General features: G+C 39.4%; 3 protein-coding genes and 1 long non-coding RNA gene across 12 annotated transcripts; 2 read left to right on the top strand and 2 right to left on the bottom strand.

Annotated features, from left to right (window-relative positions):
* Nucleotides 1-13,903: 13,903 nt before the first annotated feature.
* On the bottom strand, nt 13,904-15,146 carry LOC128743721 (uncharacterized). The gene is made up of 3 exons (XR_008412318.1): nt 14,675-15,146; nt 14,180-14,493; nt 13,904-14,110 (listed from the first exon to the last, which is right to left on the bottom strand). It is a non-coding gene; the product is annotated as an uncharacterized LOC128743721 (long non-coding RNA).
* A 6,542-nt stretch (nt 15,147-21,688) lies between these two features.
* Nucleotides 21,689-22,012, top strand: LOC128741098 (cytochrome c-2). Its single transcript, XM_053836673.1, has one exon. The coding sequence runs from the start codon at nt 21,689-21,691 to the stop codon at nt 22,010-22,012; it is 324 nt and encodes a 107-aa protein (XP_053692648.1).
* A 4,469-nt stretch (nt 22,013-26,481) lies between these two features.
* LOC128744375 (AP-2 complex subunit alpha) lies at nt 26,482-31,867 on the top strand. Of its 9 annotated transcripts, none has more exons than XM_053841342.1 (9): nt 26,482-26,753; nt 26,815-26,887; nt 27,089-27,356; nt 27,489-27,700; nt 27,773-29,454; nt 29,524-29,670; nt 29,750-30,166; nt 30,226-30,436; nt 30,499-31,867. In XM_053841342.1, the coding sequence occupies exons 3-9, from the start codon at nt 27,293-27,295 to the stop codon at nt 30,574-30,576; spliced, it is 2,811 nt and encodes a 936-aa protein (XP_053697317.1). In that variant the 5' UTR covers nt 26,482-26,753; nt 26,815-26,887; nt 27,089-27,292; the 3' UTR covers nt 30,577-31,867. The 9 variants fall into 9 exon arrangements, with proteins under 9 accessions (XP_053697317.1, XP_053697318.1, XP_053697320.1 ...); XM_053841343.1 differs by having other exon boundaries at nt 26,482-26,741; XM_053841345.1 differs by having other exon boundaries at nt 26,482-26,741; nt 27,092-27,356.
* A 5,451-nt stretch (nt 31,868-37,318) lies between these two features.
* LOC128741986 (DNA-directed RNA polymerase I subunit RPA2) lies at nt 37,319-41,040 on the bottom strand. The gene is made up of 5 exons (XM_053838141.1): nt 40,886-41,040; nt 40,256-40,828; nt 40,025-40,197; nt 38,552-39,969; nt 37,319-38,479 (listed from the first exon to the last, which is right to left on the bottom strand). Exons 1-5 carry the CDS (start codon nt 40,952-40,954, stop codon nt 37,323-37,325), a joined length of 3,390 nt encoding a protein of 1,129 aa, XP_053694116.1. The 5' UTR covers nt 40,955-41,040; the 3' UTR covers nt 37,319-37,322.
* Nucleotides 41,041-72,089: the final 31,049 nt, after the last annotated feature.

Below are 72,089 nucleotides of genomic sequence, written 5' to 3' on the forward strand. Positions count from 1 at the left end.
ATGACGACTGATTCCTCTCATCGAGATGATGCAAAATTGGCCCTTTGCGGCTGTTGAGCGCATGTAACAACATACTTACCGTCTCATTGCATCAACAATAAACTTGCTGACGATTGAATGTAAATATGTTTGAAATGAATTGCATTTGAAATAGAAAAAAAGCTTTTAATGCACCATGCCATGGTGGGATCTCAACACCTTTCACATCTCTACGTAAGCCAACGCAAAGGTGGTGAATGAACAGCAGCTATTCTGCGTTTGTGGTCAGGTGAAGGAGTGCGTTTTGTTGCAGTGATATCAACATACCTATTGTGTTTCGTACATGTTTTGAGCACAAATAATTTGCGATACTTTTTTTCGCCCGTAAAAAGATGTTAGACAACATGCTTCGCGAAGTTTTGCATCGATGTTTGTTTGTGTTTCGTTGAACTGAACTGATAGCTGACTGTCGGAGTTAAACTCTAGGAGAAACCAAAATTGTATTGTTTTTACTTTCGATATAACAAATGTGCGTGAATATTTAAACGCACTACTGAACACAAGGACCGACAATTTAACTGCAATTTTCGGGGCCCGACCGGAGCGAAAGCACGAACGATAGACGCATGTTCGGGCGACCGACGATGTAATTTATGTTATGAGTATGTCGAGATAATAAGGCAATATTAAAGCGACTAGGTAAAGAGTAATAATAGAGTAATATTAGAGAGATAATTAGTCTGCCTATACAGATCAAGGAATCCTAACTTGCGGATGCCTCGATTTTTGAGCAGCGATAACATCAACGAAAGGCGTTTGTAATCGGACATTTACCTTTCTATAGACACTATAAATCGACAGTATGAATTACAAATTATCTAACTACTAAACAGAATGAAAAGGAGTATGCAGTACCGTTTCTTTCGACAAACAGAAACTAATCACTAGATAGGTTCGATTCGCCAAACAAATAATCACGTTGGTTAGTTCCACCAAATTATGTTCGGTTCATCGCCCTCACAGATCGAAAGCGAAGATGAAGATCCAATCGTTTTCTCCGTACAACTCATGGGTAAAAAATTTTAGATCTAAAAACATTTGCTTTTATATTCCACTCCATCTCCTGTAACTAAACAGAAAAACATCTCTCCAAATGAATCATTTTATCTGTCTGTCATAATCACAGCAAGCCACATCGGCCAATATTGTTGCTTTTAATAATCGTTTCGTTTCGACATCGGACCATCATCAGTTCGCTGTACCTACTTTGTCAGCGATGCGCTACTTCCTAATATACCAGCTTTTTTTTCTTTGCTATTGGTTTTGTTACTGTTTGAAAAAATTTTGTAAACTTAGTTTCACCTTGCGCGTTTCGAACGGCTGTAAAGTTATCATCCAAGTATTGGTAATAATTTAAACATCAACTATATAACATGACGTGCCAAACGACCCGCTCTACCGTGGGCCAGCGTGCCAACAGTGGATCCAGCTAGCAATAACAACTCATTTTTCTTGTTACTTTTTACCTTCGTTTCGAAGTAATTTCGATTTCGAAAATAAAAACAGTACAATATTGGTTACATGGAGTGCGGTAAGGCGAATCGTCTCCTCGCCCTGTTTGGGCTGCGCCTCTCACTCACTTGGTGTTAAAGTTTTGACCTGCTAGCGTTGGTCTCACAGCAAATTACCTCTATATGGGCGATGCTAGACATACACTGGCAATTTCCAACATCATAGCTATTACCTTCTTAGCTCTCAACGCTACAACAGTGCAGCAATCTAACAAGGCTTAGCGGTTCGTTACGATGGACCATTGCATTGCTTCCTTGTTTGGCGAACAAACTATGCCATTATGCAGTGAAGCATGGGCTGACAGTATATTTCACATAGATCATAAGAAATGGCTGGTTCTAGACAACAAATCCACCTGCATTGAACTGGATTCGGTCAAAAGCATCGAATTAAACAAATTATTATAAATAAATACCAGATAAACTTTTTTGTGACCATTGCCAATGTACAGATCAAGTCTGGACACAAAGACAGTCGGAATAAAAGTATATTTTATTCTGCCAAGTTGTCATTAGATTAGTCATTAGTGCTACGAATGCCTTTTATGATTACTACGATCCTACAGTCAAAATACTATGTATGCTGTTTCCAAATGTGATATTCCTCAGTTTCCACGTTCAACTGTAGATGTTTACTCACACTATCTTTGGCAATTCTCCGTATGGCTTCTCCGGAATGGCATAAACGCTATCGTAGAATTCTCTCCTTAATTCTTATAATTGACGAACACAAAAATATTAAAATTTTCAAGAATTAGGAGCTAGCTTTTTTTCGAAATTTTGCACCACCATGGAATACTTCGTAGAAAACTTTTTTTATAAAGAAAGAAAGAAGAAATTGCCACAAACATGTACATTACAAAAATTTATTAATTTGTAGCATTCTAATGCTATCTTTCATTCCTAAGAACTTTTCAATTCACTCACCCGATTGCGAGCAAATAAATTTACAAATTTAATATAATATTCAAGAAAACAAACTCCAAGAAACGGCTTCTGCTTTATAACAACAATCGAGATAGAGCACCAGTACTATCTGCAAATAGTGCACAAATATATTTACCATGGTGCTGAAAGTTGCATTTTCAGAATTACATTACGTTGTCTAGCATGACTGACAACGTTGCTGGTGAACAGAGATCCACAGACACCACAGACATCGGTGAGCTTAAAATGTACCGATGCAAATTATTTCTGATTTATTTTTCAATTGTTTTAAAAGTTTTGACTCGCCACTGTCACGGATCAGCATATATACATGAAAGAGAAATCGCGCTGTATGCTGTCAGCAGCAGAGCCGTCATGTTTCGTTTATGAATATTGGATAGAAGCAGGATTGTACGCAAATCTACAGAGGACAACCGCATAAAATGCTCTGTGACTGCTGCTATACTAGCGTGGAGCGGTGTGGTTTATGCCGGCTGAGATTGCTTTCAAAATTAGCTTCACCCGCTCCAAGCGATCTATCGGGGTCAGCCCGCTGCTATCATTGAGGGTTGGCCCCGGTGAGCGACTGTATGTTCACCAGTGCTACCAGTTTCCACAACACAGCCGTCGACAATCATGGTCACAGTCCGCGGAGAAGTCATTCTGTTCGCATTTGAATCGGCACTCGGCAGACGGACGTACGTCATTAGACATTGCAATTATAATGGCTATGGCAGCGTGACTTATTGTTACGTTCCGTTTGGTTGTCACAGGCGACGATTTCTTCGCTGGTCATAAATATAGCGCTGCAAATATAAATAAATAATTTGCACCAAAAACAAAGGAGGCGACGTGCGAATAGCTGCACGTTTGAAGCGAATACCTTGCGCTACAGTGGTTGCATTGTTTTACTCGAAAAATTATTGAATCCACTGGCCATCATTCAAGTAACACACCAATACCAGTGTGTACGGAAATGGTTTTGCTCCAAGGCTTCAGACAAAATTGTAGGAAAACGTTTTGTGATATGAAACTTAATTGCAAGCTGAATCTAGCTCGAAGCGTTGTTACTAATGCTTTGCAGTACATCGAAACAATGGGCTCTAAATATCAAATTCCAATGGTTAATCGTCAAACAGGAATTACACAACGAGTAATCAGTAATCATTTTGGAACGACTTGCCATTTTTTACCTTTAACACAAGTATGTGCGACTAAACACAATGTTATTGCTCGTGTGTTATCTTCACACTGTCTAGCTCGAATCAAAATGTTATGATTCCACTTCTAATTGAGGGAGACGTTTAATGTCCGGAACATAAACTGTCAACGTTTTATCAAAAGCCGTACAGATTATGCAGACGGAGTGGGAAAAAAAACTTATAAGTGCATGTTTACGAACAATTTAACACGCATGCTGTTACTCCAACAGCAACGTCGTTCGGATATGGAAACGAAGATGGAGATTGAACTGCATATCTAAACAGCCGAAGCGCATGAATATTCAAATTGAAAAAAAAGGTTTTTATCGCTAGCTTGACGGCTATGCTATACTCATGGCGATCCTATTCTCCACTCCTACGCCGCTCGGATAGACGACAGATTGATGCGATAGCAGACAGTTGTGGATGTGGAAATTCATAACTCAGTTGCAGCAGGGATAGAACATCGTTGAGTTTTTCGGGAAGAAACCTGTCTCTCGCTTTGAATAAAATCGTTTAAAATATTTTTATGCTATGAATTGCATGCTTCCTGTGTGACCATTTATAACAGATAAAGTGAAAACCCATGTTACTAAGAAAAAATAAAGTTTTTAACATTCTTTACGATATAGCACTTCACACAAAGTGTTGAAGCGGACCAAATATTAGTGAGTGGGTTTGGTCCAATGTTAACCACCTCACGTATGCTATCGGCATATCACTCCATTGCGGAAGAGAAAACAGCACAGACAGGTAGAAAAACCAACACACAACTTCACTTGCCGAAAGTGTAGCCGCCGGGGAATGCCTGTACAGTTTTACGAGTGACCTGAAATATTAAAGAAATGCTTCGATTGTCGCGCGAAGATTGTTTTTTATGCTCATACTGTTGGTCCCCACAGTCAAACGACATTTAATTTTAGAAAACGGAAGGATGGGAGACTGACGCTGTTTAAATCTCTATCTTCACATTAACACAACTTCGAGCTGTCTTTGCATTCCACACCTGCATTTGGGTTCGGGTGAACACAAGTGGAATCTAGTACAAGCCTTTCCGGTTTAAACGTAAGAAACAAAGACTTTGAATCAAGATTAAATAACAATTAACCCCTATGAAGTCTACATCTTTTTTGGCACCAAAAAATTCGCTAAAATGATCGTAACTTTTTTATCTTTCAATATTTTTGTACCAAATTTGGATTTTTTCCCGATTTTTATGTCTCTCAGAGCTCAGAGGCCATATGGCCTGTTATAGATCCTGGACAAGTCCCTTTGAAATCCTTTCTATGCGCGGATCAGAAAAGAAAAGATGATGACGTCGATATCATCGGAATCAACCGTAGAGCAATGGAAGTCCTTTAAAAGGGATGCAACGAAACTGGGACCTACTATTAACACCACCAAAATGAAGTTCGTGGTTGCTAGCAGGAAACGTGGCATTCCAAATGGTGTTGGTGCCGAGGTAGTGCTGGACGGGTAACGATATGAAATAGTGAAGGAATTCAAATACCTCGTACCAAGTGACAACGATGTACGCCGCGAAGTGAAACGACGAATTGCAGCCGCGAATCGGGTTTTCGTAGTCAGCTTAAGTCCCGTAATTTGCGAATTCACACAAATTGGTGCTCTGCAGAACGCTAACCCTCCCGGAGCGGAGGCCCTGCACGGACGTGAATCATGGAAGCTGAAGGCAGTCAATGACTGCTTGGGATTTTTGAGCGTAAAATTCTGCGATCAATAGTTGTTGGCAAAATGGAAAATCGAATGTGGCGCAGACGCATGAACCACGAGCTGTATCAAGCATACAAGCATGCAAGCATGCTAATATAGTGAAGAGAGTACAATGTGGCAGGTTGCGGTGGGCTGGGCACATAGCCAGAATGCCCAACGAAAGACTTGCCAAAACTATTTGCAGCAATGAACCAGGAAGAGGCCGTAGACTTCGGGGCAGACCTCGCACCCGATGGATGCGCGCTGTCGAGGACGACGCACGTTCAGTTGGTGTTCGAGGGGATTGGAGAACGGCAGCTCAGGACCGACGGTACTGGGGGACCATGATTCGTTCGGCGCAGGATCGAGAACGGACCGTCGCCATTAAACTAAAGTAAGTAACTATGTAAGCCGGCTTAGGACAAGCTTAAGCAATCGGCGTTGACGGCAAGTGGAACACGGAAAATCCCACTACCTTTACAGTTAGCGGGACAACAGGTTAAGCAGGTGGTAGCCTTTCAATATCTTGATAGCCAGACAACGCCCGATGGTGGTACCAAGACTGATATAGCCACACGAATCAACGCTACTCTCCGGTGACAGCAAACTGCATCACAGAATTCCAGTACTCCTTTTTTGATGGCGAAAAGTTAAATCATGAAAGCACCTCAGGCACATTCTTAATTGGCGTTTTCGATAGTAAACCAAATTGAGGGTAATCCTGGAGCCCTATGACAATGGAGCAATGATATGACCCCGACTTGGCCAAATGACATTTTGTTCCTCTCCCAACTGCGCTCGGATATGCAGAGCAAGCTTAAGGCAACAGGTCTCATTATCAACGCCGCTAAATCAGCACTAATAATCCCTACTTCATATTAGCTAATGTATCCCCAATTCGGAACTCCATCGCCGATGTCACCAGCGTCAGATATAAACAGGGATTCTGGAGTATAAACTCTGAATTCGGGACATACTCTGAAGAGAGGAGCGAACGATATTGATTGAGTTCCCTTGTGACAGCTCACTCGATGAAGAATTTAAGAAGAAGCAGCTGCTTACATTTCAAGTAAACGTCGAAAAACTGTACGTTCTTTTGTGCACAAAAACAGCATCCCATTTCCACCCGCACTAGCATAGAGCTAATGGAGACAGCATAGCATAGCATAGTTTTATCGCCCGTGAGTTGCCCGCGATTGATCTAGATCGGCTGAAATTGCACAAAGAACCATCAGAATGATACTTCGGAGTAGCATAGAACTAGTGGAGACATTAAAAAACACTGAAAATAACTGCTTATTGGGGTTTTACGAAGTTTGGCATAAAAATTGGTCATCCATATGTTTAGAGACAGACGTCAGACCAAACGTGCTTAGCTATCACAACTTTATATTAAAGCCTATAAAGTTGTGATAGCTAAGCACGAAGCAACATACGATACAGTCGATCGAGACCAGCTATGGTAGATAATGCGCGAATACGGTTTTCCGGACTGATCAGGGACTGAGCGCAACTACATTGGATTGAGTAATGTGTTTCGACACTCGAGTTCCTACGAGACGTGATAATGGTTGAGACAAGCTGACGGCTTATCCAACTTTGTACCGGCGGAGGTAATCTACGCTAGACTGTAAGCGGAGTCTAAGAGGATTGAGCAAAAAATAAATGCATCGAGGAGGCTCGTAGCAGACAAACGTTCGCCTGCCACGGACGGTAACCGTTGATGACGACGAACTAGAAGTGGGCAAAACGGTATAATTAAAATGCATAGGCCGCCGTACGTAGTTAACAATGTACAAAACTCGTACTAGACCGGTAGTTCTTTACCAACGTGCAAGAGGGCTCGACCAGTTCGAAAGTAATTTTTGACTTCCCTAGACAATGCCTAGCAAATTGCCGACGAGTGGCCAAAAATCGAGTTGGGAAGATCAGTTCCGAGTTTTCCGACTCGTTCAGTAACATCTCTGGCGTACTACAGGGTAGCATCTTTGGACCCTAGCTATTTTCTCTTTTTATAAATGAACTATCAGCTCTCCAGTCACCAGGCTGTCGGTCGTTTTATGCCGACGATGCAATGAATCTTTAAGGTAATTAAAATGGACTCCGACTGCATTGAACTGCAACACCTTGTGGACAAATTTGAAGATTGGTTCTCGAATAACATGCTTACCGTCAGCATCTCAAAGTGCTTCGGCATCTCTTTTCACCGAGAAAACAAGCCTATAGTTTTTAGCTACAACATAGCGGGACATTTGTTACAACGCATCTATCACATTGACGTGATCTTGGTGTCGTCCTAGATAGCGCATTGATTTTCCGTATACATTAAAACGACATTATCTCCGGAGCCAATAAGCATCTGGGATTTGTTAAAAATCGCTATGGAGTTCCGTGACCCGTACTGTTTTCGATCTTTGCACTATAAACTTGTAAGGTTTATTTTGGAATTCGGATCAGTGAACTAATGGATCACTAGATGCAATTATCGGGATAAATATTGAAAATGTATTAAGTGTGTTGTGCTCCATACGGAGGCCATAGAACAATCCCGTTCAGTAAGGTGGTTGGGAGGGGTAAGGCGAAATGCAAATACTTGGAGTGTTTTTTCATTCTAGTGGATTTTCAACGATAGACCAACCTGTACAACATGGCTCGACTTTCACAATATTTGTTATCTTCACGTAAATGCCTATTACTTTAATATTTTTTAAGCAATCCGTTCGAGATTTTAAATGAATATACCTTATTCTTAGTCTTTTGCAACAATGTATTTGGATTGCTCCGAAATTCCTTTTAAAACGGAAGTTATGGGTGAACGCCAAAAGGTGGCTCAACGGCCTCACCACGACGACATTCCCCTAATCTATTTTGGTCAATGTTTTTCAACAAAGTGGACACATAAAGTTAGATGATTTGAATTATTTTGGGGGGTCAAAATGTTTAATGATTAATGAAATATCATCAGGCATGAAAAATAATTTGCGATCGTACTTACTTCAAGGTTGTTGATGTATTTATCCACTAATTCCAGCTGACCCAATGATCAATATTTGTAGAGGGTGTGAAACAATGTACCATAGCAACGCTATCCACTCAGCAGCCAAGCCAACAGTTTAAAGATAATCAATTTTTCACTCACTGTTATTTTATGTTTTCTTTCCTCTTTGATTTGTTTCGCACACTGTCCGCCACTGTATTTATTGACGCCGTATGAATAAATAATTAGCACACAAAGGCATTCGTATGCCAACCAATCACGGTTGATTTTCGATCTTCGACGATTACTGACATTCCTTTTTTTTCCGCTCCAGCTGTTATCACTCTGCGTCACCGGTTACCAGCCAGCGGATAACTTTTGCTCATTCGATTTCACCCACAAAAATAAAACGAACACTGGTTTAATTATTTATTTTCAGAGTGCAATTACGCGCTGAACCCTGTTACTGTGTTAACAGAGATCTCCTTTTGATTTTCAAACATATCACTAGTAACTTTTGCTCTTAGATTAACGGTTTGAATTGCCTTTTTCTCGATGCAATTTGCTTCATTTATAATATTTAGAACAATTAAATTTTTTCTTTAAGATTTTGTAGGTATTTCAAAAGGAAGCAACGACATTTTGGCACTCAACAGAACGCGGCGACCTGTTAGAGCGGTCTGAAGCTGAACGCCCGCTTGTTGCTCGACTTCCTAATTGTACGCAGAAACACTATCGATCTAACTTTGCAGCATCCAACAACAATGATAGGATTGAGCCTCCGTTAGGAGAAAACAAAACTCTCTCTGTCCTGAAGCAGAGTCAGGAATGCACTAGCAGTCCACAAGCACGCGACATATCCAACCTCCCACGCTGTTGTTTGGATACTAAACGAAGAAACCGAAATCGAACGGTCGTGTTCCAACAAGCGACGCAACGAACGAACCGACGGTTTGCTGTTGTTTGTATTTTCCACTTGTTTTGCCATGTGCACGAGCCAAAGCCAAAAGCGCTGATTTTTCTTTTCCTAGACTGAGAGCCAAAGCAAAGCAGTCTGCTGGTCTGAATATGCGCTGTGCTGTGCCGTGGTGCTGGTGTACGACGATCAATCCATATCCGAGCGACTGATGGCCGGCCGTCCGCGGCACTCATTCTCTTTTTACGGTTCGTCTGTTTACTATCTCGGCTAGTATAGTTCAGCGTTGCCACATATATAAAAGTGTTTAGAAAAATACGTACTCTTCCAAGCAATTTCTTTAAGTTTTACATATTGATTGGTACCCTAATTTACTGCCATGATGATTTAATTAACGAGCAATATTTAAAACATATTAAACAATGACCCGATATAACCTTGAAGTTACTTAAGTTTTACATAACCATAACTAATACCTATAATATGTACTTGATATTATACCAGGCACCATTTGGAAACGGTTCGGTACCATTTCACAAATGTTTTAGAGTGCAAGATAGCTAATGATATTTATGGTTAGAATATATGGTTCCAATTAATGCAAGAGGGAAGCTCCCTATCCATGATAATCAATCCTATGATCCACGTGTTGCTCAAGCCGTAAATACCTGGTGCGTCATAAATTTGTGGCAACACTGCGCAAATATGAGTGCCTTGCTTTTCAAGAGACAAGAGATTTCAGGCTCTGTGTTCGTACGTCGACAGGTGTATGGAAGGTGTTAAAACATCAGCTGTTTACATTCTTATCACAGTATGTTTCTCATACTTTCCCTTATTGAGCACCTCTATTCAGAATTTTTTCTTGCTTACCAGATAGACTTTTCTCAAAATCGAAATTACAGCAGAATAAAACTTTTCGTTCAAGACAAGCATATTAGCAGCCACACTACTTCAATTGCACAATTCCTCGCTCAATAAACAATAAATATCTACATCTCCGTGCCGCATACTGTGTACCTTGTTGCTGGACCTGCGTAACATCTATATTTTAGTAAAATTGTTACAAGAATAGTTGAAAATATCGTTGCCAATATGGACTTCTGGATGACAATGGACTGCAGATGTTTTTAGCTATCATGCGTAATACGTCAGTCGTTCAGGAAGCAATGATCACTCATAAAACTCATAAATAAAAGTGTTAAGCATTTTTTAAAACAGATAACAAATCAATCGTTTACTTCTCGATTAAATTGAACGCATTCGTAACACCTACAAATAAAAAATCCTTCGATACCGAGAAATCGGTCGTTTTCTTTCGCCAGTCATAAACTATGTGAAACATGAATAAATCTTCAGTATTTTAACAAAACTCAGTAGTTAAACAAACACGAACATGAAATATCCATCGTAAAAGTCGCGTACTCATCCATCAACTCATTTAGATGTACTGCACTTGCTCGTTGTAGCTGTTTGTTTGCAAACATCTTTGTAGGCGTCTTGCTCCGACTCCCAGGTTGCATCCCTGTTCGGGACAAAAATACCATGCAACTGAGCGTGCATAGTGAATAAATCCTTCTCAAAACAGTGCGGACATTTGAAATAAAATCCTGCCTCATGTGCAAATTTCTGGATACATTTTCGGTGATACCAAGTATACTCCAGGCTTTGGTCATCATTGGACGCTTCTGGAAGGCACTCTGCATAGAAACTAGAAACAGGTTTATACGGTGGCATAAGGTCCCAACAAATTCTGCATTGAGTATTATCTCCGTGACGTTTCGCGGTACTAATTGGTTGGTGCTCATGACAAAACGATGGATATTGTTCGGTAAACTGGGACAAACAATTATTTTCGTATCCGCATTTATAGTGAAACCACACGTTGCAATCGCTTTTATCACATTTTATAGAAGCTGATGGTTGCTTACAGTATTTGCAGACGTAATCACGGTACACTTGAAATGGATTTTCAACATCTTTGCCTGTGAGTTGTGGGACAGACTTGTCTTGCATTGTTCCCGCTCTTGTCAAAAAGCAAAAGAAATGATATCGGCTTGGTGTTTCAGTTTCTTGCACCTCAACGAAATCCCCATATTTCAAAGTATCTTTCTCCGAAAACATACAAATATCGCAAGCAGAATCAATATCTGAACTCAACATCATTTGGGCAACATTTAACTCTTTGTTGGAATCTGAAACTTAAGCAGAAAGCAGAATACCTATCATAAATTATAAATTATATGATGTTAACCCTCTCTGACCACACTTGCATGAGGATTCCACTTTTGGTTATTTATAGTTGTAGATAAGTACAATCTTCGAAATATAATTTTTATTAGACAAACATGAATAGCTGAAATTCTTTGTTAATTTTTGAATTGTAGTCGTGTATCATGTGGTGAGACAGGGTTGGATAAGTAAAGTATAGAGTTTACAGAGACAATAGATTTTGAGGCGGACAAGAGGCTGTTTTGGTATCAAACTAAAATTACAAAATATCGTAACTGGGTATGAGCTATTATTACGTGAGCGGCCTTTAACATACTGCTAACGTCTAGGACAAAACTGTCTATTATCATTGCTATTGTTGTTATATTTAGGTAGATCTGATAGTAATTTACTGATCTTGATATGCTTTCTTGTATTGGTACTTAACATAACGCGAAGAACCATCACAGGAAAGCAATATCAATATCATCAAGTGTCGATTCGTGAAATGGTCTATTAAACCCTGAAGCATTGCTAGAGGACTTATGTTATTCTAGTTACGGTTACCTTTAGTGGAAACTGTTGTATCATCTTCGATTAGGTCGTTTACAGAACAATTTCCATGCTGCACTAATGCCCTTGTTTCGTTTGCCTCGATTTGTTGAGTATAATATTGTCTGATTTCAAGAACCTTGGCCGAAACAATTTCGTTAATTTCCTGCAATCCCGTATATTTCTTGTTGGGAACATGATGAACGACAGGAAAGATATCCAGTATTTGTTTCAAACATTCTACAGCAGGTAACTCTTCTAATTCTGCCATAAAAGTAACTACAGCGGTATCGGTAGTAATCAATATACGATCGAACGAGGCGAACTCACGGTAATACGGATTCTTATACTTAAACTTTTTCAATAACTCTATCGGATGGTCCTTGAAACCATCGCCATTCATAAGAGCTGATGGATAGGTTTTCGGATCCTCCGATTTAGGCAAGCATTCTGCGCAAAATATTTGATGGATCTACAAATAAATAATCCCTCATTCGTGTAGTTTAGATGCAAATCTATTAATTACGAGTTTTGGTTTCCTCTTACCTGATGGTTGGACGGTAACGGATGATGAAACAAAAAAGGAGTAAAACAGAGGCAGCTTTGACAAGATATGAAAAACAATTCATCTAGTCCGCTATTCGAGTAATCTCGACTTTCTAGTATTTTACTGATATCCATGATACGATGATACTAACCGCACTTGAATTAAAATGCATTAGAATTTAACGATGCGTGCGATGGATTATCCAAAACCGAATGCGAAGGAACCAAAAAAACGAAAAAGACTATCATTAACGAACTTGACCGCAAGGGGTTTCCAGTAAGGTGTGTAAGTGCTTAGTAATCAGAGATTACTTTTGTAATCATTTACGAATTAATTAGGTAATCAATGGTAATCAGTATTTAGAATAATCAATGATAAAGATTATAAACTTTAGTAATCATTGGTAATCAATTATTATTACCGTGAGCCCCCGCTGGAATGACCGCTGGAAACTAAATACGTTTCCTTTTGCACAGCAGCTTTGGCAATATACCTCAAATGCAACTTACCTCTCTCCAGCACCTACAATAGACCATTTGAGTTGAAACTGTCGAACCAATTTCCACTTCTACAATCCGGACGTTCAGAATTCGCGCATATTCGAAAGGTTTTCAAAACGTTTGTATTCGTCATATCAAAACAACTAGTTCATAAGGTGCGCGCCTTGCGCGTATGTGAAAATGAATATAGAGTTATCAAATCTTCAGATTAAGAATAAATTCGCCTGATCTGAACGAGGTATTTTTCATATTAGCGAAGGTTGAGTGTATTAGTAATCACTAGAGCGTGATTACCAGAAATTAAGGCTTAAGCATTGATTTCTGGGATTTCAAAAGCAGTTTTTATGCTTAAAACAAAAGATATGTTCACGAAAATTTATCATTGTGTTCTGACTGACGCAAAGAACACAATGATAAACTTTCGTAGACATATCTTTTGTTTTAGCATACAATTTTGAATTTGGAAATTCTATAAATCGCGTTAACACGCGTTTTTGGTGAACAGGGCAGGACCTATAGGACAGGAAGTGACACGTAGCTTCTTATTCTTCTTCATTTTGTTTTGGTGATTCCTTTTCAAAATTTACTACGGCAATGAAAAGTGTGTCCAAGCAAGGTAGTGGTAGTAAAAACGAAGTCAGGTATAAGCATTTTATTAACACTTACGGTATGTTTTAAAGATTTGTCCAAAGGTAAGCAGCAGCGTATAGTTGAAGCGGATACAGGTCCAAGACGATCCACCCATGTAAGAAAACCATCAAACCATTGAAAACAATGTGTGCTTTTCTATATCTAAGTTGAAGAGTTTTCAGCATTTATTATTAATACGTATTACGTGAAGTAGACGGTACTGTGCTGTACCTCACGTTTGTTATATAACATGTGTTTCTTATGTATATTACATATTTATTGATAGAATCTTCATTTCAAATAACAAACATATTCACAATCTATCTGGTGTTAATCTGTTTAAATGTTCTAGATTTCACATACTATTAAAACATGAAAATTGGCTTTAACCCTAAAATGAACGTTACATTATTTTTCCATTAGAAACATGTTTTTTAATCATTATAACACAGCGACATACATTTAGCATCCTTGCTTAATCATCAAATTGGCAAAACGGAAAACCTTCATCCAGCTGAAGATTCCATACGGTCCTGCCTCTCGTATCCCATCGAGGACTGGAACAACACCAGGTACGGTATCGGTTGTACTTGCTTCGGCCGCTCCTCCATTATTGTGTTCAGCTATATTCTGCTTGGAGACTACCACATTTGATGTACCTTTGTCAGCCGAAATTTTCGGTGAAGTCATGATGATGCGTTACAGTTGCAAACCTGGACTCTTTGTATACTTTGAGTTTTCTCTTTCTCTCGTTCCCGATATGCAGCAGAATGGCTTCGATTATATAATAAATAAAATGTAGTTTTCACTTGAATGACACAGTATTAATCAATAAATTTGATATTATGCAGTTGCTTCAAATGAACAACCATCAACATTATCCCTAAGTTTAACCAAAAGTATTTTGAAATAATGTCACTTGTTCTATCTTTTATGCAATAAACAAAACACATACCTGCCTCTCTTTAATTACCCTTTTACGATAGTTCAGATAAGGAGCATGTGTTATTTATACGCTGCACAAACTATTACACTATTTGTTGCCAGCTACAACTATCCAGCTCTGTACGACAATGTTCGAGGGACTAGTCACAGCACAGCCCGCTGAGGTCATTTTATGCTCAACTGCATTGGAATATTTTTCCCGAGCTATCCACGAAACTGACGATGATAATTTTCACGACCACGATGATAACCAATATTTGAGGAGAGGTCAAGGTTCGCTCTCCAAGTTTTCGATTGAATGAACAACTAAGGAGATTTTTGAGAAATCAAAGTTCTACAGACATTATTATCACAAACTACACTCTCCGTTGTATGACAAATTGAAATTAAAACGTTCGATCACAATGGTACTGTGAAATATATATAACTTGAGTGTATTTCAATAGCGTTTGATTATTATTTGTAAACTTTGTTCTCTTCCACACCTTGGCACATGTCTCAGAGGAATAGACAAATTCGCGCGCATGCGAGCCATTAGCTATGTTTGCCGACCTTGCTCTACACTGCACTGGACGTGGTTTGTATTTAGAGAATGCTGTCTATGTGTTATTATAGAATAAGGGATAATATTCTATGAGAAAAGAGAATTTGTGCATATACCAGCTGATCGGAGCAACCTTAACCACTACATAGAATAAAGATTTCATTCATCTATTTATAACAAAAACAGATACACTAGAATTCTTTTTTTTTGTAGCTTTTGAAACTTATTTAACTTATTTCGATATGAAAATTTTCTTTTCGTCGATATAGAACATACCGTTGAATATGATTTTAAAATATGACCTTTATAAGTGGTTTTAGTGTAACTTATTGAATATTTTAGTGCAAATTATTATTATTTCCATCAAATTTCAACCAACATTTGAAAAGGGCCAGTAACCAAGCGTTAATAGACTTCTGGACCAGCATAGGAAAACGTGATGAAAACCAACTCTTAGTCGGCACCTTTATCTTATCGTTGACAAGAGCTGATATCGTTGCTGGCTCAATGTCGTGGCTCCCACTGCCAGCTGTAGAGCTGTCGTGTAAAGCATAGCACTGTTATGCTATCTCATTTACACAAAATAACAGAAGCAGGTAACTAATACTTAGAGTGTACAAAGAATTTTCAATATGAATGGTGGTCGTAATGAAAACAGCAGTAAGAAACCAGCCCAACAAACATTTTGACTGCATAATAGCTTATCAAGCGCTTGCTTACTGAAAATTAGCTGTATAACGGTTGAATAAACTGCCATTGGCGTAGCTTGGAAATTTCTCTAGGAAGGGCCTAGGGGGTGCCTTCCGAAAAATTTTTCAATGTTGAAAATATTGATCTACACGCAAAATAATCCACACGTTATTTCCACGTGAAAAATTACGTAAATTTCTCTACAGGGAGTTACGTAACTTTTAGTTGAACATTATTGGAAAATACATATATTAAATTTAGTGCACATTAATGCCTGTAATCTTATTACAGTCATGCAAATAAACTTTACTCTGAAGTTTTTCGTACCTATAGTTATCTAACTATTGGTATTTCAAAAATTAAAAAACTTAGTCAACTTTTCCAGGAGGGGCTAAATCTTTTCAAGGGAGGACTTAGCCCCCCCAATGGTTGAGAATGACATTTGAACTAATTTTAATTTGCACGTCGTGCAAACCAACCGAGTGCAAATTAAAAAGTGTTCAGATTAAAAACGGTCAAACGAACGGGGGTCCACGGTATAATGTTCTCAGCATGTATATTTTTATTATATAATCGCCGAGTCGTCGCGTCGAAATAAAGAAAAATGGTAATGTTTCAGCGGAAAACTCTCAAACGCAAGTGCCATCGTCGTCGTTGTCGTCAGCACAGAGCCGGAGTGGCTCGTGCCACAGAGAACAGATTAACGAAGGAAGTAATCGATTTTTTGTGTGTAAAGCGTCGATGACACTGGGCGAGTTTTTAGGTTGCTAGTAAGCGAGTTGGCGAGTAGGTCGTGAACTCGCCCTGTGTCATCATACACACTAGCTGACTAGCAGATTGTTTGCTAGTAGCGAGTAAAGTTGAATGCTGCTCAACTTTACTCGCTACTCGATGGCGTGTGCGCTTGTTGGCTAGTACACTAGCTGTGTGGCATCATAGTTGCGAGTAACTAGCGATGCAGGCAAGGGGGTTTTTAATTTAATTAATTTTATTGCACCAGAAATGCCAAATATTTTTACTAATTTTGAAATTGTAAATGCAATGTGAATTAATTGAAGTAATTCCTCGTAATACTTCATATTTACCAATAAAACATCTATGAAGAAGTTAGAATTAAATAACATGAGATAACTCTTATGTAAATTGTACATTGTGTACGTTAGACGTGATCTAGCAACGATTTCTTTGTATGTACGGCATCGCTGCCGAATACGTTTTAGCACAGAGAACAGATTAACAGGCTCGAAGGAAGTAATTAATTTTTTATGTGTAAAATCTGTCGGTAGCGCCCTCCAGAAATAGTTTGCCAAACGCTTAAAAATATATCCATGTACCTTTATTAATATTTCTTTGTGCTGGAGGTATATAGCAGCGATCGCAGCGACATCAAGATTTAGTTTGCCACTTACTGCTCGAGGGGTGCTCTATTGAAGGATTACTCGTAGATTACATAAAAACCTTTTACACACTTTTTGTCAATTACCTGGTAGTCTGTTCTCTGTGGTTTTAGATTTATCAAAACCCCTCGCATACTAGCTTATTTGCCGATTTGTGTGTCATCATGACTCGCGCATTCGCTAGCTCGCCCACTCGTGAAATCGCTGACTAGCAACCTTAAAACACAGAGAACTTAAAACTCGCCCAGTGTCATCGACGCTTAAAATCTGTCGGTAGCGCCCTCCAGAAATAGTTTGCCAAATGCATAAAAAATATTCATGTACCTTTATCAATATTTCTTTGTGCTGGAGTTACATTGCAGCGATGGCAGCGACATCAAGATTTAGTTTGCCACTTACTACTCGAGGGGTGCTCTATTGAAGGATTACTCGTAGATTACATGAAAACCTTTTACACACTTTTTGTCAATTACCTGGTAGTCTCCCAAGTAACAACGGTAGCTGAATTGCAAGAGCAATGGCTGTTTACGGGTTGGTTTAAGGCGATCAAAGCTGCATAAAGTAAGCACTCAAATGGTGTTACAATAAGCGATGTTTAAGCTACTTTAAGTTTTTCAAACCAGTTCTCTCCAAAAAGCTGATAAACAAGCTTAATAGCGGATTTTTCTGCTAAAAAATCTGCTTCTAAACAGCCATAAACATCAAACCGTTTTACGGCTGCTTAAAGGTGTTAAAATGTAGAGTGGAAGCTTTCATTAGGCTCACAGCTTTCAAACTACGTTAAGGTTGCTTAAGGGGGTTAAAGTGGCTTTACAAACTTCTACCAAGTTTTCTTCCGGCTCACAGCACTCATACTGTCAGATCACAGAATTTCGCAATTCGGCTGACAGCAAAAACAGTGTCAGTTATCGACATTATCAACTGCTTCACGCTAGGCGGGCTAGGCTTTAGGTGTAAAGATATTCTCACTGCCTCTTCTGCAGATGCAAATGGGGCGGATCATACGATGAGTGCTTATGGATCAAAAGATGGCGGGTTCAATTCCCGGAAAAAAGACATGCATTTTTAATTAGCTAGCCTAATTATTCGAATTAAAGTTATTCGAAATTAAAAATATCGCGATCGAAACATGTTCACGGCAAAATAAAAAAGGCCGCATTCCATTTTTTTAAATTTAAAAATAGATTTTTTTGGCTGCATAAAGGTTGACGAAGCGTTGATTAAGCGACTGGAAAAGCAGATTGCAAAACTATTTCTCGTTCTAAAAATAGAATTGACAGCATTGCGCAAATTGGCTATTTAAAAGTGCTAAAAAGTTTCTATTAAGCTTCATTGCAGCTTCGAAAGCAGCTATTAATTAGCCTGGAGCTTGATAAAATCACCAGATTTAGATGTTTAAGAGCTGAAAAAAGGTTTTTATTTCTAAACCTAAACCATAGATCAGCCACAGGTTGAATAAAATCAGCTATAAAAGCGTTTGATCAGCCTGAAATTGTTACTTGGGCTGTTCTCTGTGTAAAAGGTTTTTATGTGATCTACGAGTAATCCTTCAATAGAGCACCCCTCGAGCAGTAAGTGGCAAACTATAATTGAGCTTGCTGACGTTTGCCGCACACACACATCGACGCGCGAATTGTTGTTGCTGTTGTTAGATTTTACATTGATTTTACACGTTTGTTTTTGTTTTCCCCCAGTTATACCCCGGTAAAAAAACATACGTTTGAGTGAAAAACGATAAGTTTTTGTAGCCCTTAGCAAGCTCTATAGCGTTTTTGTTTTTGCTTAGATCCAACCTAGGTTCGCCCTGATTCCAATCGAACGGCTGTCAAAACGTTTGTTTTTCGACTCAGGTTGAACTTAGTTTCGCTCTGGGTTGAACTTTTCAGACGTCGGGTTCGCTCTGGGTTTTTTCACGGTTCAACCCCGCTGTAAGTAATACACGGACAAACCGAAAATGTTTGTTTATTCAGTGGTCAAGTTCGAACTAACCCAGGCAAAAAAACAAAAACGGTATAAATCTTGATGTCGCTGCCTTCGCTGCTATATATGTAACTCCAGCACAAAGAAATAATGATAAAGGTACATGGATATTTTTTTTATGCGTTTGGCAAACTATTTCTGGAGGGCGCTACCGACAGATTTTACACACACAAAATCGATTACTTCCTTCCTATCCAATGAGGTTTAAAAAGGTGTGACAGATGAAGACTTTTGATGGTATTAGTAGCAAAAAATCAGAAAACGACGTCAAACTACAAAAACAAACCGCGTCGGACAATGGGGTTTGTTTTGGAGTTTGACGTCACGCTTCATCGTGATTGGTCGATTTATGATTCCACCCACACCATGATGAAATTTATTCACTGCACTAACACCACTTAACCAACATTGCCACCAGTGCTGCAATTTTTCGACTGAGAATTCAAACGCCGAAATTTTTTTTACCTCAGTGTAAAGGATCACGTTTGACAGAAAGTCTTTTCGCTCTCATTCATATTTGTTTTCTCTCGACTGCTTGCCTCTGTTTCACTTACACACAAAGCCGTATGAACATAGCTGTCATTCTTATATATTGAGCAGTGATTGACACACAATATCAATATCATTAAGATGCTGTTGATATTGAAATATCAATATCATTGAGATGCTGTTAATGTCATGAATGTCTAATATTAAATGCTAAAAAATTATTGTATGGTTCAATAACTGAGTAAGATAATATCAATGAAAATTTTAAATTTTCACTTTTTAATTTTAAGCATTCAATATCATCAGCGTCTTAGTGATATTGATATTGAATGCACCAGTCAATACGTGACAGAACCTAGTGAATGAACTCGTCACTACCAAAATAATTTTGACGGATTGAACTGAAATAAATCTTCACTCGGGTACAGCGCGTTGTTTTCTTTTTCTTTTGATATGCTATGATGCCGATTTTAACTAATAGTTGCATTCATTTTCATCGGAATGTTGATATTGAAATTGAAAATTCGCAGCCGTGATTGCCACACCTGTATATATCACATTGCCTTCGAGCCTGTTAATCTGTTCTCTGTATTTCTACTTCCACTTCTGTTCTGAAGTGTGTGATGTGATAACTGTAAACACAGCGAACAGACTACCAGGTAATTGACAAAAAGTGTGTAAAAGATTTTTATGTAAGCTACGAGTAATCTCAATAGAGCACCCCTCGAGCAGTAAGTGGCAAACTAAATCTTGATGTCACTGCCATCGCTGCTATGTAACTCCAGCACAAAGAAATATTGATAAAGGTACATGGATATTTTTTGATGCGTTTGGCAAACTATTTCTGGAGTGCGCTACCGACAGATTGTACACACAAAAAATCGATTACTTCCTTCGAGCCTGTTAATCTGTTCTCTGTGGTGTAAATTCTGATTACCATTGATTACCTAATTGATTCGTAAGTGATTACAAAAGTAATCTCTGATTACTAGGCACTTATACGCCTTACTGGAAACCCCTTGGGTTTCATCGACTGACGTAAAACTAACGTCAAAATATTCGCACATGACGGTGAAATGTCAGGCAGTGATCGATTTTTTAAATTTTTCTCTTTCTCTCAAATTCCCCTAAAAAGCGCAAGAACGCGTTGCTGGCGCTGTGCTTGAAGAAAATTTGCAGTGATTGGACGTGTTTGCTCAGTAGTGAGCTCGACGATAGTGCATTTTCTTGTGATTTCTACCTGCAAAGACGGTAAGTTGTTAACTGTAAGAAAGCTCACAAATTATTTTCATCAGTACAAACTTTTAAATCGTGACATTCTATAAGAACCAAATCCTGGCAAAATTGCAGTTCTAGTTTGAATAGATTTGATTTTCACCATAATTGTGACTTCTTTCGTAAGCGCAGCAGGTTGGTGATTCTTAGAATTTTGGTGAACATCGCAAAGCTATTAGAGCAGCATAATTATTCTCCAGGTCATTAAAAATTGTTCGAGAAACAGATAAAAGCACCCTAGCAACTAAATCAGTAAAAAATTTTCCCGGTTACGTAATGGAATTCTTAACTGCCCTTTTTGGGTGCTTCACAGAGTCATCTGGGTTAAGGTCAAAAAGTAAAACATTTTCTGTTTACTAGGTCGTGGCTCAGTTTGTGAATTAGTCTATTTAAAGAAAAATCTTGTGTACAATGAGATTTCTAAGGAAGCTGCCACATATCTATTGGAGATAGCATAAGAGCAAATGCGTTACGTCATACGAACAAGAACTTAACCTTCAGACCTAAGCAACGCGCGCAAGCATGGTATTTGTGTCCTGCAAATCTAGCAGCTAAATATCCTGTTTGACGATTATATAATTAGCATGACGGGTGTAGTCACGTGACTGACATTATTTTTACTTTTTAGTTTTTATAATCATCCGCCGATATGGGTGTTCCAGCTGGTGACGTCGAGAAGGGAAAGAAGCTGTTCGTCCAGCGGTGCTCGCAGTGCCATACCGTCGAAGCTGGTGGAAAACACAAGGTGGGTCCGAATTTGCACGGACTGTTCGGCCGTAAGACTGGCCAAGCTGCTGGATTCTCATACACCGATGCCAACAAAGCAAAAGGTATTACCTGGAACGAAGATACTCTGTTTGAGTACCTGGAAAATCCGAAAAAATACATCCCTGGTACGAAAATGATCTTTGCTGGTCTCAAGAAACCAAATGAGCGGGGAGATCTGATTGCTTACTTGAAATCGGCATGCTAAGATCATTCACCTAGTTTTTTGGCAGTACCGCTGCTCCCACAAACAACAGTTACGAAACACAGAAGTGTAGAAAGCCCTCGCTTCCGATTCAACCCAAATCCGAATAGGACAATTGCTTGATAATTTTAACTTTATTTATATATTAGTAGATAAAGAAATTATGACAGAGGTATCGTCTGTGATTCGGTTCATCAATCGATTGAGTTTCAATAAAAAAAAGCCTTCAGGTGGTTAACTTATTTTTCAAACACTTAAAAAATTTATAAGTGAACCAGTAGTATTACAAAGTGAACTCTCCGTAAGCGGCGAGAAGCAAAACAGAGAACGACAAAAATAGAATAATGGCTTAAATTTTCTGTTTTCTACTGCTTAGTCACACGTTATCCTACATCATATTGTACATTCAGTTTAAAGAAGTAATATTCGATATTGAAGCAAAAGATCATAACATAATGCAACATTAATTTGACGAGGACAGACTACGATAAACTTTATAGTAACAGCACTCTAAATTCCGGATTGAGAGTTTTGTCGGAAAAAATAAACTGCCGTCATCGGCGATGTGATGACTGAAAATAATAATTTTTTTGTTATCCGAACACTGACTCTTCTTTTCTTTCTTTCCTCATTCATAAACGTCCGGCTTTGCATCAGTATTATTTATTGGCAAATACCTATATCTATGACAAAGAGCTGTGAATGACGCCTTGACTGATCCACATAGAATTTTCCAATTTTTATAAAAAATCAATTTTTAGAAACTTACATTTAGTTTTAGCTCTTCACGGTTACTCTGTCATAGTTTTGGCGCCTTTTCCTTCTCAGGAACGGAGTCAACTCATGCTGCGCACGTCGATACTTGGCCAAATTTTCCCTCGTGGCATTGTTTCTCTAAACTCTTGTTTTCCTCTCCGTTACTTGCTGGCATTTCCCGTCAAACCACTCATTACGTGCACTCGAGATTTCTTCACCTAGCAACGTGCTTGCGGCCTCAATGACTGTCGAGCTTTATCCGTCCTCGTGGGTCGAAGCACAGAGGGACGTATAGAGGTTCATGAAGTACGCGCGTATAGCACCTCGCGGGTGGAGAGTCATTAGGATGGTTGCAATAGCCACGTAACAGTCCTGTGCTCTAATAGTCGGCTGTGAAGGTGTCGATTAAGTAGGGTCAAGTCTTAGAAAGACTTTGCTTTTTTTTTAGCTTTAGGCGCACATGTACTGCTCCCAGGTGATGGTCCGCTTCGATATCCGCCTCTCGTAGGGAGCGTACGTTTGTTATGTTCGAGAAAAACCAGCCATCGTTGGGAATATGGTCGATTTGGTTCAATGTTCGTTGGTCAGGTGATTTCCAGCCCTCTGGATACTACAAAGTTGAGGCATCGCTGGCTGCTAACGTTCGTGTCGGTGTGCAGGCTGTAAGACCCGATCACCGATCTATACATTTCTTCCCTGCCTATCTTGGCGCTTATATCCCCGATGACGATTTTAACGTTCCGTGACCAGCACGTCACAAAACGCACGTTTATAATGGTGTAGTTGAAGAAACGTCCTTTGATCCCCAACATACACATCCTTTTGTTATTCGCCTTTCAGCCCACTACACGATCCTGCATTCTGCCCATCACTACGAAACCCGTTCCCAGCTCGTTGGTCGCTCCACCGCTCTAATAAAACTGGGTCTTGCCCCCACGGATCCTCCACACCCTCTCGTCTTTGCGACAGATCTCCTGTAGTAACTCGTTGCGGAACTTTCTGGGTTCTAACTGATAGAGCAGCATCCTCTCGGCCTCCAACGAAATTCAGTGATTCGCAGCGCCAAGTACCAAGCATCAATTCAGTCGAATTTTCTTGATTTTTCGTAGTATTTAAGATTTAGGCAGTTTACAAGGGCTACGAATAGCTGGTAAATCTAATGTTAATAAAAGACCAGTTATTTCTTAGCTCAATTTCATTTATTAATGGTAACAATAGATAGGTGTCATTTGACCTTAAAAATCTCAATTTAAAAAACAGGAAAATCAATCTATTTAGTTTTTAGATAGTACATATTATAAAAACCAAATGTGTAACTTCTGCACGTCAGGTAGTTTTAATATTAGTTGATTACTTCCAGTTCAAATCGTTTGACATGTCCCCAACGATCGCGCAATTGGTTCATCAACTGAATGTTGACCGATTTGCGTACGGCCACATGCTGAACGCTCGGTGATAGGTTTGGCCACTCGATAAATCCTCCAGAAAACCGCGCAGAAACCATTATCAGCGTATGAAGGTATTCAAGCTGCTTCAAATTGCAAAACGGATTAGCACCAAACTGTGGACGAATGAAACAAATTAAGCCATGAACTTATCTGAATGCCCAAAACGATAATTACAAAGTAAACATGCACCAAATCTAGTGTGCAAAGATTTGGAATGTAGTCTATTAAAATTTTAGTATGCCTGCAGCAGTATTGCATATTCTCTAAACGTAACGCAGGTACAGTCGAGAACATCTTAGTTAGTACGGTAAAGTCAGCAAAGTTTACGCTCGCGAGAATCAGCTGTTTAAGGTTATGTACTAGTGTATCGTTTTTAAATGAAGGTTTATGGCGCACGAGTAAAACATTAAGTTTTAATGTTTCAAGTTTTGCGCAGGTCATTACTATCTGCTTCAGAGATAAAATATGAATGCGTTCGTATTTTTGCTCAAGGCCTAGATAGGTGAGCTCATTGAACTTTCTGCACAAGCTGAGCACTGAGTTAAGCCTCAGTGGTGCTCCTATAAAATATTGGAGACACATCAATTTGTAGTTACGAGCGCTTTGGAGCAAATCGCACGCGAGATATCGAAGAGTCGGCTCTTTCCTGTTTCGCGTAGAAAGGAAACTGCCTCTACATCTTATATTTATCAGCACATGTTCATTGAGGAAATAGTCGCCCATGGCCAAGTTGTTCCAATCATGACAGACTAAAGTGCAGTTAATACGAGACACAAAATCCAAGTAATCGAAGATAAGGATCCTAATCTGAAAAACTAAATATTAGGAAAATAAATATATTGCTTCACTATTTTAAATACCTCTGGTGGAAGATCTTGAAACTCCATTTTGAGATTATTTCTTTCATTTTTTATTCGTATTCTAGAAAGGAAAACACTTAATGTACTTGGATAAGTACTAATATTCTTTGCTGCAGAGCAGTGAGATACAAGAACTCGGAAAACGGAATCTTAAACTTTGTGCTTTTCCAAACTCCGTGAATGTTTTACGTTTTTACAACCGAACCGGAAATGGCTCTGGCTGTTTTTGTTTTCAGCTTACCATGGAGTCAGTGAGAATGAGACTGTCGAATTCTCGAACTCGAATGTGGGGCGCGGCGAATAGGTCGAATAGTGGCTATAACCCAAAGGGGTCCCCAAGGTTTATAAGTGTGTAGTAATCGAGTAATCTAACATTACTTATGTACACAGAAAGATTTCTGACAATTTTAAATTTTTCATTCACATGTAGGGTAACCAACCTATTTTGGACCCCCTCAGCAGCTGTACATAATTTGGACACTTGCATTTGATTTTGCTGTAAGTGTCCAAATTATGTACAGCTGCTGAGGGGTCCAAAATACGTTGGTTACCCTACGAAATGTAAAAATCGTCAAATCATAGAGCTTCGTAGTCGCAATGTAGTTTAGTTTGGCTTTCGAAACAGCAGTATGTTCGTTTGGCTTCCTCTTGGCAATTCTCGACTAACATTTAAAAAGGACCAATCACCGAATCTAAACAAGTCGTGTAAAAATTTGTTTTCCTCAAGGTTTTGCCACTACCCCAACATTGACATTGGAAAAGGTATGATCGTAGGGATTGACATCTACCTAACAACCCCATTAAAATAGTTACGAAAAATGCAAATACTGATACGATTTCCACTGCATGACTATTTGGCCTACTATCACACCCAGACGTATGAAACTGAAGGGTAAAGATGCGGCTAACATCTTTTTAAGCTTCCTACACGTCCGACATAAAAAGAAAAAAAGCAAAAAAGTAATTTTGTTCGAGCGCTTACCAATACACATTCATCCGAGGCTGAAGTTAGAGCGGGCTACTCACAAATACATTAGGTCCGAGGCAAAGTTTGTTATGGGCTAGATGAGATGTTGGCTACACGAAAAATGTATGGGAATGACATTTGTGACAGTGGGGTGATCACACCTTTCTTGAATGCAGTTCTTTACTGCTCCAATAGAAAATACCAATTTTGGAAGCGCGATGTTACTCCTTCAAAGACATATAGCATGGCACACCCCCTCGGTTTAGCAAACGAAATGGCTGCTTCCGCGTATCTCTATACTTTGAGTATTTCTAGTCCTAGTGAGAGGCCCACGAAACGAACTCACATCTCGGTCTCGCAGTGCTGAACAATCTCATTTTAATTTCACTGCTCATTCAATCACAAAAAACAGGCCCCACAATATTGTACTGTCACGAACGAAACGCAGAGCGAAAAATCGATTGATTTTTACTTTTTACATTAAATCTTGCATCCAGCAAGTGCGAATCCTTTCTGAAAGCATCTGTTAAATGCAATAGTGTAGTGTTGGTGTCGTGGATAGCAAGGTACGAACGGTTTGCGTAATCAAAACCACTCCTGATTGAGGATTGCTTCGGTCGGCGTAGGATCTGTTCAACATAACTTGCATAAATCGAGTGCGAAGAGGGATATAGTGAATAATTTTAGGGCGTTAAAGAACAGTGATTATTATCGTTTGTCTACTGGCATAGTGCTGTGATTGTGGTGTTGATTCAGAGTCATTCATATTTTCAGCACATCGCAGGCAGCGGCTAAGAGGAATAAGAAGATATTGTCCACGTCGCGAAGAAGAATAGCATTGCTGGGTGTAAGTTCAGACTTGTTATCACAAAATTGATATAAATGGAGTGTAATTTTACAGCAGTAAATGTTTGAGTTACAAGCAAGCCTTCGATTTGCATAACACAGCAAAAGTAATTTACAGAAAAACAACTATTATCGAGTGCGAATTGCTCTTGAAAAAATTTCATATTAATATTGTTTCCATTTCAACTAATGTCTTTGACAGCAGCAGCAGTAGTGCTAGTGGGAACCCCGAATGTCCACTGTCGTTCGATGAGCCGCAGGAGTTTGGCAAGAGAGTAACATTGCTCATACCTAAAAGTTTTGGCAAAGGCTTATTGCAAAAGAAAGCGGTGAAGTCATCTGTCCTCCATAAACCACGAAAACAATCAAGAAAGAAAGTATTCTGTTAAAGTAACCACTTGCCAAGATGGCACCAGTGCGGGGAGATGGAATGCGCGGATTAGCCGTTTTTATTTCGGATATACGAAATTGTGAGTATTCAATATTAAAAATATAGGCATTGTTAAATCAATCAAGTTTATATCAGTTTTAGAATGATATAAAGGTTATAGGTACCTAGTCTTTTAATTCTTAATTCTTACCTCACTCCCTTTTTTGCGCAGGCAAAAGTAAAGAAGCGGAAATCAAACGTATTAACAAAGAACTCGCTAACATCCGGAGCAAATTCAAAGGGGACAAAACATTAGATGGCTACCAGAAGAAGAAATATGTCTGCAAACTGTTGTTCATATTTCTGCTTGGGCATGATATCGATTTCGGTCAGATGGAAGCAGTGAATTTGTTATCTTCAAACAAGTACTCCGAAAAGCAAATTGTGAGTATAGCACAATGTACACCGTTTAATTCGTAACTAAAACTTTTCTCAAAATTGTTTTTCGTTTTCCAGGGTTATCTCTTCATTTCAGTGCTGGTCAACACTAACAGTGACTTGATCAAACTGATCATTCAAAGCATTAAGAACGACTTGCAGTCCCGCAATCCAATCCATGTCAATCTGGCATTGCAATGTATCGCCAACATCGGTAGCCGCGACATGGCTGAAGCATTTTCGACCGAAATTCCCAAACTGCTCGTCTCTGGGGACACGATGGACGTGGTAAAACAATCAGCGGCACTTTGTCTGTTACGTTTGTATCGAACATGTCCCGATATCATACCGGGTGGTGAGTGGACTAGCCGGATCATTCATCTTCTGAACGATCAACATATGGGCGTGGTAACGGCCGCCACCAGTCTTATCGATGCTCTGGTTAAGAAAAATCCAGACGAATATAAAGGATGTGTTAGTTTGGCCGTTTCAAGACTCTCTCGCATAGTTACTGCTTCATATACTGATTTGCAAGATTATACGTACTATTTTGTACCAGCGCCGTGGCTCTCGGTAAAGCTTCTGCGACTATTACAAAATTACAATCCTCCAACGGAGGACCCTGGAGTGCGAGGTCGTCTGAACGAATGTCTCGAGACGATTCTGAACAAAGCCCAGGAACCACCAAAGAGCAAAAAGGTACAGCATTCCAATGCAAAGAATGCCGTACTGTTCGAGGCAATCAACTTGATCATACACAACGATAGCGAGGCCAATTTACTCGTTCGTGCTTGCAATCAGCTGGGCCAGTTCCTGAGCAACCGGGAGACAAACCTTCGCTATTTGGCCTTGGAATCGATGTGCCATTTGGCTACCTCAGAATTCTCGCATGAAGCCGTCAAGAAACACCAGGAAGTGGTCATCCTCTCGATGAAGATGGAGAAAGATGTATCGGTGCGTCAGCAGGCGGTTGATTTGTTGTATGCGATGTGCGATCGTACCAATGCGGAGGAAATCGTTCAGGAAATGCTGAACTATCTTGAAACGGCTGATTATTCCATTCGAGAGGAAATGGTACTGAAAGTTGCCATTCTAGCGGAGAAGTATGCTACCGATTTCACCTGGTACGTGGATGTCATCTTGAATCTGATTCGTATTGCTGGTGATTACGTGTCTGAGGAGGTTTGGTATCGTGTCATTCAGATTGTCATCAATCGAGAGGAAGTGCAAGGCTATGCTGCTAAGACCGTGTTTGAAGCCTTGCAGGCACCAGCGTGCCACGAAAATATGGTTAAAGTCGGAGGATACATTTTGGGCGAGTTTGGCAATCTAATTGCCGGTGATTCTCGTTCCGCTCCGATGGTTCAATTTAAGTTACTCCATTCAAAGTATCATTTGTGTTCTTCTATGACACGAGCTTTGCTTCTCTCGACCTATATTAAATTCATCAATCTGTTTCCGGAAATTCGTTCGACAATTCAGGACGTGTTTCGACAGCACAGCAATCTACGTTCGGCCGATGCCGAATTGCAACAGCGTGCGAGTGAATATTTGCAGTTGAGTATTGTTGCGTCGACTGATGTGCTGGCTACGGTGCTAGAGGAGATGCCATCGTTCCCGGAGCGTGAAAGTTCTATTTTGGCGGTATTGAAAAAGAAGAAACCCGGCCGAGTGCCGGAGAATGCGGAGATACGTGACAGTAAAAGTCCGGTGCCAAATGCCCATAGTGCTCATAATGCTCAAACTAATCATACTGCAGGGTAGATATTTTCTTTTTGTGCATTCTGCTTAATTCGAATTGGTTGTTAATTTTATTTGTTTTGTTTCAGGATGAATAATACGAATGCCAGCTCGGACCTTCTTGGATTAAGCACGCCCCCTGCTTCGCAGTCGCAGACTGGAACTCTAATAGACGTCCTTGGTGACATTTACAGCGCTACCAATGGTACTAGTAGTGTAATCAACAATGCTAAAAAGTATGCTGAAGTTTTGTATTCTGATTTCTGAAGAAGACAACTGCTATGACTGACAAACGGTTCGTTTCCCTCGTTTTAGGTTTGTTTTCAAAAATAACGGTGTCTTGTTCGAGAACGATTTACTTCAAATAGGCGTAAAGAGTGAATTCCGTCAAAATCTAGGACGGCTAGGATTGTACTATGGAAATAAAACACAAACTGCGCTGCAGAACTTTGTTCCAACACTGCAATGGTCTGCGGATGATGCGCTCAAGTTGAATGTCCAGATAAAAGCAGTGGAACCAACGTTGGAGGCCGGTGCTCAGATCCAGCAGCTGCTGACGGCGGAATGTATCGACAATTATTCCGCAGCCCCGTCGATTGTTATCAGTTTTCGTGTAAACGGTGGAGCGCCTCAGAAAATCACCGTCCTACTACCACTGACCATCAATAAATTCTTTGAACCAACAGAGATGAACGCTGAATCGTTCTTCGCACGGTGGAAAAATCTAGGAGGGTAAGTTACGAGGTTCTGCTTGAAAAGACCGAGCGCTCATGACTTCTATCTTTCGCCAGTGAACAACAACGGGCACAACGTGTCTTCAAAGCGCAACAGCCGCTCGATCTGCCTGGGGCCCGCAACAAACTGATTGGATTCGGGATGCAACTACTGGAGGGAATCGATCCCAATCCGGACAACATGGTGTGCGCTGGTATTATTCACACGCAGGCTCACAAGGTCGGCTGTTTGCTTCGTCTTGAACCGAACAAGCAAGCACAGGTTTGTGTGTGTATATTTAACTGTTTTGAGTAAAAGGACCAACATTAATTAACATTGTTACGTTGCAGATGTTCCGTTTAACCATCCGCTCCAGTTTAGAGAATGTCACGCAAGAGATCTGCGAGTTACTGGTAGACCAATTTTAATAAGCGTTTGTATGATATTGAATTGAACACATTATTACGTAAGCACCGACGTATGCGTGCCAGAAGAGAGATTTTTTCGTTTCATTTTCTTTTCCTTAGTACTAGCAATGTTTCGATTGAAATATTCTCCTCTTTTTTTCTTTTTTTATTATTTCCTATTCGTATATTTGTGTGACACAAAGTAAACCGTACAATTATTAGATTATTCTACAAGTTACTTCCGTACTTTGTGAAATATACAATGCAAGATGCTAGTTTAAAAGAAAAATGTTGATTGTTAGCATAAAATTCATCCTCTTCTGGCGACGTACCTAAGAAATAATCCAGCTTAGCTGAAAATGTATTGAAATTACAACAGAAAACGTATCGTATTAACGATAATTCCAAATACTTGTTGAATTCGTTAGAAACCGTACCGAAGTTTGGAATAAACAGCTAAGTTTAACGTTTATGGCAAGACAAAACAAATAAATCTCATTTATCGCTTACAGGCATACATAAATTGTAAATGTATGAATAAACAAGCAAATATAAAACGTTAGACTGTATTCAGGAGTGTTAAAACAAAAATCAAATGCGTCCCAATTTCGACAGATAAATAGCTCGAGCAGAAATCGAATCATCACACCCAACAAGTTCGCTAGCGCTTATCGAATCGACGCAAAAATCAAAGTAACTAGTGTAGCACAAAATGTCATCATTCGTTTGAAACCGAATTTCACCTTCTTTTTCGATTGTGATACACGAAAAAAGACCTTCAGCTGCTATCCCTTCTTGACTCGAAAAAAAAAACAATAACAATGAGACGCGATAGTTTCTTCTTTTGCCTTTTATATTATATCACAGTTACTAATATATTATGTTATATTTGTATATCATGCAATATTATTTTATGCGTTAGGCGCTGCAATAGATGAAATTACTGACTCGTGTAAATTATTATGGCTGAACTGTTTCTTCTTAGGTCATAATCACACATAATATCATACTCACCATTCTCACTAAATGCTGAACTAGAATTCGCCAGACACATTTTACTCATCGTAACTGCAAATTAGGAGAAGTGACAAAAGATCTTTAGCTTTATCAGCCTTTTCCCGGGGACTGCACCGGCATATGTGAGGCAAACCGACAGTCTTAATAGATCCTTCAGAAAATACATTAAAAATAATGAACCTCAATGGTACCATACCAGAAAGGGTAAAAAGCAGGAAAATAAGAATGCATTAAAGCTATATTCACATTTACGATATGATGGTATATAAATATGAGAAAAAATATACGAAAGTTATGAAAGACTTAAGTGTATATGTTTCAGTTATAACAAATTCAATCGGTGTTGGGCTGTCATTGTCCTATCGTTCCAAATCTCGGCTGTTCGAGCATCCTCGTCAATAGCGCACGCGGGTCTGCCTCAAAGTCGTCGACTTTCTCCGGGTTCCCTGTTGATTGTTGTCTTTGCCGGTGGTTCATTCGGCATTCTCGTCACGTGACCGGCTCATTGCACTTGCTTTTTTTTTTTTCCTGTATGGACTCATCACTGCGACCATTATGGTTAGATCTATTGTGATATCGCCCGGGTGTTTGTTGTATAACCCGCACTGCATTTATTTTGGCTATAGTCGCTATTGAGTGAGCGATATGCTTATTGAATTTTTTTTTATGCGTGCTTGTGTGTAATTGGGCACCCTTCTATCAATACTCTACTCTACTTTACCCACCTCGTTCCACATGACAGCGCACAGTCCCCAATTATAGTCATCCCTGGCGTAGCAAACCAGTGCATTTTTACTATAAGGGTCTCATTTTTGCACTGTCAATAGGCCATATCGGGATAATATAGAACTCAGCATGAAGGAAGGGCGATGAGGGGCCTGAGAATAAACCCATGCTAAAGTCACTTTGACATCGAATGGCCTGATTCTACTAAGATTCGAACCCATGACCATTCGCTTGTCAAAGCAGACTCGGTAACCTTGCGGCTACAGAGCCCCTCTTGCACTTGCTTAATAACATTATAAAATCCCAGAATCTTCATGGCACGCCCATCCAACATAATAAAGCCTGAAAGCCAAATTGCATCACTTTAAAGGAATAAACTAAATAATCGTTGCCAGATTCAGAGCACGGGTTAGAAACCTTACAGCAATCCAGTGCTCTGCGCCAATAGAAGCTGCAGGAGAAAGAGAGTGTCTACAGCCAGCTGAATTGCGTGGTTGAGAAAGGGGGGACATCAAAGTCCACTTCAACGCGAAGAACCACATCTGCTGAAAATAACGAAGGAGCCTTCTTGATTTATGTACACAACAAACGCAGCGCTGATATTGCATCCGACCATAACCTTGTCACTTGCGCTAGCGCATCGCACGTGTCCAATGACGGGAGGAGAAAGTAGGGTATCGCTACGACGTCCACCGATTGGAGCATCCTGAAGTGAAAAGGGCATTTGTCGAACCACCTAAATCCCCAGCCTCGGAGTTACCACCTGGTGGAACCGGCGAAGAGCAATGAAGCGGCATTAAGAACGCCTTCATCACGACTTGGAAGAAGATCGACGCGAACTTGGACGACTTGGAAAAGCGCGAACCAGATTGGTTAAGACAGCTGCCCGTCAACGATATACCGAACCGGAGGGGGCTGTTAAACGAGCTCGCAGGCGGGATAAGAAAGCCAGGACCGCTGCTGCCAATGCAATGGTGATATTCGCTTGTTGTACGTTATTTCTTGCCATCCTTTAGTTTTGCCAGGATAAATTCAAAGATACCACTAAAGGATAAACTGATCAGCTACGCAGCGCCGTAGCGCGCGGTTGACAAGACTGGCCCCCGCCAAGGGCGCTAGCTCTTGGGGATGCCAAAAAGGGCCTGTATTCAGTTACAAGCAATAACAAACGCCATTAAAAAACCTGATTGATTTTACTGATTTTTCATGCCACGTTTTCAGTTGATTTGCATACAACTGCCATGGCGAAAACAGTTAAACAACTGCTCTTGATGCTTTGTTCGCTTGTTCCCAGATAACCAGATATCGTATATCAAAGTATGCTTGATGTCGCATATAAATAAATATTAAATCAAAATCGTATATTCCGCCAACCGACTTACGTCGCATTGTAATAAAAAAGCTTTAAGCGGATGCGCCAGTCGAGGCTATCTGGTGTCTGAGTAGCAGGCAATCACCCAGAGAACGGCTGAAGGTGCTGATGAAAAACATTTTTCCGACGAAGCACGCTGTCGTGGTCACAATGGGCGATGAAAACTACTTGACGCTGGTTGGCAGTGACCGACACAGGACTATGGCTGGCGATCCGCGAGAAGAGAATGTTCAAGCCACTGTTCTTTCGTTCGGGGCTTACAGTGAACGAGAAGATACGAATAGAGTACGAAGTACCTATCGGAAATTGCCGCGTAAATGACGTGGTCTTTTGGCCGGACCTGACCTCGGGCCATTAACCTAAGAGATTACTGCAGGAGATAAACCGGCTAAAAATCAACGTTGTACCGACGATCACCAACTCTCCCAACGTTTCCCAACTGCAACTAATAGGAAACTTTTGGGCAGCTCAACCACGAAAACATCTGGGACGCACTTAGGCGTAGTAGAGTTTCAGATATGCTAGTCCATCTCATCGAGGCTCAGTACGAGGCGGTCTCGTGCACAGCGACGTCTTGTGATTTATGTATTTTGGACAGGCGTTACGCGTACTCCATTTTGGACTTTTACGGCAATATCAAATGGAAATGTCCAAAATAGTGTACGCGTAACGTACTCTAAAATACATAAATCAATAATAACGAAACCTATGCACTTAAAAAACTCGGAAAAATTTGCCGAGATTTGGACAGCCAAGCGTTTAGTAAAAATTTCGTTGATGCATATGGACGTTTACGGATTTTTATTAACGTTTGGTATCATAAAATCTCGCATTTTTACCGAACGCTTGGCTGTCCAAATCTCGGCAAAGTTTTGCCGACTTCGGTGCTTTTTTTAAGAACATGCATTAACCAAAGCAATCCACCGAATAAAACGCTTGTTTGGACCATTATAATTAGAGTGGTTAGGAATATTTTCTACACATTTCAAACAGAATTTTCGGTGATAATCCATTAGTAGAATGGTAACCACTCCCAGGCGGTGGCTGTGTTAGGTGCAATGTTATAAACCATGCGTTAGTACAACTTACTTACAACAGGCTAACAAAGCATTCAGGCAGTCGAGTAGTTTTCTCCTGCGCTTTTTGCAGTTTTCCCGTTTCACTACCAGGGCGGCGCCGTTGACAAATGGTTCAAGCTTTACCCAGGCGAAAGCTCGAAAGCGTACCGTGCGAGTAACGAACAGTACGAGCGTTCGTGCAACATCGCGTCTCGCCGAAGCCTACTCCAGTCGGTTTGCGTCGATCGTCAACGCCCCCTCAGTTCCTTCGTGCTTAACCCGGGCTGCCGGGCTCTCTCGCTCATCTCGGCGCGTTTTTCATTCTCATCTCTCCGCGAGAATCTTGCGAAATAAAGAACCGGGTTGCCAGACTGGCGAAAAGGACTTAATATTTTGTTCTACCTTCTAGCTGGTCATGCGCGATTGAACGCGGGTACAGCTGGTAGTCTCAAATTTGGCAACAACGCTCGGACCGACGCATTTATTTTTTTTCGTTTGCTGAGCGAGTAAGCGAATGAACAACTCTCACGAATATCTATCATCCAGGACCGCAGGCACGTGGCTTGTTTGATAGCGCCATGCCGGTCGGCACCGGAACTAATCCACTCGATAGGTGATTGTTCTGCCGGATAGGGACACGGATAGATATTTATTTATCTGGAGTATGGAGTATTTAATGACGCATAAGTAATATCCAATAGGTATATATATAGCGAAGTATAAAGAGCACTATACGTATTTTCCTGAATGGACTCATCACTGCGACCAGTATCGTTGATCTATTGTGATATCGCCCGGGTGTTTACTGTATAACATGCATTGCATTTTTGTTTGCTATCATCGTTATTGAATGAGCGATATGCTTATTATAAATTTTTGAGTGTGCTAGCGTGTAGTGGGGTTTACCCTTCCATCAAATGATATCTACTGCAATTACAGCCATCCCTGGCGAGGCGGACCAGTACATTTAACTAGAGTGACTCTTTGCACTGTCAAGAGTGCTTATGGGGGTCATATAGAATTGATCATGAAGGAAGGGTAATGAGGGGCCTGAGAATTAACCCATGCTAAAGTCACTTGACATCGAATGGCCTGATCCTACTAAGACCGAACCCACGTGATGATGCATGATTGTATAGCTCGAAAAAATGAATAAAACGCGCAAATTTCTTGTTAAACAACTCATGGAGCCTACGGAAATATGGACCAGTTTTCTTCATAAAGTAGTACAATTTATTCACAACATGCTACCGTGTTGGGATGTCTTCAAATGTGCAGGTTTGATGCGAAATGATCGCGCCTGCATTTTGCGACAGTGTTGAAACGAATTTCTCCTCACAAAACTGCAATTGCGACCGCTTGATTTTTTTTTGTATTCCGCACTTTGTTCTTTCGCAATACCATCATTGAATAAGCGAACTACCTTACTATAATCTGTGCTTGTGTGTGTCGAACCAACCCAAGTAACAATTTCAGGCTGATCAAACGCTTTTATAGCTGATTTTATTCAACCTGTGGCTGATCTATGGTTTAGGTTTAGAAATAAAAACCTTTTTTCAGCTCTTAAACATCTAAATCTGGTGATTTTATCAAGCTCCAGGCTAATTAATAGCTGCTTTCGAAGCTGCAATGAAGCTTAATAGAAACTTTTTAGCACTTTTAAATAGCCAATTTGCGCAATGCTGTCAATTCTATTTTTAGAACGAGAAATAGTTTTGCAATCTGCTTTTCCAGTCGCTTAATCAACGCTTCGTCAACCTTTATGCAGCCAAAAAAATCTATTTTTAAATTTAAAAAAATGGAATGCGGCCTTTTTTATTTTGCCGTGAACATGTTTCGATCGCGATATTTTTAATTTCGAATAACTTTAATTCGAATAATTAGGCTAGCTAATTAAAAATGCATGTCTTTTTTCCGGGAATTGAACCCGCCATCTTTTGATCCATAAGCACTCATCGTATGATCCGCCCCATTTGCATCTGCAGAAGAGGCAGTGAGAATATCTTTACACCTAAAGCCTAGCCCGCCTAGCGTGAAGCAGTTGATAATGTCGATAACTGACACTGTTTTTGCTGTCAGCCGAATTGCGAAATTCTGTGATCTGACAGTATGAGTGCTGTGAGCCGGAAGAAAACTTGGTAGAAGTTTGTAAAGCCACTTTAACCCCCTTAAGCAACCTTAACGTAGTTTGAAAGCTGTGAGCCTAATGAAAGCTTCCACTCTACATTTTAACACCTTTAAGCAGCCGTAAAACGGTTTGATGTTTATGGCTGTTTAGAAGCAGATTTTTTAGCAGAAAAATCCGCTATTAAGCTTGTTTATCAGCTTTTTGGAGAGAACTGGTTTGAAAAACTTAAAGTAGCTTAAACATCGCTTATTGTAACACCATTTGAGTGCTTACTTTATGCAGCTTTGATCGCCTTAAACCAACCCGTAAACAGCCATTGCTCTTGCAATTCAGCTACCGTTGTTACTTGGGAATACCTTTCTCATAATTTGGTAGGCAAAAGACAAGAAACATTGTTGGTAATGGACTTAGAATCTATACGAAAAAAAGATTTTTTGAAATTTTTATTGTAAATATCTACCATTTTTCAAACGTGCGGCGTTGCTAGTTCCAGTTTCACATTGATATTCATAGCCGTTAGCTGCGAGACTAGAAACCTAAAAATGTACGGTATTTCTACATAGCCAATTTCCTTATCATTCTGGCACAGTCGACAAGTGGCAGGCATTCGCTGTGTTTCCGCCGCATTTGACGATACCTTTTTCGTAATGCTGCTGATGGGACCAAGCAATGTTCCACAACCTCTACAAACCAAGGTAGTGATTTTATCTGAACCATGGAAGAGACGATCCTGCAGCAGAAAGGAAGCACCGTGAGCAATTAGAGCGTCTCGTTCCATTTCGCCGAAACGAACGCCTCCACCGCGAGAACGACCTTTGTTCGGCTGATGCGTAAGTTGATCCAACGGACCAGTAGAGCGAACTTGCCATTTATCGGAAACCATGTGACGCAGACGTTGGTAATGCACAATTCCGAAGAAAATGTCCGCCTTCATTTCACGTCCATCAACACCGCTGTACATCCGCTCGGTTCCAAAGTAGTTGTAACCGCTGGCTTCCAGTAAACGGCCAAAGTAGTCGATTGCGGTGTTATTTTCGTTAAAACGGAATGGCGTTGCATCATGCACTAGACCGTGGGATGCGGCTGTTTTTCCGGCCATAGTTTCAATCATCATGGCGATTGTCATTCGTGACGGAAATCCATGCGGGTTAAAGATGATATCGGGAATCATACCAGACTCGGTAAATGGAAGATCTATCGCGGGCCATTTTTGTGAACAGATACCCTTTTGCCCGGCTCGAGACGCAAATTTATCGCCAACATTTGGATTTCGAACGATTCGATATGTGATGACAGCCCGCTTTGACGCACTACCCGAGATGGATCCACATAGTTTAATGTTGTCCACAATCGCTTCTTCGTGGCCATCGAACTTTACCACATGATAAGTATGATCATCAGTGTCAAAGTAGCAATAAAGTGGATTTTTGTAAGTCAACAGTGCACTTCGATAGGGCAGACCGTCATTATCTAGTTGAGACTTCAGATGTTCATTGTGTGGATCACGAGCAAAAAAGCTATCTCCTTTCAGCTCTATTAGTTCGTTTTTGTAGACCGTGCCATGTGCAAAACCTCGTTCGAACGCCGACTTATTAATAATCATAGCATCTTCCATATCGTAACCTAGAAGTGTTAACCAGCATAAATACATTAAACTACTGCTATTATGAATAAGAAAAATCTATTTTTTCTCACCTGTATACGAAATGACGGCTACGACCGCATTTGTTCCCATCGCATAGTTGTCCAAATCTATATTGTCGTGATGGACCGGGCGAAACAAAGGAGTTGCTGGTGTTTGCAGCCGGTAAAACTTTGCAATGCACTGCAACTGCCAGTTGTGACAAGGAGTTCCCATAGTTTGTTTCCCCATCTGGCACTGGTACATGTTCCGAGGTGACTGGTTACAATCAGGCATAGGGATGAGCTTGGCCAAGTTGCTAAGAAAGGAGGTCTTCGATAGTTCCATATGGGTGGTTACTCCCGGATAGGCTTCGTCCGGCGTGATGCAAATGTCCATGTAGACTTGCTCAAAAGCCCCGACCAGTTCGACCGCCTTCGCACTAAGATTCATTACCGGTCGTACCATCCGAGCAGCTCCAACAAAAATGTACAAACCTGGATACTGTCCGCCTTCTTTTAGCGGAATCATTACAATTTCCGTGGATTCAGGGATGTCCGTGCCTTGAATTTTCATCAGACGCAGCTTATGTACAGCTTGAGCAGCAATGCTGTGCGGAATATTTCCAATTATTCTACCTTCCAGCATGACGGGATACGTATTTTTGATCGGTCCTGCATAGCAAGATAAACTATTCACAGGGAGCATTCCAAATTGGACGAGGTATTTTTCAATATTACACACCTTCACGGGATCAGGACTGCCCGAAACAAGACAGTCAGAGGTAAGATGATTCAACAGACCGCATGGAGTTCCATCTGGAGTGTGAACTGGACAAATAAATCCCCATGCATCTGGCAGTAACTGTCTTGCTTCGGTTGTTCTCATTGTAACGAAAAATGATCCGCGATGGACAGCTCGAAAATGTGACATGTACCTCATGCGATTGATGTTTTCTGCAACAATTACCAGTCCAGAGTCCTGCATAAGACCCATTTCTTTGGCTTTCGGTAAATTTCCTGTAGCCAAAAAGTTCCCAAAAGACCGATCGAAATTAGCTGTATTTTTACAAGCCATCACTACATCGTTTTGCGTTATGTGTTCGTCAGCATCGCTGCAAAGTTTCATTATATTGAACTTCATTCCGTTCAGAAACATGCTGAAATGTTCTCGCAGCAACTTCTGGTAGAGATGCCCTCCTAGAAGCAGTTCCTGCATCATGGTGCTGTCGGCACCTTCCGTTTTGCAACGACCTTGTGCAGCTGTGAACAATTTCTGCATCATAAACACTAGCAGGTTAAACTTGTCCACGTCGTTATCTAAGTGGATCAGCACACACGTTTTCAGCATGTAGTCTGCAATTTCCTTGTTGCTATACCAAGGTGGGAGAAAGTAAAGCTTTTGACGAAATACATTTCCTATATAATTTTTGCATTCCTCTTGACTGTGGATGCCCTCTTCGTGTAGTTCGCGTAACATGTTTTGAATGCAGCTAAAATGGAATGACTTACAGTTTAATCATTTTAGAATAAACTTACTTTACTTACTGTTTGTAATATTGGTCATCTTCATAGCCTGCCGTCAATTTTTCGAAGATCGCGTTATCAGCAAAATTGGAAAAAGCTTTTAACAACATAACAATCGGAACAAATGTCAAAGATTTCCGAATTGAAAACATCAATTTTGCAGTTCCATTGTTCAAATAGTGAAGAACATTTTGCTAAAATAGAGGACATCACGTTGTACCAATCAATAATCTGTGTCATAAAAATAGCTACCGTGGAAGTTTGATCAGTCCGCACGCATCGGATTATAATACCGGTGCTGCTGAAATCTTTTCCGCGGTCCTTCCAAGAGTTCCGGTTTAGAGCGATGGGAAAATTCCTCCTGGTCATGATCAACATTCGGATTAGTTTCTCTAGTCCGTGTACAATGAAATGACCACCCCATTCATCTTCATGCTCTCCTCTTTCCACCAGTTCCTGCGGGCTCATTCCATCTAGATTGCAGGCTTTTGATCTCAACATTATCGGCAATGGACCTACATCCCGTGTTATCGGTGGCCTCGGTTGTCCATCTACTTCCCAATCGATGGTAATTGTGCACATTCCGGAATAATTTTCACTCCTCTGTCGGCATTCGGAGGGAAAAATTCGTTTCTCGCGAACGTTAAGCTGACTAATCGGAACGGTCGGTTTCGCAATGGAACAGCTAGTGATACGTAACCGAACTCGATTTTTATTGGGTAGCTCAAACTCTACCGGTTCTAAATTGCGGATCATATCATCAATCCCCTCCTCTAGCATGTAGTTAAACGATTCAACATGTGGGGCACCGAGATTAGCTAAAATCTAAGTCGAACGAAACGTGAACTCAGAGGTTATTGTCCATATTCTTATTTTACTTACCTTGTTTTGGTGCTTCGGAATTTCTTTGAATTGACCCGTAGAGTTGGTTAGTACTGGTAACAGCTTCATTTTGCATTCGAATTTCTTTATAAACTACTCAAAACTAACGTCGAATTGTTAAATTTTTTTAAATTATACCGTCAAAATCCAAAACATGTTTCCCGTTTCACGTGCCGGATCGAGTGAGTCTGACAGTACAGTACATTTTTGTCAGTGTGTGTGCGAACGAGATGTAAACAATCAAAGATATCAAAAAGAAGGTATAATACTTTTTTGTTGTGACGACTGCGTGACGCATGAATGTGATCACAGATTGGCGGAAGTACGCATCGTTTATTTAAAGTTTCGTGTATTTTTTGTTATGACGCACAACTGCTATTATTTGTTCATGGATGAAATGAAATCTGCCTTTTTTATTGTTTTTGACATTTTGTATATAATTGAATCACAGACAAACAGACGCGATTCTTGCGTAAGTTTCATCTTCCATGTAAAAACCACTTATGCAATTTTATCTTGTTAACTTGTAAACTGTCAGGGATGGTAATAAGTAAAACTGTTCTGTCTGAACCAGCAGTGTATACAGTGCTAAGTTTGAAACAATTGAGATTCTCTAACTGGTGGAACTACTGTGTTACCTGACTCACTGCGAATATGCGTTGTGTTCGCGAAATCGTGTTGGTTCGAAAGGTTTCGAAAAATATCGCCCTTGTATAGAAAATATCGTTAATTTTGATCATTAAAAATAACGTTTAAGTTATATTTCAAGTGCCAATAGTACGCAATAATTGTATTGTGAAACTGAATTATTCTTTATGAACATTTTTACAGGTTAAATGCAATATCAAAAGCACAACTTATAAAATATCGTTTGTTATCGATATTAGCTGCATATGCGTTATAAACGAAGAAAACGGTATGGTAACGTTTTATTACAATAACACGAAAATTCGCAGTGAGTTAGGTAAAACAGTAGCGGGGGTAAATAAAGGTTGGCTCTTACTAAGAATAAATTAAACTTTCCTAGAAAAATCTGGGTAATTTTTAAAGCGTTATTTAGTATTCAAAGGTTAGTAGGTAATTTAGGGTAATCAACGTATTTTGGACCCCATCAGCAGCTGTACATAATTTGGACACTTACAGCAAAATCAAATGGAAGTGTCCAAATTATGTACAGCTGCTGATGGGGTCCAAAATAGGTTGATTACCCTAACTATATTTAGTATTATTAGTCAGTTACTATTAGGCAAAAGTCGAGAACAATGCATTAATCTGCGTTTAATTTTAATTTATTCTTAGAAATCGTAGCAGTAGTTGTATTAATGTTGTAAGAATGATAGGGTCGAGGTTCGTCCCGGCGTAGTGGTTAGCAATCACGCAGAGGGCCCGAGTTCAAATCCCAACCCCGCAGAAGTCACGAATGACATAAGCTCTTAAAGAGACTATATTCGAAACAAAAAAAAGATAGGGTAACCAACGTATGTTAGACTCCATCAGCAGCTGTACATAATTTGGACACTCACAGTAAAGTCAAATGTAAGTGTCCAAATTATGTACAGCTGCTGATGTGTTTGTATTTGTAATTGTTCTAGCTTTTGTAGGCTTTTTTGCACTTAAGCACTAATTAGACTACAGTTATACCTCGTGGCTACAACTTTCGGAAAACCTTAGCATGTTTTTAGCAACTTTATTCACGTCAAGTTGATGTTTCCAGCCTTGATTGTAGTTGTAGAACTTTCAAGCGTACGTGAGCGGAGTTCCCAAAAGCAAATAAACAATGCCAAAAAGTGTACCCACTAGCCGCCATTAAGCGCGCGAAAAGGTGGATATATATAAAACTAAATACTATACAATTGACCTCTGAAGTGCAAGCAAAGACTTCGTCGTATCATATTCGGTGTCATATCTAATGTTATTATATTTTGAAGCTCGTTAAACTCGTTCATGAACCTGCATGTCGCTTAATGTGGTCCAAAATTACCCTTGGAAAGGCACTCGGAAAGATCGAAATTTTCGAAATTTGCCTAAATTTTTTTCGGATGTTGAAATTAAAGTTAAGTGTTGGGTTATTTAGGTTATTTTGGTTAACGGTTAAAATATATTTAAAATGCATTTTATATTATTTGGATGCAAAAATAGTTGTTAGTAGCTGGGTGCGTGGGCTCTAGAAAAGATGTCTTTACTGGCAATACGTACTGGGAATCAACGGAGTATCGGAGAACGGATTCCAATGATGATTTTGAAGCTTTAGGTCAATATCTTATACCGTTTTTGTTTTTTTGGCTTTAGTATTCAGAAGTTCGCATTATGCATGCAAAAGGGTTGATTATGCGACCTTTTAAAAAATAAAGCCAGATTTAACCTAAACAAAAACAAAAACGGTATAAATTGTTGCGCAGCGGTTTTTGAAAATTGTAAAAATTACCAAAACGGCGGCAATTTTTCCAAAAGAAAGGTGAGTTTTTTTTTATCAAAAATCGCCAACGGAACATTCTAGGTAACTTTTGCTCATGCTTACCGTTAGATGGATACTAAAGCGCTACGTGCCATATTTACTTTAAGGCTAATACAGATTCCACGTCATAATTTCTTTCCGTTCCGTTGTTGTTGACGGTTGAACTGAATCGGTCTTTTTGGGTGGACCAATCAGATTGAAATGCCAGTCGTGTTTGACAGTCGTTCACAGTATGTCGTTCGTTCGTCGAGTATGTTTGATAGGATATGTCTATGCTGGAGCCATCTGTGAGATCTTACAGTTTTTTTAATGATCCATTGAGAGCTCATAAAAAATAAAGATTTGAGATTTCAAAAAACGCCGTAATAAATATGTAATAATTAACTAATTCATTTTTATATGCTGGATAACAATTTCAGTGAAAAAAATGGTTTAGAGAAAAACGCGTTTAAAGTTTGGTAGTGTGATGTACTTCCCTTGAGGTGCCCACAGCTTTTGCCGTAATTTTTCAACTAGATCAGACATCTGAAAATTCTTTTGGCATGACTTTTGTGAAGGTATAAGGAACCAAACACAATGCTGCATCAACGCATCCGTCAGCGTCAATTTGACAGTAAACCCTTGAGCAAACTGTCAAAAAAACGCTGATGGACGCGTTGACGCAGCATTCTGTCTAACCCTTAAGCCTCTAGAAAATACAAAGAACTAAAATTCATTTTTCCGAATTTCCAGAGATGTGCCCCCCCTCTTAATAGAGTATAAGTTAGATTGAAGAGCTAGTTTAGCCAACAAATAGTCTTGGTTTCTTAATCTGCAGAAAAACGCTAACATAATAAGATAATAACGTTTTTACTGAAAACTATGCTTGAAATGTTTTATTATTTTTGCTCCCTTTAATGCTTCAGTGATATGTAATTGTATGTAATGTAACCTAATTTATTTTACAACGAAACACGTTTGCAAATACAGCCTGAATTCGTTAATTGGGCCAAGACTTTACTCCAGCTGGTTCGCTAATTGGGCCGACTGACAGTTGTCTAAAGTCAAAAATTCAATAGAATTTTGACACTCAAGTGGTCACATGGCCCAACTAACGAACCGCCCAATTAACGAACCCTCAACTAGCGAACCATTACTGTATTCGAGCAATTCACCTCTTCTGGCATTGATCTGTTAGACCCTTCTCATAAATAAGTGAAATAAACAACTTCTGCTAACTTTCCTGAACTTTTCCTGAAAAAAAAAAAAAAAAAAAAAAAAAAAAAAAACTTTCCTGAACTGATCAATGTTACCCCGATGATCAATGCTACCCCGTCTTACGGTACCAATTTTGGTCTGCTGTGTGGCAATATAAGTTGTTTAGAATTCGTGATACCTATGCGTATCTGTATGCCCGCGGAATCGCGGTCCCCTTAAATATGTCCCAATCTGCATTTTAAGTAACCAATGCTACAACTAAAGTAACCAATGCTTATTATAAGATATTAATAATACATTCATGTAATTGTGTAAATTATAATATATAAAATTATCAAATAAAATAACCACATTTACTTGCAACATAAGGCTGGTCTATGTATTCTTTTATCAAACTACTTAATTCCGGTGAACGAAATGGCAGTTCAACTTCCGTTAAGCTTTTCCTTTTTATACTTAAATTTAGTGATAGTCACTGTTCATCTTCCACACTTTTCTCATGGCACCACTTTGTTCGCTATGCTACTGCCAAAGTAATCTTCTGAAACCCAGTTTTGATAAATTATAAATGATAAATTCAATACCGATAAAACAGATAAGAGTCAGATCTTGAAAAATAAATTTAAAAACTGTACATATTTGAAAAAAATCTTTCCACTAATCGGAGGTACTCAGTTTTTATGGCTAATTAATTAATAAAGCTTCCCGAATGCTCATTCAGAGTCCGCGGTCGTAAATCATCTTCATATTTTTTGCTGTCAAACTCCCTTGCATTGAGATAGGAACTCCTTGTTAAGAACTGTTAATTACCCGCTTATGTTGTTGTAATACTGGGAGTGCTGCATGATCAGCTCCTAAATTTATTCATCTTATCTTTAAATATAATCAAACCGCGCAGAGTTTCGATAGATTGCATTATCAAATCAGTCCTTCATGTCAGTGTACCACGAGAACGGTCAACAACAACCAATTTTTGCTAGTTTCTGAAGAGCTTCACTGTGTATCGCACTGATTTTTTGCGCAGAATGTTTGAGCGAATTATGTAATTGAGCTATTATTTTTAGAACCCTATTTGCTAAAAATGAGAATTTGTTACCAGTTTTTGATCGTGGGAAATCGCACGGAGAAGAAAGAATTCAGTTTATTTCAAACTGATGTTCTAAGTCTGGTCTAAAAATAAAATATTTTTAAAATAACAATATTGAAAATATTATTATCTTAAAAAGTGATTGTATTTCTCTAAATAGTAAAAAAACAAAAAAATATTTTTATTTCAAGCAAAACAGGCCAAGTCAAGTTATTTCAGTAAAACACCCCTTATTATAATGCCTTATTATAATGCCCTTATTATAATGCCCTTATTATAATGTCCAACTTTCAAATAATCCATGTATAAAGGTTATAAGGTCTGTTGTGTCTTGTGTTATTACCTACGAGCGCTAATATATATCCTACTTAATAATTGTTTAGTTTTGATTGAACAATAATAGTTTCTTAAGTATTATTTCAGCATGATTCTCCCGAAATAAAATGAAAAAATTATTCGTCTACAATTTCTTTCTTTATTTTATAACTATATCACCGATATTGTATTCAACGACCATTTTTCCTTTAAAGTGTGTTGTGTCCCTGCTCATATAGCCGAGCAATTTAGAACTATGATTCAATTCGTTTTATTTTAGTCTTAAGTGGTAAATAATATACTCGGAAAAGCTTTTGAGAAATTTTGTGCTAACAAGTCTACGGAATTGGTAGCATTCTTTCAGAATTCGACGATAATTTGTAAATATGAAGAAAATTTTGTCACGCAATGTTGCATATTTTGTTTTTTTTTAAATAATTCTGGTTTCTTAGGCCTTGATTGACAACCAAATCTGTAAATCTATAACACTAAACTACAGACGAGCTAAAAACCTATATTTCGGGTCCAAGTTAAGACAATTCGACTATATATGGAATAGCCGCACATTGGAATGTTTATTGCATGTGGGTTGTAACTCATAGTTTATAAATCTTTTTTGCTGTAAAAAATATGTTTTGTTCATTTTCACAAAGCTTGATGTCAAAATTTTCCGATTTACTAGAAATTCACATTCATTTACTTCCAACAAAGATACGGAGAGAGATCAAATAATTAGTCATTCGAGTACAAATTTAATATATATTCTACACTTCAAAACATTTCCTGACCAGCATATCTAAAGGCATGTGCACATAAGTTTTCAATCTACCATCATGTCGAGACAGAACGAGCAACGGGTACCACTAACTGTTGAGCTCTGATTTCTGAACGATCCATTTCTTGAGCTTCTGGTTCTGTCAGAGCCACTGGTATGCAGACGTTATTTAAATTTAATTTTTTATCTCGATTGCAATTGTCGCTCCGACCGTTTTCCTCACCACGTAGTTTCATGTTTTCGTGCAACACCGTCCCAACAGATATTTCCTGAGTAAGCCTAAGATTCTGGGTGGAATCGAAAAATATCTTCATATGTATAACGAACAACAGCAAAAATAATTTTCCGCTGCGCGCTCGTTTTCCATGAGATCACATAATAAATTGCAATATTTTCCTCTTAAAACATGGCATCTTCACTGTTCGATCGATTCCGATACTTCTGATATGCCCGTTCGGTGCCGTTTGCCTGGGACGAGTCTCTCATACTTACATGTATGTATGCTTCAGTACCAAAACCTCGTGTGTAGCAGCAGCCACAGCAGCAGGAGGACGATCGATGATATTGAAGGGGGGTTGGCATTATGGGCGAACCAGGTCGAGCAAGGATTGCAGCTTCCCCAGCAGCCGAAGTAGAAAGAGAGAATGAATGTACACATAATCTTTATGCTACGGTGTCTTACGTGTACGTGTTCTTGTCTAACACTCTCGCTGGGTGCTGTGTCTTGCCTCTAAACATATCAAAACACCTCTCAAGCCGGAGGAAAATTCCTGCCCGGGATTGCTTCGGCCAAGGAAAATGCCTTCATCAGATTTGCGAAATAGTTTCCTTCGGTGCATATATGCTTTTAAATCGGGCAAAAGTCTTTATCCCGAATGGTTGTTTTCAGGAATCGTAAAATTGATTGCAAGAATAAAATCTTTCTTCTTGAGTCCCTTTCACAAAATCCTATTCAGTGTGCGGACGAATGTTGGTTTCAGTGGCTTGTAGAAACACCAGGAGCACAGAAAATCAATACTGAAATGAGTGACTGGGCGAAAAATAGATAATATAAAAAATGAAGATAGCAGAAATAGTTCAGAGAGCATTAGGGTAAATACTTTATCGTTTTGGAAATTTGTTTGATTGGCCTAGCGAGTGTCTAAAAAGGCACGTTTCATGGTATCACTTTGAATAATGACCATTCAATAAAAATCAGTTGCTGTTAGTTGGTTGGATACATACTGCAGAGTGCTTTTTAACATTCCAAACGTCTAAAAATGAAAGAAACATTGGTAACTTTTTAGGTATTAAACAATATGATTGAACATATGTTTCACCGATCGCTGATAAAAATTAATTTTATGATGATTATGGTTCCACATCTATGTCAAATTATGCATGCATACAATCATCACCAGATTTGTTTTTTTTTAAATTAACTCTAATGATTTAAATTTAATGTTTTCAAATATATCGAAATCAGCTAATATATTATTTATTACATTCTTTTGTATTGAATTCTTTTATTAACTAAAAAGACTTTCAGAAAAATAAACTGTTCTATTCAGCTGGATAACTGTAGACGAACTAATGGAATATATTTTATTCAATTAAAAATGATAGATAAATTTTGTACTATTCATGATTCATATCGCACATTGTGGTTTCAAGTAAGAAGTGTTTTATTATTACATCTTACAATAATCAACGGAATTATGATATAAAGCTTGATCGAACAATAGCGTCAACGGTTTGGCACAATCGCGCCGATCGCCCCAGGGCATTCTCTTTGACTAATGTGCCATCGAATAAAACCATTTTAATGCTAATGACATTTAATCGATTAGAAAGATGACCTTATATGCGCCGTTGCGGCTACTGAAACTGCTGCCGCCGAACATAGGCCTATTCGTACTTATGTTGAAATTGAAAGGTCTTGTTCCGTGCAATCCGTTGCGCCGGCGATGTTCGCCCGCTGCTCCGAAGCAGGCGGTCATATCTGCTGGACTAACTGGCAGTCTCGGAACAGAGGCAGTACAGTATAGCGGATGTCGCATTCGTTATCTTATAAAGATGTTCCATACGTTTCTGCACTGACTATAGCAAGTACCTTTTATTATTACTGCACCAGAGCGCAGAATTACATTGTGCCCCAGGGCTTTCAACCACCCTCTCTCTCTCGGACTGGATAATATACGAATGCCCACTACTTATGCCGAATGTATGGGCAAACTTTCACAGGCTCGCGAGCATTGTGCTTCCAATGTGGAGGATTTAACTACATCTTTTGTCTTTGACTGTTTCCTCCCTCGCTTATTTTCCCAACCTTGAGCTAACTAGACGGTTTTGATGGTGGGTAGTAGAGACGAAGATGTACAATGGTAAAACAATAAGTAATTGTAACAAATAAGAATGTATATAGACGTACAAGTGAACTTGCAAATAAATAAAAATAATAATATAAATATATGTGATAAGGTACAATAATAAAGCAGTAATGTGTATGAAAAGCCAGATCAGAAGAATGGCGGAAGATGAGAAAAAAAGATGGGAAAGGAAACTTGAATAATAAGAAAATATTTCGTTTTCTGATATTGGGAAACGAAAGCGGTGCCCAGCAACATGGTTGCGGAAAAAACCAAGCGTTTTCAAAAGCAACATAACTTTTCAATAAGTGAAGGGTTGTGTTGTAATAATTTATTTCCGAAAAAAAACTTTTTCCCGACCATCGACATGGAAGGGTAAAGTGACCACAAAGTCGTAATAAGAATACTTTTGGATCGAAACATGACCCGACGAAAGTTATCGGAGTCAAATGCCAATCGTAAGAGCTGGTGAGGAACATTGGGTGGTAGGGGAGTATCGACACAGATGCGCCTGTATAGGCAGATAGCCCGCAATAAAGGGGCAGAGACGGAGCAGAAAAGAAAAAATAAAAAAGTTTCATATTCGAGATACATACAACGGCTGTAGCCTTACGTCCAGGATCAGCGGCTCCGTCTCTGAGGAGCCACCGGATCAGGCAAGCAACATGCCAATGGACATGCGAAAAATTCACGACAATTTCTTGAAAGCAAAGTGGAAGACGGTAGCAACAACGCCAATGCAAATATTATAGCAAAACAAATCGATGATATTTACGCTGCGGACCAATTGAGCGTTGTGCCTTTGGAGTGAATATGGTGACTTTATTGAACATGGCAGTTAGCCTAGCAATAATACAAAATCGACCTTAATGTTACATTGGGTTCCAGCAACGGAATAAGATTCATTTATTGTATGACAAAAATAAAAGTTAAACTTTTTATTTAAACTTCACAAAAAGTATAATTGAACTGTAACATAAATAAATATTTTTAGACTTGAGAAATTATTTTCACAGCAAGTTTTCGAGGACCACCCATCAATGCACAATGGTCCAGAAAGCAATTTTAGACGGACAAAAATGATTATAGCTAAACGGGATATCTTAGCTCGATGACGTCTTCGGTAACTTTTCGATTGATAAAATGATGCATCTTTTGTCCAATATTTATGCGCGTGTAACGGCGAAAGTCCGTGTTTATATCCAAAGGAATCGTTAACGTCGTTCGATTCAAGATTGTTATTAAGCATTCTTCAAGCTTTTTCGCATAAATAATAAGATTGCGAATGTGACCCTTTGAGAGCATTCACTATTTTAGTATCAATCAAATGGTAAATGGCACGCTTGAATACTGAAATCAAAGATACTCTTTTTAACTTATACAGATAAAGCAAAACAGTCTTCAGCAAAAATATTCCTCTTCTATGCATAAAAAAACATTTTAGAACACCATATTGAGCTACCTGTTGTTAAAGTGTTACAAGAAAAAAAAATTGATTTGAGGGGTTGTCAGCAACGGTTCGCTGCTGAAAATATTTAAAAGAAAGAAATATGGCTGGTAAACGGCTGGGTACAATTGGTGCCTTGTGCACTGGGAACAAAATAGACCCTAAAGTGGTCCATTGCCTTTTACCCAGCAATTCCGCCGGTGGAAACCAAATCGTATGCTGACAGGGAAGGAGGGTTCCTTCAAACTACGTTGGCTCTCTGGCGATACTGTGGGGTTGGTTGCGGGCTTTGCAAGCCTGAACCACTAGAAAACCAAAGCACTGAACGACGTAAGTAATAATAACTCTAATCGGAACAATCGGAAAGAGTCGGGCGACGAAAACGGACTACCGATTGGAAATTAGGAAGATGGAATTGTCGGTCTCTAATTTCCCTCGGTTGGTACTTCCGATTGGTACATGCTTTCTAAAGAAGTGAAGAGCCGCAAGTTGGACATTATATAGGGATGGTCGTACCATCTACTAGAGCTGCGGCAATACACTCTAGATCAGCACAGCTTTTATAGTGATGGGCAGAAGCGGATGATCGGGTGGTAGCCGACTAACCCCCGAATGTGCAGATTAAGAATCAAAGGTCGATTCTTCAATATTAGCATAATTAATGTGCACAGCCCTCACCTCGGTAGTACCGATGATGATAAAGACGAATTTTACGCGCAGTTGGAGCGCGAATACGACCGCTGCTCAAGACATGATGTCAAAATCACCATCGGGGACTATAATGCTCAGATTGGTCAGTAGGAGGAATTCAAACCGGTGATTGGATGGTTCAGCGCACACCCGCAACAAACGAACAAAAACGACTTAAGACTTGTCGACTTGGCCGCCTCCAAGAACATGACCACACGCAGGATAACCTCCACCATCATCGGAACCCACCATCTAATAGATGGTCGGTACTTTTCAGATATTATCGTCACCAGAACCTAGCCGGGCGGTAACATTGATCCGGATCACTACCTAGTGATGGTAAAGATACGTCAAAAACTCTCTGTTATGAACAACATATGATACCGGCGCCCACCACGATATACTATAACGTGACTGAAGTAACCAGATGTCGCCAAACGGTACGCGTTATCTCTCGGAACCGCGTTGCCGGAAGAGGGTGAGTTGGATGAAGCCCCTCCTGAGGACTGTAGGAGTGCCGTGAAAAGAGTATTAACAGCCTAGCAAAGAACGTGTGGCACCGAATCGACGTAACGAATGGTTTGATGGGGAGTGTCAGCAGATATTGGATGAGAAGAACGCAGCGCGGGTACGAATGCTGTGCAGAGCCACCCGTCAAAATGTGAAGCGATACAAACAGAAGCGGAGACAGCAAATCCAAGTGCCAACAAGAAGAGAAGAAGTGCGAAGAACTCGAACAGCTGCACCGCTTTCACGACACAATTTCGCAAAGACTTTGTGACGCGGGCCGAAATGTGCAAAGATAAAGATGGAGTTATCTTGACTGACGATCTTGCGGTGTTTGAAAGGAGGAAGCAGCACCAAATCTTCACCCTGCGGTTCCGAAGTTCCGCAACTTCCGAATCTTTGTACATTGATGTTAAAGCTTCCTATGATAGTGTAAACCGACAAGAGCTATGGAAAATTCTGGACGAAAGCGGCTTTCCGGGTAAGCTTACTAGGCTTATCATGGCTACGATGGATGGGATACTATGCTGTATGAGAATCTCGGGTGGTTTGTCGGGCCCATTCGAATCTCGCACAAGGAGATGGTCTTTCCTCACTGCTGTTCAACATTGCGCTTGATGGTGTTATAAAGCGAGCGGCGAATGAAATACGGGGCATGATTTTTAATGAATCCAGTCAGATAAATTGCTGACGATGTAAATGCCGTCGGCAGAAGATTTGAGGCGCTGGAAGATCAGTACACCAGACTAAAACGCGAATCAGAGAAGATTACTAGGTGGCTTGCCGTCCTAAGACAAACCCAACAAACATTTTATTTGAACAGTAGATTATTCAACCGTTATACAGCCAATGTTCAGGAATCAAGCGCTTAATAAGCAATTTGAGGCGAACACCATCTTTGCAGGGTAGGTGTCCGGCATTCTTGCAACATGCCCTGCCCATCGTATCCGTACAGCTTAGGCTACCTTCTGGATACTGGGTTCGCCATAGAGCTATGCGAGTTCATGGTACATCCTCCGCCTCCGTTCTCCTGTACGCCGCCGAAGATCGTTCTTAGCACTCGTCGTCCGAAAACTCCGAGCACACGCAGGTCCTTCTCGAGCATTGTCCATGTTTCATGCCCGTAGAGAACAACCGGTCTAAGAAGCGTCTTGTACAGGGTGCACTTTGTACGGAGACTAAGTCTGCTCGACCGCAGTTGCTTGTGAAGCCCATAGTAAGCACGACTTTCACCACAATAGATCAAAGAACTGGTCGCAGTGGTCCAAGGTCCCCAACAAGGAAAAAAAAAGCACGACTTCCGCTGATAATACGCCTCCGAATCTCACGGCTGGTATCATTGTCCGCCGTTACCAGTGAGCCAAGGTAGACAAATTCATCGACTACCTCAAACTCATCGCCGTCGACCAATATACTACTGCCCAAGCGGTGTCGTTTGGCCTCGGTTCCGCTGGCCAGTATGTACTTTGTTTTAGACGTATTTACCTTTAACCCAATCTTTTCTGCTTCGCGCTTTAGTCTGGTGTACTATTCGGCCACCGCCACAGATGTTCTGCCGATAATATCCATGTCATCAGCAAAGCAGACGAATTGACTAGATTTGTTGAATATCGTGCCCCGCGTGTTGATATCCGCTCGGTTCATAACACCTTGTAGCGCTATGTTGAACAGCAGGAATGAAAGACTATCATCTTGCCGAAGCCCTCTGTGTGATTCGAATGAACTTGACAATCCACCCGAAATCCGAACACAGCACTGCGTACCATCCATCGTAGATTTAATCAGTTTGATGAGCTTCCTGGGGAAGCTGTTCTCGTCCATGATTTTCCATAGCTCTTTTCGGTCGATGGTATCATATGCGGCTTTGAAGTCAACGAACAAATTATGCGTGGGAACTCTGTATTCACGGCCCTTTTGGAGTATTTGCCGCAGTGTAAATATTTGATCCGATGAAGACTGACCTTCGACGAAGCCGGCTTGATAAGTTCTCACAAATCTGTTTGCAATTGGTGATAGTCGCCGAAAAATGATTCGGGACAGCACTTTATAGGCGGCATTGAGAACGGTGGTCGCTCGATAGTTCTCACAGTCTGTCGCCCTTTTTATAGATCGGGCTGATAACCCCATCTTTCCACTCCTCCGGTAGCTGTTCCGTATCCCAAATTTTAACAATTAGTCGGTGTATACAAACGTCCAGTTTTTCTGGTCCCATTTTATTAAGCTCCGCTCCGATGCCATCTTTTCCAGCTGACTTGTTGTTCTTTAGCTGCATGATGGCCTCCTTAACTTCGTCTATCGTTGGGGCTGGCACCTCTTCCCCGTTTGTTGCACCGTCAAAATCGCTTTCCCCGCCGTCATGGTTCTCTGCCTGGACGCCATTCAAGTGTTCGTCGAAGCGCTGCTTCCACCTATCGGTCACCTCACGATCGTCCGTCAGAATTTCGGCTCGCGGCACAAAACCTTTGCAGGATCCGTTCAGTTTCTGGTAGAACATTCGCGTTTCCTGAGAACGATGCAGCCGCTCCAACTCTGCATATTCCTGCTCTTCCAGGTAGCGCTTTACCTCCCGAAACATTTGGTTTCGCTGTATCTTCTTCTGTTTGTGTCAGGAGGAGGAACGGGAGTATGTACAAATGTTTCGCCATAACACCGGAATGTTTGGCAATTCTGCATCAAATTTGGCGCACATGTTCTTTGACATAACAGAATCAGTATACTTGTGGTTGGATGACAAGAGGGGGTGCGAAAATAGGGGGTCACCATCTAGAGGGGAGGTTGGAATGAAAGCAATTATAACGATTTTCGAAGAGATTACAAATGTATAAGTGGCTGTGGAACAAAAGGTGGTAGCTGACTATGGGAGGGGATGGGGAGGCTAGCTGATGAGGGTAGCAGGGACTATGGGGTGACCTTTGACAAGAGGGAAGTTCAAATAAGCAAAGAAGACTTCGTCTCTTTTTATAGGGATTTCGGAAGCTGTCAACCGGGTGAGTGATATCCCTTCTTGTCTGACGCTTAGTGCCTGGGACAGTGGAGTCACTCACGCGGGAATGCATTCTCTTACACAATCACGGTTAATCCCAGATGCATGGATGGCATCCCTCCAAGCCTGTTGCTCTGCGTCTAGGACGAAGGGGTCACCCATATATGATCGCCTAAACCCGAGCAGGAGCGAAGAGCAACATAATATAAAAACAATATCAAACTGTGTTATAATGGTATATTTTGTTATTGAATAGATATGGAGATACATTGATAACACATTTTGTTATTGAGTAGATATTTAAAACGGTGGTTGTAAGATGAGTTTAATAACTGATTTTGTTATCATATCTTATTTTGGCCTTCAAATGACATTCGATATATTTCATACAATTTTTTTATTGATTAAAGAGATTTTAGATTATAACTATTTTATAAAATGATTTTTTAATATCTCATATATACTACTGCATTTGTTTTTCAATACCTTAATAATACTAAAATATGTTATTCTAAACTCTGAACACAGTCATGTCATTGCTTTGTTATTCAAATAACACAAGTAGTTATTCTTTTGGCCTTAAAGGAGTAAAATTTTGATATTACCGATCGCCCTTTTTATTGATGGGTCGAACTACACCTTCCATCCATTCCTTCGGTAGTTTCTCCTCCTCTCAAAGCCTTAAAATTATTCAGCGCAGTGCCGATGGTAGTGGTTCTATATCATTTTTGTAAAGCTCTACAAGGAGTCGGTCCTTTCCAGCGGCTGTATTGGTGTTTAGCTGACCGGCTTCTCGCCGGGTATCTTCGAGATCGATAGCCAGTCCGCTGTTAGCGTTTATAAGCCCTCCTAGGTTAACTTTCATTCCTTCTCCTTGTGTTATATCGCCATTGTGATGCCAATCGAAGAACTGCTGCTTGTCGACCACCTCGCACTCGTTTGTGACTAAATTTCCCTCCGCGTCCCTCATATCAGGCTTTCCTCTTTTCCTCTCCATTGCTTTTTTGGCATTTCCCGTGCACTTGAAGTTTGCTCACCTAGCACCTCAGTCTTCGAAGTACCCGGTCGAAGCACCTAGCTCCACAGAGAAAGGTAAAACATCCAGAACGCGCGCGTGGTTCTCAGCAAGTCGCGGGTTGCCTAATTACCGAATGTTTACCGAGGAGCGCGGTTTTATTGCGACGTATATACCGTCGATAGTAGATATACAATTATAGCAATTCCTGGCAAGGTTGACCTGTATATTCGAAGGAAACGTAATAAGGAGTCCGAGACATCGAGTGGTCTGGCTACCAAGATTCAAACCGATGACCACTCACTTCTTAAGGCAGACTCGGTAATCTTGCGGCTACAGACCTGGATCAGTTATCAGAATAATATTACAAGAGTTGAAATTTCTTTATGGCCTATCGCTCGTCACTGCAGACACTAACCTGGCGGCTACGGAAACTGTCCTTCCTGTGCTCAGCTAACTGTCGCCGCTAATTGTTATATCGTACAACTGTAGCAACTAAATAAACGATTTATTGCGTTACCAAAAAAACCACCGAACTAATTTTTTTATCTTTTTGAAATTGAAATTCAATCATTTTCTGATATCTATTCCATTTTCTTTCAATACTTGTCCACCGAAATTTTCAACATTTGTAGAACATTACCGAGTAGTCGTTAAAGTGATTTACTGACTCTTTGACTAGCTTCCGCTATTTTTGATTTTTTTAACATTTATGTTCTATGTATGATGCATTTCTGCAGACTTGCAGGCCAAGGAAGTTTAGATCGAAAGCTAAAAGAAAAGTAATTCTTTTCGAAAATTTTCAAGTTAACTGGACAAACATTATCTTTATTCGAACGAGATTCATATGAAACTCGAGAATTTTATGCGAGGCACATAGCTTCTGGAATCCATGGAAAAATGCCACATTAAAAAGCACACAGGAAAAGAAAAACACCAGGTTTGGTGGGTTATAAAATTCAATGACGATTCAATGCTTTAACTGCAGCATTCGTTTACAACTCAGATTGTCAACAACAATTAGCCTGAGAAATGTGTGTGAGAACTGCAGCGTCGCATAGAAAATGACAGTCGCAACGAACTGGGATGAGTTTTATAGATTTTATGTAGTTTGTAGGCCGAGAACGAACGTTAGTCGGTTTGCCAGTCCGACGCACATCATACCTCATCGCTTTTAACGAGTCGTGAATTATTATCAAACCATATAGCTTCCAGCGTAATTGGCTTCTAATTAGGCAGAAATAGGTATCTCAAATATCATCCAAATTTTACAATCACAAATTACACCGATGATGAATCTGTACCACTGCCTACTCCCGGTACTTGTTCAGCACTGTGTAAAACAATTTGAAACAGTAAAAAATATTATATCGCGCAATGGGAAGGGCAACGCGCATATATTAAATTACGTTCCTTTTATGAAACGAAAAAATAATAAACATAAACGTCGCCGCGAGCAAAGTTCGTTTTTTATTCACTTAAAGTTATATTCCTGGTAGCGGGAAGCAAGAAGCAGATAAAAAACGGTGAACAGCAGCAGTTAAAATTAAGGTATTAAAGAACTGGGCGCCTAAAAATTATAAATTAACCTCTGGCTTTCAGCGCGCTCCAGCTAATGAAATTAAAAATAATTCTCTACCATTAGCTGGTTGAGGAATAACAACCAGAAATACGAATCATTGCTTCGACATAGGGAACGAACAAAATCACTTCTGATTAGGCTATTTCTTGGAAATCTATACAAACGGGGGAGAGTTGAAGAGAGAAAAAAAATATTAAAAATTTCAATATAGAAGGTGTTCTAGTGGTATCAGTTTCAACATCTTAACAACTGGAAGTCCCCGCAAGCGACAAGCGGAGGGGTTCTTTGCGAACTTTCCGTTGTTATTCGTCCCTGTATCATTCGCGAAGCTGAAAAGGGTGTTTATGAGTACAGCATTGCCAGCTAGAAAGGTGAAAAAACTTCCGCTGCCGCCGGAGGAGAAAACAGATCAATAATTAGATCAACAACCAACAAAAGGATAAACGACCGGACGCTCATTTCTTGCTAACCCGAACCAACGCCGTCGGAATAATCAACAGAAGGACGAAACGAATAATCTCATTATGATAATATCGGTTGGTATTTTATGAAATTAATTATTATTCTATATAGTGTATGACTATAAAGCAAGACTATTTATGTCGTTGATGGTGCAAAGTGAGCAAACGATGCTTTTTATACGTGCTAAATTTCTCCTAGGGAATGGATTCCTATTAAATTTCTTCCATTTCACTGGTTATCATTTTTCACCACGCAAGTAAAACAATAGAAAATCCAGCCCAATTGGATGATATACTTATCTGAGTAAAGCCATAAAAAATTCATTGAGCTTCCCTTCGGAATACTGTTGTTGGGGCTCCAAACATGTAGTCTATAGGATTAGCTGCAATATACATCGAATAATTATCATTTGATTTGTTCACGACACTGCCTTAAAGCGTGTCTAGCTTTCAATATATAGCGAACGAACGGTTGGATTCTCTTATGTTGGAATTAGGGAGTCTGACGTAGTCCAAATACGCTTCGGAAAGTGATTTTCACCAGTGATGCAGCTAGGCCCTGATTGCGGAGGGGGTTATTAACCATTTTTGAACGTGTTTTTGATTTGTAAATAGGATCAAAGGTATCCGAAGGATTTAGTTTTAGAATGCGATGTTTAAAATTCAAATACAAAGCTAAAAAAATACGACAAAGCTATCTCTTTGAAAAAGACAAAATAAAATGTCGAAATGTTAGGGCAAATTAGTTATATTTTGTTTAATTCTTTAAAGGCTGGTGAGCCGAAAAAACCAAGTCTTAAAATATTAGAGGTTACGGTCGATAACAACGTCAAACGATATTCGTAACTGCATGCATTGAAGTTATTGCAATCTCTGCTAAGTAGGGGAGAGTAGTCAACAGTGAGACAACGGGAAGAACTTCGCCATAAAGCATTCAAGATTCATATTTTCCTGGAATGTGGAGTTGGTGAATCTAATTCACGAGATGTAGTTTAAGAAAAAAAATTTAACTTTTTTTTAACAAAAATCATTTTTGGGGGTGGGGTCAAAGTAAATTTTATTGCACTCATTTTCAGGTGATTTTCATCATATTAAATTTAAATACAAGAACACAGTAATAAGAGCTAATAAAATAATAAAAAAATATGACAATCAACTTGTTTGATAACGACACTATTTCATCATTTTTCCATAAAACGTTTTTGTTGGGAACAGTGAGACGAAGATACGTAAGTAACACTGCGTGAAATGCTCTCGACATGCATTTTTTTTTTACTTTTTTGTGTTGAATTGCAAATCATCATTCATATCTGTATGAATTGACAGTAAATGAATCCTTGAGTGTAAGTTAAAAGTTAGATAATGTAGACAAAAATGTATTGTTTGTAGACACGATACACAGCAAGACCTGTAAGCTATTGTTTATAACCAAAAAGTGTGATTTCAAATGAATTCAAATAGGTATGTGTTTCAGAATTCAATACTCGTTGTTTCTCACTTCTTACCTATTGGGAGTGTGACAAAAAGACACCTTCCCATTAGTGGTTGTAACTAATTTAGCAAAACCAAAACGACTGAAACTTTATTTCAGACAACTAAACTAATCAAATGGATTGACCAACGAGCTGGTGGCTATCACCAAATTTTTTTTTAATTTTTGGTAAAGAGTGTCTCACTGATAGACGTCTTTTCTCTACATATATCTTGACTGAAGTTTTTGGAGCGTCTTAGTAGAATACGAAATCTAAAAATTAAAAAAGAAGAAAACTTATCCAATTTAATTCTACTATGTATATTTGATTCACGACAGATACGTATTTCGCCTACGACTTGCAGGCTTGCTCAGTGTATGTTTTCGAACTCCGAACTCCGGTTCGAAAATCCTCAGTGTCTATTTTCGAACCGCCTGCAAGTCTAAAGTGCAGCTAAAGCCTGCAAGTCGTAGGCGAAATACGTATCTGTCGTGAATAAAATATACATAGTAGAATTAAATTGGATAAGTTTTCTTCTTTTTTAATTTTTAGGTACATCTATCTTGTCTTATATGTAATAATTCAGAAAATATTTGTAACAATCTTTGAAAAGGATAGAATTTTTGCTTCTACTGGATTCAAACCATATTTAAATGAATATAATTTAGAAATAAATTTATCTCGGTTGCTTTAAAAAATAGTTTGATGTTTTATTTTTATTGTGAGTGATTAACAGTAGTTTATGCGAGTATTTACACTTGTGGTTTTTTGCTATCGCTGGGATTAAAAGAAAGTGTTTGTGCATTTCATTCTGAGAGTCATTCCAGAGCATTCTGACAATAATGCTAATTTTAACGTTAAAATCATTTTTAACGAAGAGGCAAACCTCTAGTACAATGAACTATTCACCGTTTGATACTACTAGCGGTGGTTCACCCTAGTTGCGCCACTGGGCTTCATTACAGTAAGCCATACACTACTTCTTTCCAATCAAACCACCATGACAGGAGAGACATAAATCAGAACAATATATATGTAAGGAAGGAAGATATGATTAGTCCATGTAGTCATCCTGGTAGGGCAGTGTTTGCATGTGACGGGCAAATTAAACGAAAATCCGTCCATCCATTTGCTGTCGACATGTCCTCTGGCTGTCGTCACTGTCGTTCCTGTGGCTGAAACGAGATACCGATGATAGGTCAATTTCATGATTAGTAAAGTCCATAAAAATGAGCAAACAAATAAACCCACTAATAAGAGCTCAGGAAACTCACGAAGCGCGCAGAGGGAAGTACTGCACCGAAGAACATTGATGGCTATGTGCATGTTAAAGTCCGACATGGGATAATAATGAATTCGACGGTTTCCTCTGTGCAACACATATGGCAAGTTCGGTCAGTGGCAGGCGTTGGTATGTTTGGGCTGAAGGAGAACGCCGGTAGTTACTCGGAAAACTTACAAATTCGATTTTCGTTTTCATTTCCATCATTATTTATTCATAATGCGATCAAGCGTGCTGAATGTCGACGACAAGGAGCAATGATATTGCATTACACTCCTGAGACGGTTTTAGTGCACATAGCCTGCACGACTCATGCGACATCGCTCTGGGGATATGGGCGGCTTCCGGAATATACTGGATTGCGCGTACTATAAACAATTTATGTAGCATAGAAAACAAGCCTATAATAAGATCACGTTGATATGCGTAATAATGCTAATGAATGAGAATAGACTCAGTGAGTGACGGGTTGCACGAACTTTGTCCGAACTTTGGCGAAAATTAATTTGAACAATACTTTCTGCGATTGCGTGCTTGTTGAGATGAAAGGAGACAGTAGCATACATATATAAATCTTATATTCATTGGCGAAACAAGAGCTCCTTACTAAAGGTGGGTACCTTTTTTCGACTGTTTTATTACGTCGGTATAATAAAATTAAATGATGCACATTAATGCCTGGGATCTGATAACAATGATGCAATTAAAAATTACTTTTAAGTTTTTATTACCTATAGTTCTATCTAACTGTACTTTTTTATAATTTTTAATACAACTGCTTTAATTTTTCTAGAGGGCAGCTAAATCTTTCCCAGAAGGACTTAGCCCCGTCTAGCGCCCTCTCTAATCTCGCCAATGACCATGTTGACGTCTAAACTTCTTAGCATGAAAATGCATGAAATAATTGAAAAATTACACATTAGGCAGTAAGAAATATTCTAAGAACTGATCGGAATTTGGTGGAAATAGTAAATAGTATTTGCAAAGTGTAGAGCCGATATTATTTCGAATAATTACATTCGCCGAGGATTATCTGCAAAACTCTTAAGTGTTTACCATTCGTTATAGTTTATCTAATGTTCAACACATAGTATCCACTCCACTCCTTTTTCTTTCTACTCTATCTTTCTCCACCAATAGAGTTCTTCCAATTCCGATTACTATTTCTACTATTTCCCTGCTTGTTGTGAATTTCCGATATAAAAATTATTGAATCAAAGTCATTAAATGTTTTTGCTATCAACTTGCAGGAACAACTTCAACAACGGCAACAACTGGCTTCAACAACGGCTTGGAACTTGATTGGAGTTCCCATTTTCATTACACCATTAGATTGATTCGAAGAGGTCTACAAAATTACATTAATTTTCAAAAAAATGTATTTTGAGATGTATGAAAAGAATCACTAGAGATGTTTCCCTTTTTTAACGTCGAAGAAGAAGTTGATGTTCAGTTGTTTTATAATTTGATTTTTAATTTTACTGCGGAATTATAATGACCATTCGATACTTTAAGCGAGAGTGAGAACATAATTTCGCTGACTTTTCTTTAGAGTTGAGGGAGATCTCATGCTGCATGAAAATTGGAAAATATCCATTGAAGTTTTCTGGGAAAATATGATATTTTGAGTGTTTTAAAGATTGTTTTCGTTTCCATGTACAGACGTATCACAATTATGAGTCTCTTAACGAATCGTTGCACTACAAAATAAATTAGTATCCATTTTAAAACAAATCATTTATCAGAAATATCACATATTTTGATTGTCATATATTTCATTTGTTTATTTTTTCGAACATTTTTTTCATAAATTAAGAAAAAGTGCCGATCTTACAAAAACTACCTTTATGGGTCGCACTGTAACAATTCGGGGTCAATTTGGTCATATGTTAGTAACTCAGAAATAATACGCCTAAAACGAAGAAAGAACATACGGATTGGGATTATTTCGATTTCTTTTTATTGCAAAACTTAGCTTGCTTCAATCTTTCAAAACTACTTTTAAAAAGTAGTGCTTGATCTGTTTTTGTCAATATCACCATCTCATGCCAGTTTTTCAGTGCGTTGTTTTCTGAAATCCAAACAAAACAAAAGCAAACCAGGTTTCGTCGCTTCATTCGCTTCAGTGATGAAAGTACATATACCTTAATAATGAACTTTAGCGCAACTATTGGATCAACTATTTTTTCAAACCTCGTGCGAGTATGTTAAAAAAATCTGGCTGTTTTTTGGTTTGTAGAGGAGTTTGAGAGCTAAAAATGGTATCAAATATTTCTCTGCCGAATTTTGCCGGTTTTTGCGTGGTTCCTCAATAGTGCGAAGTAAATCGTGTTGAACTTATTGCTCTCTAAGAATGCATTTCTATTAGCATCAAAATAATCAAAAACTTCGGCTGCAATTTCAATGGTAATCTACAGAAAAGGAGACTCATAATTGTGTAAAACTTGGAAAATCGTGACATAATTATAAGTCACTTTTATTTTACTTCGAATGTCCATAAAACTTATATAAAACCTGTGTTATTTTCTTAGAGAATACAAATCTTTGCTTTTATTTGATATTAACATCATTTTTCAGAAGTAATTCTGTTCACTTTGCATTTACGAGGCTTCCGTTTAGCTTTATTATGAAAATTATTCTGCTAGATTAGGTTTATGACCCACGCTATTTTGCACAAACCGATGTTTGAGGAAATGGAATCGCATCGATCGGGCTTCAGTTAAAATTTTTAGAAAAAAACGCTTCCTCAATTTTTTCACTCGTGAATTTATGCACTCCTCCCTTGGAAAAATAAAACTCTGGCATTTTCTACCGTGAAAGTCGATCTGCATCTCCATCGATGCAGAATGCAATGACACCAGAAGTACTAGCGACTGCATGACATATCAGCTATAATGAACTAAAATTTCTCGTTTACCTGCGGAGGATATTCTTGTTGCTTGTTAGGACCAGCCGCAAATACTCAATTGTTAAATCTGCTTCGACCACGACCGCGACCGCGTATGCAGACAGTGAACCACAAACGTGTGAAGTTATTTTACAGTAATATGTGATCCATTTATCAAACAGCGATAAAACTAACCCTAAAGTATTCAACGTTGGTGTGCTTCCGAAATAGGTTCATTTGAATATCACCTCTTTGTGAGGCCCAAATACCCCGCAAAAATCCGCCCGTCTCCTACAATGCATATTTAAAAAATTCTCCATCCTCTTTGTGTACGTTTATATAAAAAATATTTCATTTTAATTTATTGTTAAACGTTGGATGGGAAAATAAATTTCAAGCATTTTTGTTCTTATTTTCTCTGTTGCTTCTCCTTTTGCCATTCTGTTATATTTTAGTGAGCTTAAGAACAAATAAATTTTACCATAAATATGTATATTAGACACATATAAAACGGCCATCATTTAATTTTTTTCTTCGTTTTTGTACTGTTTGCCTTTCTGAGCGCAGTACAAGACCTATATAAATATGAAAAAATATAACAACAGCTTTTACACAAAGAACTTGGGAGCAAACCGGCGGCCCCGGTTGGTTAGGTCCGAGAGGATTCGATACAGAGCGGACAGCGGTAAAACAACATGGAGATTTTATTCATCAAGCGCAAGGGAATGAAACATGAAAAGCCAAAATGAAACAACATCCCGGCAGCAGTGACTTGAGCTTCATGAATTCGGTCAGTCGTGGCTGACTTTCAACCTGGACTGATTATTGAATGTTTATGCATACACACTCACCACACTATGGCGTATACATATTTATGATTGTTCATGATGCGATATTTACATTTATGTGTAACTCAAAATTATTGAGCTTATGTGTCTTTCATTCATTATGGAATGAACCGGCTATTTTATGTATTATGAAAAGGGTTGTTTGAAATATTTTGGTTCTAAATATAAATAGCCCTCATATTTTAGAGAATCAGCAATAGATAGTAACAAGCGTCAATTAAGGTGCACTTTTTCACACGTCATAATTTATACCGCAGTTTAGTTTCTCTACCTTTGAGTTTTGACCTCTACTGGAAGTTCAGCAGTTAAATCCTATGCTGCTGTGTTTCCGGGAGCCGGCCAACGCACGCATTGCCCATTCATCAACAAAGACCCTTCCACAGGCGCTCCCCGAAAACTGGGTATGTTTTGTGTGTTTGTTTAGCTGAGTTTTCTGAAAGGTCGAGGAGGTGTGAAAAGTGTTTGACGTTAGGATGGTACGCCGTCACGTGCGAACAGCTGTCGTTCGGAATTTTGTCATTCATTTTCGTGTTAAAAGTTGCCTAGAATATAGTTTCATTATTAAGGTAGAAAAATGGAGATAAAACTACACGTTTTTTTGATCGGACTAGTGGAATCATTCTTCATAAGAATATTATAAAAATCTGTATATGCCGATTAAAATTAAACATACATATACGATTGATGATGCAGTAGCTCGAACTATCAAATGATTTGAAATTTCTAGCAATATTTATCTTCCTTCAATGCCTGTTCATTGCGTTATTGCCAAATTTTAAAAGTGATTTCCGTTCACCACCCACTACGACGTTCGGTATTCTATACAATATTATATGACCTTTTCCTATGCATAGTAAAGTTGGTTTCCGCACGAGTATGCCTTAACCAGGACAATAGTGAACGGTGCACCCACTTCTGGTCATTGCAATCATTAACGAAGGACAGGCAGGCGAATAAATTCGTGCGTTCGTTTTAGTGCAGGATGTAGTGACCGGACATCTGCCGCTTGCTTTCAAGCTTAAGCACCACCCCCTCAGCTGCTGGACGGATTTTCCAATGCAATAATTATCTTATTGGAGATTGTCACCGTTGTGCACATTTGAAACGGTACGTCTTTTTGTCGGTCAATCGCATTCAATTCAGTACGCATGGATTAGGGTGGACAGCATCCAGAAGCGTTTGCCATTACAGTCGTCTTTCGTTGATGAGTTGCCTGTTGTGATTGAGGGAGGTTCTGACGAGTGGAGAATGCATTACAGGAATCCAGAGAGTACTGTTTTATTTCTATTTATGAACGCTTATGACCAACGTTCGAACATTGAAACTGTATCGGGCTCTATGGTTTCGATGTTAGACGGTGTTTTGTTTGACATCCTATGGCAGTTTCAAATTTTCCAAAGCACTTCAATTTCAACGCGATATGCTTTGCTGTCAGAGAGTTAGACACAATGAGCAGAAGATCTGTTTTATAGCATGGGAGAATTGCTTGGATAGAGGAGAAAATTTAGGATTTCATTCCAGCGATTCTCTGTATCGAATGGTACATGCATTGATTAAATTTTCTTTTGTGCTAACGTGTGTGCCTGTTTATGCTGAAAAATAATCAAGTCGCTTTGGGTACGCATCAATCTGATCGTTGTGCTATCGATTGTTCAACTTGATTTTAAAATAGTGCTATAGAATTGATGATTGAAAAATCTGACATAACATGACACCAGCACTTAAGAAGTATTAGGCCAGATTGGTGCATTCTTCGAGCAAATTGCGGACAATGACGTTGGGGATCTGGGCACCACAAGGGAGTAAGCTTCGGTGTTGTAATAATGCGATTTTCATTATTTTTAAGCTTGAAAGAAAGAAAACTGTTTTTTCTTTTGTCGCATATATTATTGCGATTCCTGTATAGTAACCAATTTCAAATTTATGGTTTTATGCTTACTAACTTTACACACCATACACATTTTTATATTTTCCGGGGCACAAATTGAAATTGACAAACAAACAAACAAAATTGAAAAACAATTCGAGAAGGTATAGTTGTTAGAATTTACTTAAGATTTTACAATTTTAGAACAGAAATAGTGCTAAGACATATTACTAGAGATAATATTTGAAATATTGCCAACAATGTTGACACTTGTAAAAATTATAATAAAATAGGTAATATTACCTTCAAGTCACTACAATTTTTGGATACACACAGCCAAAATTGACCAGCCTCAAACGATTTGACCAGCCGGTCAGACAGATAGATAGAACACATCGAGAGGACCTTCTCATTTGACAAACAGCAGCTCAGCGAATGAAACGGAGTAATTTCGTTTCGGCCAATGTTTCGTCCGTCCCTGTAAAACTTTCGGGGTTTCACAGCTTGAAGCATATTAAATATAATAGCTAGGGGTCAGCGAGGGTAATTGCTCAATTCATTCGAATGTAGGCATTCATTGGCGATTGGATTTCTGCAAGCGCACGCGAAATACCAAGCCATTCACATATCTCGGTTGAATGTCGTTGGTTTACAATTTAATGAAAACTGTATTCGTTTCACCGACTGTTATGAAATTTATATTTATGGGCTTTGGCTTCCTAGACGAGGCTCAGCGGCAGTTGCACTATAAATAAATGACCGAAGCATTTGGTACAGAAGGGAAGGCTCAATGCATGACTATTATTATAATAACCAGCTGAAAAACTATTAAATCAACATTAAAATAAAGGAAAACCAAATAGAAATGCAGGGTGTCCGTCGCGCCGGTTGTCTAAGTTGGGTCGTTGGTCTTTCTCGATTCTGGATCCCAGCCGCAGAATCCAAGCGTACGCCGTATATTTCAGACGGGGATGTAAGTGATATAATAAATTTATGTGAACGCGTATCTTGTCCGTGCTTTGTTTTGTGCTTCCTTCTCCTCGTGTGCGCGGAACTCATCGAAATTTTTAATATAAATATATATAAAGATTCAATAAAAGCCACGTTTTCGGTTTATTATTCAGCCTTAAAAATATCATGGTAACCGTAAATAAGTCATTAAATTTACGGACTGAATTAAAATAAATTGTTATCTCAACATAAATAAACGAATATCTAAATCACTGAGACAGACTCTGAGTTGCAACTATAACTGGCCGGTGTGGTTTGCTGTGTACATTTACCGGTTCACTTGTTCAGATTGTGGCGTCGAAGTAGTTATACTCTGTCAGCAAAAGGCCCCTGCGCGGCCGAGAAAGGGAACGGGGTAGACCGTGTCTGGTTTGCTCTGCTGATCGAGGTTTAATAACTAAAGGATTCGCTGGGTAGCATCAGATTCAGTGATTTTACTGCACCGATCGGAAATAACTCTGTGATGTGTGCGGCTCTGTTTTGTGCCATAGAGGTCAGTCAGCAGTCTCTGCCTAGCCCACCCTTGGCATGTTATTGGTCAAATATAGCAAACTGAATGATTAATCAATGAAACAACTAACGATTTGCAAAAGTCGAAATCGGATAATTTTAGAAGACAAGCTTGCTTATTTAAAATCCGTCATTGATGTTATGATTTTAGTCTAATATGAATGAACATATTAGACCCAACACTTGTGATAGGCGTCCAGTACTTCGACAAATATTTTTCAAAGCGACGTTTCCCATTCAAACACTTTGGTCATTCTAACTGCCCTTAGAATTATACTTATTTTTAGAATTAGTTTTTCTCAAGCCGCGGAGAAACATAATGTTTATTTTAATTCATTTTTTCAAACTTTTTTATTAACAATTTGTCTCTAAAAATAACCCAACCTTGTCGCTACATTAATACGGGGGGTTGTGCAGACTCCTTTTGTCCAGCGCCTCTGTGTTTCATAGGTACACGGGTACCAGCGAGCCACATGCCCTGGTGGGTGTTGTGGGTTCGAATCCGGTTATAATCTCAGAGTCACATCGACAACTTGTTAAGCGTAGCTACCCATTACCCTCCCCCTTCCTTTCCACTCTTTCCCCTCCATTCCCAAAAAATCCTTCTTCATTACTTTCCCTTACCGTCCCTTCATCAATTGTAGAACTATCGTTTCAAAAAAATATTAATATATGCCTGACCGCATTTCAAGGTCATGACTAAAATCACGAGGTTCGGTAAAAAAACAAAAACAAAAACGAATATTGAAGCATACAGAAAAATAAATCTAAAAAATTTTAACAAAAGTAATAACATTGAATTGAAACTGGAATGCGATTTGATATTAATGCTGAAATTAAGACAACGAGTAAATAACTTGTGTATAGTTGGCAAAATAAGCGACAAAGAAAATATTGAGAAGATAGTGACAAAAACAATAAAATTTAAAAAAGAGGAAAATAATTCAAACTGATGTGCATTAGTTTAAAGATATTTCAAAACAAAATAATTTGAATTGAACAAAATCAAAAACATTAGATTTTAATAAAATTTGTGGCCAACTGGCTAATAAAAAAAACTGAGTAATATCAAGGAAATTGTCCAGGAAATCTTGCAAACATAAAAAATATATTTACCTTTTACCGACCGGTTACGGGCAACTAGCCCATCGACGGAGTAATGCCCATGGGATTTTATTTTTATTTGGCTTCGTTCCAATGTTTTTTGGTTTTGATTTTTATCTAAATTATGTAATAATTTTATCCCTATTACGCTTCTATAAGATGGAGTTTCTGAAACAGGGTGACAAGGAGACAAAAGGGGGAATTTCGAAAATGTAAAAAAGTCTTTACCTCGTTTTATACTTACTTTATTGACGATGATCCGTTATCGATCCTTCGCCGAACGAAGTATTGTCCTCCGGTACTGTCGTATATCCATCGGATGTGGGGTCTGCCTCGAAATCTACTTCCTTTTCCTGGTTCTCTGCTGAAAATAGTTTTGGCTACTCTTTCACCGGGTATTCTGGCAAGGTGGCCATCCCACCGCAGCCTACCACATTAGACTACCTTCACTATATCAGCTTATTTGAATACTTGATACAGTACTTCCGTTTTTCCACCAAAATTTCGCAAAATTTTTCGCTCAAGAACCCCGAGCAATCGTCAATCAGCTTCCTTTGGCTTCCTTTGATTCACATCCGTAAATTCCTCGTTTTACTTCGCGGCTTACATTGTTGTCTCATGACACGAGGTACATGAATTCCTCCACTACTTCATATCGTTCCCTATTCAGCTCCACCTTCAGCTCACACCTCCCACGTTCCCTGCCAGCAATTCTGTACTTCGGTCGGTGTTAATGATAGGTCCCAATCTCGCTGCTTCCCGTTTTAAAGGCCTAAAGGCCTTCTCCACTACTCTACGGTTGATTTCGATTATATCGTCGTCATCAACAAAACCAAGAAACATGAGAGATTTTGTTATGGTAGTCCAAAGGCAATTTGAATGGCGGGTTAGAGAGTGCATCTCCCTGCTTTCATCCAACGCCACTAAAACGGCTTAGGTCTCACCCGCAATTCTGACGCAAGATTTTGACCCGTCCAGCGTCGCACGAATCAGCGTAATTATTTTCGTCGGAAAACCATGTCCTAGCATTATCTGCTACAGCTCCTAAGAGAACGCGAAAACTCACGAAAACCAGCTGGGTATTCACCGATGAAGAACTCCGCTAATGGTCTCAGTCTACAGAACAGGATACGACCGTGAATAAACACCTTATAGGCAGAATTAAGGAATGTAACACCTTGATTGTGTTTATAAGTTTATGTCCTTTTTTGAAAATATGGTCTGGCTTTTGTTCATCCTCCAAGATCCTGAAAATGATTCGGTGAATTGCTTCGTACAGCCGCTCGCTCCTCGCTTGTAGACGTTCATCCGGGGTATCGTCCTTCCCAGTAACTTTACCGTTTTTCAGCTCACTGGTTGCCTTATCTTACTGTGTTAGTGACTCCACAGTTTGGCCATCGCTCATAATTTTTATCCTGTTCCTGCTGATCTTCGTATTTACCTCTCCATTCAACAATGTCTGGGAGTACTTCTTCCACCTGGATGCCGTTTGTTACCGTTGCTAGCAAATCTCTCCTCTGCGCCGGCGATCACGTGCTCCTCGTACGCGCATTCATTCTTCCACAGCTCTAGTGTTTCTCTGTTCTAACGCGTACCCGCAGTCCAGTGAGCATGCGATTTCTGGTCTGGTTCTTCTCATCTGTCACTCTTTAGCCTCCGGCATCAAACCAGCTGTTATGTTGTCTTCCACGCGTCGTACCAACACCTCTCTCGCAGTTGTTTCAATGGCACTTCCTCCACAACCGATGCATATCTACTTTACTTTCTGCCTGCTGTTCTGCGATTTGCTGATCGAGCTTTCTGGCGTATTTCGTAGCCACGCCACCTGCCGTCAACCGTTGGATGTTGAAACGCAGCGTCCCCTCAGTGCGAGCCTTCGTCGCGTTCCACAACCTTGCGCAAACCTTATACACGACGAGATGGTGGTTAGATGCAAAATTTGTTCCCCAAAAATGCCGTACATCGCGCATGTCTTCTTTTAAGTGATCTCCCGCTTTATAGAGATCACTAAAAGGAAGACAGATTTACCAGTGGCAGCAACAGGAGGGAGGAGCTTATGAAAGGAATAGACACATTCAAATAATTCTGTGGAGGAGCTAACGAAGGGAATAGTCACATTCAAATGAAGAAAAAGGGTTTTGTTTCTTGCATTATGAGAATTTTCGTTACAATAATAGATGTACAAGTGGCTGAAAGACAAAGGAGCCGCAAGTAAGATTGGACAATCAGTTAGTTTTTTACAACTTTTTATAACGGTACCTAGTTTTTCATAATCGACGGAGGTAACGGTAGATAAAAATAATAAAACAAAGATGTTGGTAGTGTCTCCAAGGCGCGACAAGACGTGAAGTGGAAAGAGCAGAAAATGGGGCAAGGAAGGGATTGCAGCGACGCCTACTATGTTTGTATAACGTTCCTTTATACCCACTAATTTTCCGTTCTTTCTACTTCACGTCTTGTCTCGCCCTAGAGACACTATCAACTCCTTTGTTTCATTACTTTCTTCTACCACTCCCAATATTTTCTCAAATATTTCGAGATATATTCGTCATTCAGTTAGTTCTCTCTCTCTCTCCTCTTTTTGTCAACATTTTTTGTTTTGTTTATACTTGCCCAGTTTTGCTTAAAATGGCATCGAAACAAGGAGCATTTCGAGAACGCTTTGTACACTTCTACGAACTACCACAGAAAACTCGGTAAAAGTATATGGTACAACATTTAAAAAGCGAATATGTCGCGGCATCGATTGTTAATCATATCCTAAGATACCCAACTATTCGTAAGCAAAGTAGTCAAAGACCAGCAAAAATTATGGACGCAGAAGGACATCGTTCTCTTTCTCGTGCCTTCAACAACAAACCCTCTGGTTTGGATATCAACTAGACGTGCTCCAGACGAATGTTTGAAGAAAATTTTGATCCCGTTTCTACAAAAACATCATGCTGATTGACAATACGTGTTTTGGCCGGATAGATCATCATCGCATTACGCCAAAAAAACACAATCGTTGCTGAATACCCATTCGAACCCATTTGTACCTAAAAACCACGACCCGACAAATCTGTCTCAGTGCGCCCAATCCAAAATTTCTTCGGGATTTTCAGTTCCTTGGTGTACAAAAATAACTGGAGAGCCACGAATTGCAAACAGGTGGTTCAAGAGATGCATTCGCAAAGTTGACTTGACAGCCGTACAACTCTTCTGTTCCTACATCATACGGAAGCTTCGCCGAACAGCCGATTACGGACCGTGTTCAAATGTACACAAGTTTTTTTTTCAACAATGGACAATGTGTCTTAAATTTCGGTAAATATGATCTTCAGAAAAGTCAAAGATACTTTTTTGACAGCTTGAGAAAAAA

The sequence above is a fragment of the Sabethes cyaneus genome, chromosome 3 (genome assembly GCF_943734655.1).
Source record: "Sabethes cyaneus chromosome 3, idSabCyanKW18_F2, whole genome shotgun sequence".
NCBI classification, from domain to species: domain Eukaryota; kingdom Metazoa; phylum Arthropoda; class Insecta; order Diptera; family Culicidae; genus Sabethes; species Sabethes cyaneus.

What these genes read in the sequence shown, in the direction of transcription:
- LOC128741098 (XM_053836673.1), top strand. Translation starts at nt 21,689, where the DNA reads ATGGGTGTTCCAGCTGGTGACGTCGAGAAGGGAAAGAAGCTGTTCGTC.
- LOC128744375 (XM_053841339.1), top strand. Translation starts at nt 27,293, where the DNA reads ATGGCACCAGTGCGGGGAGATGGAATGCGCGGATTAGCCGTTTTTATT. An exon ending in AGTACTCCGAAAAGCAAATT is followed by an intron (nt 27,701 to 27,772) that starts GTGAGTATAGCA and finishes TTCGTTTTCCAG; the next exon opens with GGTTATCTCTTCATTTCAGT. An exon ending in GTAATCAACAATGCTAAAAA is followed by an intron (nt 29,671 to 29,749) that starts GTATGCTGAAGT and finishes CCCTCGTTTTAG; the next exon opens with GTTTGTTTTCAAAAATAACG.
- LOC128741986 (XM_053838141.1), bottom strand. Translation starts at nt 40,954, where the DNA reads ATGAAGCTGTTACCAGTACTAACCAACTCTACGGGTCAATTCAAAGAA. An exon ending in GATGACCAATATTACAAACA is followed by an intron (nt 39,970 to 40,024) that starts GTAAGTAAAGTA and finishes ATTCCATTTTAG; the next exon opens with CTGCATTCAAAACATGTTAC. An exon ending in AGCCGTCATTTCGTATACAG is followed by an intron (nt 38,480 to 38,551) that starts GTGAGAAAAAAT and finishes TAACACTTCTAG; the next exon opens with GTTACGATATGGAAGATGCT.